The sequence below is a fragment of the Gossypium hirsutum genome, chromosome A05 (assembly GCF_007990345.1).
Source record: "Gossypium hirsutum isolate 1008001.06 chromosome A05, Gossypium_hirsutum_v2.1, whole genome shotgun sequence".
NCBI classification, from domain to species: Eukaryota; Viridiplantae; Streptophyta; class Magnoliopsida; order Malvales; family Malvaceae; genus Gossypium; species Gossypium hirsutum.
The window spans coordinates 27,564,500-27,636,588 of NC_053428.1; the positions used below are offsets into that span (position 1 = coordinate 27,564,500).

Here is a 72,089-nt window from a genome sequence, read left to right on the forward strand (position 1 = left end):
AATGTGTTGCAGTGCTCCAACAACACTTCCATATGCAGTAGCATCTAGATGTGGATCACCATCCGTAGCCGTGAAAATAGGTGATGGAGCCATTGGAGCTAGACATGGTGTAGCATCAGACCTCCCCATTTTGTGTAACAACTGCAGGACGTACGTGCTTCTTTTGGCTTAGAATCACACAACATCCACATGTTGAACATCCATTCCTAATTAGTTCAAGTCACCATGATCCTTCAAGGAGAATTTCGAATCTAGTAACTTTGTGACTTGCTCAACTAACTTCATCAAGATTGTTGCCCTTAACAATGATATTATTGACATAAATCATAATCACCACGACACTCGAATCAGTCCATTATATAAAAAAAGGAAAGATATAAATGATCTTTGAGCTTATTGAAACCAAGCTCGAGGCAATTGTCAAATGCCATATAGGGATTTGTTCAGCATGCACACTAGTTCATTACCATTCTCATCATGTTGTTAAAAGCCAGGAAGTTGTTGCATATACACCTCCTCTCTTAGATGGGTGAGATGAGATGGTTAATATAATCAAGTCGTAATTTTCATTTCTAATATAGATTTATAAATTTTATATTTCATACTAACCCTATAAAGGGATATGATTCAATGTATTAGAGTTGAATTTTTTAGAAGTGTACGAATTGTGTTGATTGAGTATTAGCTCGGTTAATATTGGCATTGTTATGAAGATGTGAGCTCAAGCATGCTACAACTCATTTGTACTACTATTTAGAGAAACTTTCAAATATTTTCATAATTAAATTAGATTTTATTTAATTATATCTATTATTATCTAATTCAATATTATAGGTTTATCATTTTTACTCTAGTTCTAAACTTCAATTTTTATTTTGTTATTTTTCACTTTTTCTTTCTAATGTTTCTTATTTATGTATTTTATTTCCATTTATTTGGTCACATATTTGCATAATTTTGATACATTGATTTTCAATTTTTTAGGGTAAATTGTACTTAAGGTCACTAACTATTAGAAAGTTTATGTTTTGATTACTTAATTTTAAAAGTTATAAAATGATAACGTAACTACTTAGAAGTTTTCATTTAAGTTATTAAACTACTCGAAAACTTTTATTTAAGTTACTGAGTTATTAAGTTTTTTTTTTAAAGTCAGGCTAGCGAGCTCCCCACAACGGTTTGATCGGTACGGTGGATCAATACTTATCGATAAACATTTTTTAAATTCAAGTTAATTTGATAATCGATGCCAAAGATAAAAAAAGAAAGTTATTTATATTTTGTTTCATAAATTCGTGACATTTAAATTTTATTTTATATAAAAAAATTAAACTATAGACTAGACAAGGAATGAGAGCTTTTTTTTTAATACAATGCCTAAGATTATTCATAAATACAATGCCTAAGATTATTCATAAGTCCTCTCAAACCCTTAAATAAACGATAATACAAATTAACAATAATATTAGATACATAATGCCAATTAAACTACAACTCAATTAGCTAGTTTCTCTTATTTTTTATTAGCTTAGCTGGAATGGTGTTACTCAATTAGCTAGTTTCTCTTATTTTTTATTAGCTTAGCTGGTATGGTGTTACGGGTAAAACAAGATATTTTTTAAGGAAAAAAAAGAGACTAAATTAACAGTGACAATATGATTTTTGATTAAATGCGATAATTTGAGGGCAATTTTGGATTTAAGCCAAAAATAATTATAACTTTTTATTTCACGTAAATCTTTTTTTTTTCCTGCGAGTAAACTCTCTGATGGCCTTTTTTCCAGTTTAGGAAACCGATAGCCAATTTTAAATCGAGTATCTTATATAATAACGAATTTGATCTCCACCACCGTTCCTAACCGGACCCAAGCTGCACATAAAACGTGGGACAGAGGGAGATCGAATCACCCGCGGTTGCTACTCTTTTGCTTTGGCTTCTACGAAGCAGGCAATGCATTCGTTTTCGTTTAGAATCTGAATCTTTGATGAGGTACGGGCCTCGTATCGATTTTTCCTCTTCTTAGATCTATTGTATTTCTTTCAGGTTTATAAAATTTTATAATTATATATTGAATTATGCATATTTCCTTGATTCGTTAGCTACTCAAGATCCGAATCTAACACATCAAGTCAAATTTCAAATCTTCCTTTTTCTTTTTTTTTTGTTGGTTAAAAACAGGGAAGAAACTGATATTGGCTGTATTTAATTTTATTTCAGTTAGAGGGTGGCTACTGAGCTATTGAGTATCGGAAAACATGGCCGAGGTTGCAGCAAATAATGCGGTATTTTTTTTAATGATTCAATTTGCTTGAGATTTCAAGGTTGAGATTTTAGGTTTTATTGTTGTCATTGATATGTTAGCATTACAATTCTATCTTTATCTCTCTTTTCAGAATCACCCATGTGAAACCCCCAAAAATGTGTTTGATTTTGGGGCATTTGTTGGAGACTTGATTGTTGAGGAAGATGCCAGCAGGTTCTTTTTAGGGATTTAAATTCTTACAACTCTTGAATCTGAAAACAAAATGACTTCTTTATTCATAGGCTAGTTAAGGTTTTAATTTAATTCTTGTTTGTAGTGATGATATATCGCTGGAGGGGCTTCAGGAAGAGTTGGAAGAATGCAAAAATGATGATGTAAGTAGATATTGGTTGCTTTTATACCTAATATTTTTAGGCTATCGTTAGACCACACATTTAATGATACAAAAGGAAAAGTTCTATTTCTTAAGCTGTAGAGGCTTATATGTTTTTACCCTCACATATATGATGTAGGTGGTTGCGAACATATTGTCTAAAGGTATAAAGCTAAGGGAGTACACAAAGGGGGTTGAGCACAATCTGCGCAAAGTTGAGTTGGATTCGATTCAGGTTTGTAATTTCTTATATTCTGTCTCATTGCATACATTGGATATGGTATATTGTTGTTTTTGCTTAGCCATTCTTATAACATGTAACAAAGAAGTGCTAATTAGCAGTTTAGCGCACATTATTTCTTTGGAGGCTATTTGTGTGTTGTGTTGCATGGTTGCTATTCTCCAAGCCATTTGTTCAAGTTTAGAACCAATCTTTGCACAAGCATTCTTATTTTATATAGTTTTGTTTTGTGTGAACCATCATGGTTGTCAATATTTTTGCATGCTAAGGCAAGGATTATTCTGTTAATTGGTGTTCCAAGTATTGGGTGATGCAGGATTATATAAAAGAAAGTGATAATCTAGTGTCCCTCCATGATCAAATTCGTGATTGTGATAGCATCTTGTCACAAATGGAGACCCTTCTCAGTGGATTTCAGGTATGCTAGTTCTTGAAATACAATTGAGGTTTTTGTTGCTATTTGTACCATTAGATCATCTTGTCAAATATATATACTTTTCTTTCCTTTTTCCGGGGTCAATAACTAATTGGTGAATGTGTGAAGTTTGAATGTTTTAAATACAATGAAAATTCTCACTTTTCCAGATTGATTGTAAACAGCTACTTTCAAACACTTAAGTATATAACTAGATGTCACTTGTTCAAATTAATATACAAATAGTGATAAATTACATTTCCATAAAGTGACAACTAGAGAGAAATATTGATTTGATTTGGTGTCTATTACAAGCTTGAAATGACTTTCAAGCTTGTTGCCTGGCTAGTTAGATTAAGGAGTAGATGGCTTTTAGTTAATTTCCAATTGGGAAGGCCATTTGAAGTTTTACTTGCGAATGTCAACTGGAAATAAGTTCAGGAAAGATAAGCATATCCTAAAATATATTTGAAACTTAACAGAGGGGGCAAATCAATTGACTCCATCTGTTTAATCTTCTTGCCATGCTTTGTTTTGGTTGTGACAGATTTGATGGGCATATTGTCGTGATTTGCTATTTGTCTTTTTATACTTTTGTAAATCAACTTTACCTTCTCTTATTTGAATTACAAGTCTCTGCTGTTCACTGTTCATACTGGAGTTGTTTATTATGACAATATTTGTGTGACCTTAATAGTTAATATGCTCTAAAATTTGTGCCAGGTTGAGATTGGTTCCATCAGTTCAGACATAAAAATTCTCCAAGAGAAGTCTATGGATATGGGTCTAAAGCTAAAGAATCGCAAGGTGTGCTTCCTTTAGAAAAAAAGAAGTTCTTTGTTTGATCATTAGATAAACAACAATTGTCATCTTGTATCTTGCCTCAAATTTGCAAAAAGGAAAACTAACTTTTAAGAAGAGAGTTTGTAGGTATATGTGCTTTTCATGTGAAAATCTGTTTTTTTTCTTATCTTACCCTGTGTTCCCTTCTCCTTTCTCTCTCATTTTTTGGAGTGGTGCAACCTGGAAGGTCTTCAGATTAGCAGTCCAGTTCATGCATATTAATGCTCCTTGAAATATCTTACTAGCATTGTGTACTTTATGCAGTTGTCCAAAACTGGTTGAGGATATATGTTCTTTTTTTTATTGTTTCTACGTGCTTTCTTTTGATTTATAGTCACAAATGTTTATCTATGCATGGTTCATGCGTCAAGGGTCCTTTAATAGCCAATAGTTAAGTTCTTTTCTTTCCTGTATCATTAATTTCATTTTAAACCATATATCAAGATTTCCATAAGAGAATATTTAATGTCCTTTTTGACTAGAAAGATTCAGACTTATATAGCCCAAACAAAAAGGAAAATAAACCACCAGTTTTTGTATTGTTTGGATATTAAGTTCTAAAATTTCTTCTGGAGTCTGAAAGGTCTATTCCGCCTGCTCTCATCTTCGCTCTAGAACAGTGATATCTTTTCATCACTGATGGTTATCATTAAAGCCTTTATATGTACTCGACCAGCCTTTTCAATATTTTCCTTTGTTCCTTTGCCTTCATTTTGCACTTCACTTGAATATCATATTAAAGTTTCTTCAAGACTGCAAAATGATATTTAAGTTTCTTCGTTCTTTGTTTTCTAACTTGGTTATTATAAAATCTCATTTGAGCCTGTTGGCAATATGTGCTTTTCGTTGCAAAAACATGCAGACTGCAAGATTCTATTATTGTTTTTGTTGTCATATTAACTGAATGCAAATAAACCTGTAAATCAAATAAAACAAAATTTACTGCTACTATGTTCAACTCTCATTTGGTTTGACACAGTAGACTGGTCTTCTTGAATGTACTTCCTTTAAATCTTTTGTCTTTCCTTTCCATTCAACAATAGTTTCTTAGGTTCCAATATGGTGATGCTAATTCATATTGTTTTCGGAGCAGGTGGCAGAATCAAAGCTGGCTAAATTTGTTGAAGACATTATAGTCCCTCCAAGGATGGTTGACATAATTGTTGATGGAGAGGTATTTATGATTTTCTTTTGTCCACCTACTCTAAGGTGCAAATTATAATTTTAACTTTCTTTTGATATTTCTTGCATAGTGTCTTGCTCAAAAGTCTTTGAATATTGTCTTATGAAGAACAGTATTGTCATGCAATTATTGGTTGTCTCAGTTGCCTAATCTTTCTTGGGGATAATCCTTTTAAGACTCTATTAGGAAATATGAGCTGAAGAATGCTCCATATAGGGTAGGAAAAGTTCTAGATCTGGTGTAAGCTTTCCAAAGCATTTGTAATGGAGCAAGTTGTGTGATTTTTTACTGCATAGCAAGCCACCTACTTAAGATGAAAAAGAAAAGAAAGGAAAAAAAAAGAACAAAAATTTACACAATACTCTTTTACCATTTCTCTCTATGATTCACACGCCTGCCCATCCCCAAGTATATTTTCTTTTTCCGTTTGTAGTTGTGATCTTAAATGAATGCCTAGAAAAAGGTGGGAATCACTCAAATTCATGAAAAAAAAGTGGGAGATGTGTTTAAGTTGGTTGGACATATGAAATGAAGGCCTAGTAATGTCTCTGTCAGAAGATGTTGGAGTAAGGATGCCATGTCCGAAGGAGGAGGCTAGAAAAGTCATAGGTGGAAACTAGAAAAAGAAGTCTTGCCTCCACGTATCATACTTTAAAAACATGGTTCTAAACGGAGCACAATGGTGTATAAACCCATGTATTTGAGCTCACATGGTGGGGAATCTGTTTTCTGGATGAGATATGTCCAGTTGATGCTTGTCTGGACAGAGTAATTGTATCTGCTCTATCTTTGATTTTGGCTTGTAATAATTTACAACTCAGTCCTGATTCCTTCGTTTAATCCTCTTGTACGTCTTTCTGAATTCAGCTATTAGTGTCCTTAAATATTCTAGTGTATTATACTTCATTTTCACTAATGTACTTGCAATTATTTCCTTCAGGTGAATGATGAATATATGAGAACTCTCGACATTCTAAGCAAGAAGCTAAAGTTTGTTGATACGGATCCCATGGTTAAAGATTCAAAAGCACTGAAAGATGTTCAGCCTGAGCTTGAAAAATTAAGGCAGAAAGCAGTATCCAAGGTTAACTTAATTCACCTAATGCTTAGATCACATCTGAGTAATAATATATTATTCACACTGAAAATGTCCAGGTGCTCTGTTTTTTAACCCTCTATCTGCCATCATGCATACTATTCTGCTTGAGCTTGGAGTGTTTCTGTGGTGATTCTATAGAGGCCTTTTTAAAAAAAAAAAAAAAAAAAATACTGATGCAACATTTTTCGTCTGGAGGTCCATGGGAAGATTTTCTAGTTGCTGAACTTTATTTACTTCTAACACTGAGCATGCTTAATTATAGGTGCATGTACTCAAAGTTCCCCCAAATAATAAAAAGGAAACAGAAATGTGTTGTGTACAAGTTTGTTAATGCGTAGCAGAAACCATCTTGATCAGAAGCCAAAATATTTTTATTTTTTCTGTTTCTCTTGTTTATTTATAGTTCCATGCTTCCTTCCATATATGGAGTGAAATTTTAATATTTAGAAAATTCCTCTGTATTTTTTTAGTTTACCAGTGCTATAATATATGCAAATCAGTTCTGTTTCCAAAACTTTGTGATGTTGTTGATTTGGTGTTAAATAAATTTAAATGTTATTTTAGTTCATCTATGCTTTTAAGAGTCGTTGCATTGAACATGAAAAATATAAACTATATGTTATTTAAAACTGTAATCACCTCCATATAACTATGTCTGGATTAGAAATGATGTTTTCCCTTAATGGTTAACAATGCCAGGTGCAAAATTTGCTTAGCTCCTTCAGGATCATGCATGATGCCATTTAAATTGGCACTTACCTTTTCTTTGGTGGGGCTCTCTCTCACATAAAACTTGAAGGTTAACTGATTATTGAAATATACCAACTCCTGCATGTTATCTTAAGTTAGCACCTACTTCTTATCCTACAAATTTTAGATTTGCTTTAACATTGATCTTGTTTAAGAAAACTAAGAGTTGGAATATGTGTTGCTGTGTATTTTTGGGAATCTGATCTTACTTTTTAACCAGATAAAATGCTTTGTTCAGTTTTTCTTGAGCATAGATTGATATTTACAGCATTTTGGAGTTTATTTATATGTTTTTCAAATAAATCTTGTCATATGTTTTCTGAGTGCTATATTGATGTCAATTTGGTATTTAGCTGTTAAAAGATGCCAATTAATCATGTAGTACTGATCTGTTGCATGCTCTTTAAACTCAAATTTTACTACAAATTTATTAATAATAAGTATAAAGAAATACTCTCATCTATGTTTATCCTTCTGTAGGTGTTTGATTTTATTGTTCAAAAGCTTCAAGCACTGAGGAAACCAAAGACAAACATTCAGATTCTTCAACAAAATGTTCTTTTAAAATACAAGTATGCTTCTTCTAAGGATTCTTTTGGTGGCTTATTTATTCTTCCTATTGTGATCAACACTAGGATGCTTAGATCTACCTTAGTATGTGAATTTCAAGGAAAACCATGAATATTCTCTATCACACTCAACCAAACTGTATAATTGCATTAAACCAAAAGCCAATTGGCATGTATTTAGTGTGTAGGTATTGTGTGATATTGACTTCACTTGTTGCTATCGCAAATCTATCTCATTGGGTTAACAAACAAGGCCCGTGACTAACTGGCATCATGCTAAATTACATTGTGGGCTAATCCAACCTAAAACAAGTAGTTAAATGGTTTTAGATTGTTGGTTCACAGTTGGATGCTTAACAAGCAAAAAGTATTGTAGAGTGTCCTAACTCCCCTAATATCTGTATTTATCTCTTTTATTGCTCTTTTTGGCCTAGTGCTTTTCAACTGCACAAGAAGCTTCTAGTGATGCGTTCATGTTGCATATAACATGTATTGTCACTGAGTGAATTTGTATCATATTCATATTTACGATCTCACATACTGACTCTGACATGTGCATAAGCACCAACTGCATGCATCATGTATGCCTGCAGTCCATACATATGCATCCTTGCACAACCATGAACAAATGAGTTGTAGTTGACCCTATTAGTAGGAAATTTTTTTAGGTTAGATTAATATCATTTGCATAAAATTTAGTAAGCTGAGTTGGATAAAATTTTGCCTCAACATTTACCTCATATATCTAACAATGTAGTCCACTTTCACGCTTATATTTGTGCCTGAATTTTACAGTTTGCTGAGTTTATTTTATCCTAAAGCACATATTTTCCATATTCTGATGGACAATAACCTGGAATTTAGGTATATCATTTCCTTCCTCAAAGAACATAGCAAGGAGGTGCACCTTGAAGTTCGTGCAGCGTACATTGATACAATGAATAAGGTGAAGGCTTTTGACCTTTGATTTCTCTCAATGTTCATCTTTTTTGTTATATATTTTTTGTTATGAAAAGGATAAAGGTTAAGCTCTTCACCAAAAAGGAAAATGGCATAATCGACTTAGTGTGAGTTGTAACTTATTGGTAACTAATATTTGTTGTTATATGCATTGCGCATGAATACTTTTTTTCTTTTCTTTTAAATTGTAAGATAACAATTATACATAAAATGCAGATGTTTTAAATCTTAAAGTTTGAAATATAAATAATTAGAAAAATGTTATAGTAATCTATAAGTTATTCAATATTATTAGTGTTAAGAAAAAAAATATTTAATCAGAGTCATTAAATGTACTTTGAACTTTTATTTGCAAATGGGATAAGTTTTTCTAATATTTTTAATAAAATAGATCTTAATGATGACCAATAATGCTAATTAGGACTCTTATTTACAAATTGAATAAATTTGATTAATACTTATTATAAAAGTATTTTAAATGGAAATTTTGAAATAAAATGAATGGAATGTCCTTTGTCAATCCAAAATTTTTTCCTACTGTACTTTTGTAAATAATTTGGGCAACGAAGAAGCTTTATGTAGCTCATATAGATCTGTACTATTTTCGGAACTAGGAAGGGACGACATGGGGGAAGGGTAGAGGGGGAAAGAGGTATAGTTCCCCTTGTTTTGGCTTTACTTAAAACGGTGCAGGAAAAAGAAAGAAACTAAACTATATTAGCTGAAGAGTGGAAGAGAAATGAAAGCTTATATGTTTAACAATTCCATCTTTTCAAATTAGAAAAATATGTTGAAACAAGGACATTTTTTCGATAAATCTAAACCTTTTATGAGGAAATTTCCCTTTTAATTTGTAAAATTTTAAAAAAGGGACTTCATTTTGGTAGTTAGGTTTTACTTGAAATACAAACATTTTCTGGAGGTAGTTGCTTCATATATTAAAACTCTGGTGGCTCTACCAACTCAGAGGTTGAGAGTTTTCTCATAAGCTTTATGCCAGTTTTTCTAGATTACTTATATTGTGTTGTAAGTGGCCTTCTCACTTTGTATGCACTTCCCTCCATTCAATCTTGAAAGGCATTTCTTTTCACTGGTTAGAGCATATGATATATTGGCACCCTGTATATCTGAGCTGAGGTCCTTTGGTGTGGCCTAACAAGCTCTAAATCAAGTTTCACCTTAGTGACTATCATGTAATGATCAAGACTAACTGGTAAGCATTCACTTTCTGTGAAAAAAGCGAAGGAGTTCTCTGCAATGCTTCCTTTCTTTCTTAGGTTAATCATGTAGCAATTTGGTTAACATGAGAATAGAAGACTGATTTAGCTTGTTGACTGCCCTTTGCTCTATGGAAAGCCTTACCATAGTTAACTATTAAGTAGCTTGGATGAAAATGTTGGCAGTTGTATTGTCTAATTTTAGTTTTTGATCAATCTACTTCTATCACATTCCCTCTTTTAGCTGTACTGTTAATTAATAACTTAGTTAGTTTGCATCTTGTGAAAGATAAGCTTATTAGTATCTGAGATGCCATGGTACAAGTGATTTTCTAAGGGTTGAATGATTTTGCACATTTTGCAGGTTCTAAGTGCTCATTTCCGAGCTTATATTCAAGCATTGGAGAAATTACAGTTAGATATTGCAACATCTAATGATTTGATTGGTGTGGAGACCAGAAGCACTAGTCTTTTCTCAAGAGGAAGAGAACCACTTAAAAATCGTTCTGCTGTTTTTGCACTGGGGGAAAGATTAAATGTTCTAAAGGTTCTGACTGTCAACCTAGTTATAGGTGTCATATATTTAATAGTTTGCTATTAACTTATTAATACGCCTTTGAATGAACAATTTTCAATTGCAAGTCTTTGAGCATCATTCTTTTTCTTCCCTTTCAGTGATTATCTGAGAAAGTTTTCAGCAGATTTATGCTTACATAACAATTTATGAGTATAATATAAGAATTTGACATGACATTTAATTGTTTAGATGTAAAGGATTTTTATTCTTTTTTATTTCTATGTCATTGAATAAATCCACCAGACACTGTAGATGTAGAAATGCTTCACACAGTTTATTATTCCTAACCATCTTATTCATAAGGCAAAATGACTCTTAAAAATGCATTACTATTCTATATCTTTTTCTGTTACTTGGTCTCGGCATGTTCATGTTTGTGAATGCACATACATATTAAGTTTTATTGTATTTTTTGAATGGTGTTCTTTTCACTATGCTTGTTAGCATTTATTCATTTCCTTTTTTTATGTTTTTAAATCAATTTCACTTTTAGGATGTCTGCATTGCTTTTGTCTTCAGATAATGAAGGTGTATTGGACAGGTTTAGCATAGAAGTCCACTTAGAGCCTAGAGTTGTCAAAAAGATGGATTATTCTCATCTTCTACATAGCTAACCTGTGGTTCATTAAATTCAAGATTTATTGTTCAAATCCTTGTAAGCTGATTGCATACTTTTTCTCTCGTGTGGCTAGTGAGAAGTACTCGTGAGCATTTGAATTTATTAGGGGTTATTGTAATTTATTAGAAATCTAACTACAAGTTTATTAACATCACTCCGTGAAGAAATTGCTAAGCATTTGAAGAATTTTGGTTTGCAGGAAATGAAGCACTTGTTTATTTACCTTTCTGACTATTTGTCTATTATCTTCTTCTAATCCTTTAATTTTATATGGTACATGGGTCATTGCTTAGTAAGCTTGCCTATCTTAGAAGAAAATTGGAAAAAATTCATTTCTGAGCTTGTTGCTATTTCATGGGACAAAAGTTCATTGACTCATTTCCTTATCTGATTTTGGTTTTATGAAAATGGGCTAAGGTAATGATAGATCTCCTTCCAATTTGAATCACCTTGATTACATAGGTAGATATCAAACAATGCTTAATAAATAGTTTATCAAGAAACTTTCTCTTCCTTGTTTTACATGTATATAACCTGGGAAGATCATAGATATATCATAGCTTGACTGAAACTTTTGGAACTTATCTTTGCGCCTTTAATTTTGGCCCCAAGTAGCACTTTAGTGAAGATTATAAAGACTCTTTTCCATTTTTTATGTGCCAACTTCTTGCAACAATCAGTAAATCTTGATACCTGGCAACAGTGGCTTTAGTGAATCATGCAAAAAAAAAAAAAAAAAAGCTTAGGGTCAATCTCTTTCATGCTACTTTAAGTGCTTAAGTCCTGTGGGTTAAGTTTTGACCAAGATTCTACGTTTAATTAAGGCTTTATCCTAAAGCTGTTGAAGATTAGAAACCTGCATGTTACATGTAATATTGGCGTATGTTGTTTCTAGACTTGTAGATCCTTGATTTGATAAGCAAATGGTTTAAAATTGATTGGATTCAGGAAATTGATTAACAGCTATGGTTATTTGTGTTGCAACACTTAGAACTTCTGTTTGGATTGATTCAATGTTTTATATTGTTTTTCAGGAAATTGATCAACCTGCACTTATTCCACATATTGCAGAGGCAAGCTCTTTAAAGTATCCTTATGAGGTCCTCTTCCGGAGCTTGCACAAGCTGCTTATGGACACAGCAACTTCTGAGTGCCCTTTTCTCCTTGCTTTGCTCGATTGTCATCTAATTTTAAGTCCAGAGTTCTGTGCATGCTTACATTTTAGCTTCTTCCCCTTTCTCAATGTGCAGGTACCTTTTTTGTGATGAGTTCTTTGGGGAGGAGTCCATATTTTATGAAATTTTTGCTGGTAAAGTGCAGATTTCTCACATGCATGACTAGGACTATTGTCAGACTTGCATAGACACTTGGACTGTGGGTTTATGTTGTTTGCAATCCGTCATGTGAGCAGCTGTTGTCACATTTATAGGGTGTTATGAGTGATATTGAAACCTTATATCATGATATTCAACAAGTGGTGGAAATTTATCAAGCTTTTATGAACCAAAAAAATCGATTGTTGAAAACTAGAAAAGGACACGGCACTAAACCCATTCTTATTCCTTCAGGATGACGGGGGGGTTTCTAATGATTTCTTTGGTATTGATTTGTCTTCAGGTCCTTTTGCTGTCATTGATGAACACTTCAATTCTATCCTTCCAAATTGTTATGATGCTATTGGCCTAATGCTTATGATACGCATAGTACACCAGCACCAGGTGATTGGTTCTAGTTGTCTTATATTCATATTTCCCCGTCAGCTATTTGTTATTTTTGGATCTAATGGTTGTGTTTAAAGCTTTGACGCTGAGCATACATTTATAGTAGACTTCTATACTAAATGGCTAAATTTAATTTATATCAAGGGATTCATGAAGAATAGAGTGGCTTTGATTTGCGTATGTATGAATGTATACGTTTCTGGTGGCTATATGATTAAAACTTTACGTGTGTTGCTTGGTGGGTGAAAGAGAACCACGATTTGGATATATGCAAAACAAAAATAAAGCCTTTAAGCCTTTAAATTACAACATTCTTTCTTCTGCTTACACGTGTTTATGCGTGTGATGTGCTGCACCAATTTCTGTAGTTTGAGCCGTGCTTTTCCCCAATACTGATGCCATAACGTGGGAAAGATTGTAATTGTTTACACTTAAATGGTCTAAGCAAGGATCTGTCTTAGTATGCCTATTATAACAGTTTCTTTTTTATTCATAATGCTGATTTACAGCAGATTTGTAAGGTTGCATCTCATTCATGATTCATCCATTTAGGTTTAAGCATACTTTGAATCAAACTTCTGGGTTCTCTGTCCCCTTCCCCTGTTCAGTCATCTTTGATTTAGATAACCTCTGGTGGTTTACAGTATGTTAAGTGCATTTTTATTAGGTTCATTGATTTCTGCATCTGAACTTGAACCCATTTCATAACCAGACAGGTTTAATCTTTTTGCAACTTGTTCTTTGACCAGTTTAAGCTATACCTTGTAAATTCAATCTGTCTTTTGGTCGTAATTTCCAATTCTGACATTTTGGTTTTCCTTTCTAGCTTATTATGTCTCGGCGAAGGATTCCATGCTTGGATTCATATCTAGACAAGGTTTGTAATCTTCTGTGGTATTCATAGAAAATAGCTTCTATGTTATGTTAGGGCACATATTTATTTGAGTTTTTGGAGGCATAAACATTGTGATATGAAAACCTAATTCAAAGTATTTATTTTACCATAATTGGAATAGAAATGAAGGAAAGGAGTTACCATGGAACTTGTATTTGTGGATAACATCATAACAGATGGAGGTGTTTGTTTCATAGTGCTCCATTGGCTTCTGTTTGCAAAAATTCTGTGCAGTTACTTAAGCTTTTGTGGCGTCAAATTGATCCTAAAGCTAAGTGTCAACTGAATCTGAACAGGTTAACATTTCTCTCTGGCCTCGTTTTAAGATGGTATTCGACATGCACCTCAGCAGTCTGCGAAATGCAAATGTGAAGTTGTTATGGGAAGATGATAGTCATCCTCATTATGTCATGAGGCGTTATGCTGAATTTACAGCTTCTCTTATTCATATCAATGTTGAATATGGAGATGGGCAGGTTGGAATTTGTTATAAACTGTTGTATTATGAGTCTTTTGGTAAGCATAATCATCTGAAATATTTACCCTGAAATATGCAGCTTGAATTAAATATGGAACGGTTGAGAATGGCTGTTGACGAGCTCCTTATGAAGCTTGCAAAAATGTTTTCAAAACCAAAATTACAAATCGTGTTCCTCATAAACAACTGTGACATGACAATTGCAGTTCTGAAGGTAAATATTGGTTCTTAATTCTTGTTTCTTCTTATACTTCATCTATAATGTTATAGAGAGGTTGAGTCCCTCACAGCTTCTTTTGCTTTGAATGCCTAACTATTGACAGAAATATCTGTTTGTATTAGATGTTAAAGAGCTGCAATATCTTAACTGTTTTGTTTTCTTTCTGTTTTCACTTTTCTTATTGGAATCCAGGAAGCTGGTCCTGAAGGTGGGAAAATCCAACAGCACTTTGAGGAGATGCTAAAGAGTAACACTGGATTATTTGTAGTAAGTGATCAGTTCTGATATGTATTTAAACCGTGTGCATTTGCATCATAGTTACTTTTGGTTGATTGGATATGTGGTTAGAGTGTGCTTGCATGATTACCCATATCCAAGTTTTTCTAAGGTTTTCCATGTATTTGAAGGGTCATATCTTCATATTCATGTCCCAAAATATGTAAGGGCATGGTACTTCTAGAAAAATGAAGAGTTGGAGCAACATAGGTTGAAACTTTAGTCTTTTAGTTAGGATAGCATGCTTTTTCATTTATCAAACTGAATATACTAGACCATTATCAATTATTACTTTTTGCTATTAGAAAATTTTACTTTGTATGAACTGGCATTACATTCTTACTTGATGGTGGCCACTGGTCCAATCTCTTGCTCTATAGTTCAAAAGAACCATTGTGGCAATCTGCAGGTTTTAATCGTGTTGAACCTGCATGTATCTTGCCTATGGGAATTAGCATATTTGTTGGTAGAGATGGCAAAAGAAGCTGAAAGGCTCGAACTTGAGAAAACCCAAAGCTAAAATGATCCGGACTCAAATAATATGAATCCAAAACTACCCGAACATGAAAAATCCAGCTCAAATTGGACCTGAACTCAAAAAGCTTGCTGAAAAACTAAACCTTTCGTTAAAAATGTAAAACCCTTGACACCCAACCAAAACAAGAAATGGCATGAACCAAGAATGAAATACACTAGAAATGACCCGAATTAAAAACAGTCCAAATCTGAACCTGGACCAAAAATGGCCTAACTACAAAGTGTCTGGATCTGCTTGTTTGTCACCTCTACCTATTGGTAAAGGGCCTCGTCAGCCATTTTGCCATTTTCAGATTTAGACCACAAGAGGTTTTAGGACAGATTCTAGGATACATAGTGGGATGAAAGGAAGAGGGATGGTTCTGATGCAACATTTTACATTTTTGTTAGTCTCAACCTTTTTTAGTAGCTTATTTTTAGCTTCATCCATCCACCTTGCAGGAGGAACTTCTGATGGAGCATTTTAGCGATTTGATAAAGTTTGTGAAAACTCGAGCCTGTAAGTATTAAAACTCTTTATTACTCAAACTCAAGTTGGTGGTGAATAAGTTGAGACTGCATATTTTCCAAGTTAAATCCAACTCACTAGTGGAAGTTGTTTTTTACCAGCGGAGGATCCTAACGGTAGCAACGAAAGGCCTATAAGTGTGAGTGAAGTGGAGCCGATAGTGAAGGATTTTGGCAGCAGATGGAAGGGTGCAATAGAATTGATGCACAAAGATGTGATCACGTCTTTCAGTAACTTCTTGTGTGGGATGGAAATCTTAAGAGCTGCATTGACTCAACTGCTGCTTTACTATACACGACTTTCGGATTGCATAAAGAGGATCAATGGCGGGGCTGCCTTCAACAAAGATCTTGTCTCCATCTCATCTATCATGTATGAAATCAGAAAATACTCCAGGACTTTCTAGATTTACTCTGCAGAAATTTTACCAAAACCTCTTTCCTGTATCAAGCAAGTTGAGTTGGATCAATATGGTTGTGAAGGTACATTACAGATACTACTTAGAATTTGGCAGGTGAATTTTGTTAACTTTTTAAAGAGAAATATATTTTAAGGAAAAATATATTGGTATTTGATTTGTTTCAAGTAAATTGGGGGTTTTTTTTAGAGATAGTTTTGTTTGATTGAAAATGTGGGCATATAAGTATTCTTCGAAGTTAAAAAGGGAAAAAGATACCCGCAATTTTATGCTTTGTGAAAATAGCTTTGGGCATACAAGTATTCAATCGAGTTGGGAGGTTGTTATTTATTTGATGAGTTTTTTTTTAATTAATCTTATCTAATCTAATTTAATTTTTTTATTTTAATATCATACATATTTTATATATTATTATTAATTAGTTTCAAATTATATACTTTATTATTTATTATATATTATTTTCAAACGCAAATCTATATTCTAATACATGATTCTCAGTAATAGAAATTTTAATGGTTTTTTTATAATTAGATTACGTCACTCACTATGTAGCTTAATTTATATTCTTAAGTAAACAATTTTTTTTTTGAAATAGTATTTTGACAAAAAAAATTTATATTGATATATATATATAGTTTAAAGACAAATTTTAAAACTATTTATGAATTTTGGTTTAATGTTTTATGTAATACATTATTATGTGCAATTGTAATTTGATTTAATTTTTATAAATTGGTATAGCATGATTTTGTGATTACATATTGTATTTTGTTTATCCAACATAAAGATCAAATGATGTATTTTTTTTTTTTTGAAAATATGAACAATTAAATAAGAAATTAAAGTTTCATGTTTTTTATTGAATTAATAGCAAGTTTGATGCATTTAATTGTATTCAATTAAAATCTGTGTATTAAATCAAAAATCATATATAAATTTGAGATTTATTTTTATTTAAATGAATAATAATTTAAAAAAAAAAGGTGTTTGGATGAATAATTTTGAAATTTTTAAAATTTTTAAAATCTCAATTCAAAATGCTAGCAATTATAATTAATTTTTTTGGATAAATAATTGTTCTAAGAAAAATTAAATTATTGGATTTTTATAAATTAATAAATAATCTAAAAATATTTAATAGGTATATATTATACTCGCAGAATTTTATAAATACTTTTAATAAAATACAATTTTTAAAATTTATATTAGAATAAAATAAAAAAATTTGGAAATTTTAGCATTTATAGTGGAACAATGTGTATCAAATAAAATAAAATAAAATTTTCTTTTTGAAAAAATCAGGTGTAATTTGAAATTAATCGTGGATTTTGAAAATTTTCAAAAAAATTTACCAATCAAGTAAGTCCCACTTTAGAATCTTGAAAACTTGGATACAAATAAAATTCCTCCTCCATATCTCACCTCCAAACACACTCTAAAAAATTTTCAAAATAGTTGAAGTTTGTGAAAAAAAAATATTATACAACAATTAAAAAACACCGATACTCTATTATATAAACTGATTATTTATTGGAAGAATAAATTTCTCAACTCAACTGAGTTAATTACATTCCACCGAGTTGATCCGGGCAGTAATTCATAATTTTAGCCATGCAATAACAATAGCAACACCTTTAATATTATTCTATATTTATACATATATATATATTTGCTCTGCCTAGTAATTATTTTGCTTGCTTTGGTCCTCAAGAATTGATGTTATTTGAGATCCCATCGCAATATAGTACTTTATAAATCGATTTCCATCGTAGAGCCGAGGTGCTTCAACTTTGGCGTCAGTCAATGCCTTGTCACAATTTGTAATTTCAGGAGCAAGTATTGATACATCATAATTTGCCGTCATGGGATCGTCAACTAATTCCGTAGATACTATTTTAAACGATTGGATTGCATATTTGTAAGCTTCCACGCAAGAATTAAGTGCTTTTAAAGTTTGGGTTGGATCCGGTTTCTTAATCATTTCATTATAAGCATCCAGTGTTGCCTTACCATTCGCTGCTCCTAGTTTCATGATAAGGGTTCCCAGTTGGGTCGAATCTTTCACCGCAACAGCTTCAGGGGTGGTAAGCACTTGCAGGCAGAAATTGCGATCAATTGAGTCGCCTTTGCAAACCCTTTTTACTAGTTTTGATGGAGTTACAGGAAGAGGGTTTTTCGCATTTGGAAGATGAATATTAACTTTTGGAAGAATTGCACTTGTCGGTGGAAAAGAAAGAAGAAAGAGAAATAAGAAAATTGCAGAAAACAAGCAGAAATGATTTGGTGGAGCCATTTTCTTGTTGATTATGTTTTAAAAAAAAGTATTTCTAATTATTTATAGAGATAAAATAAACCTATTTTTGCAATTGTCTTTTAATTGGGAGAACATCCATCATCATCATTTATAACAATAATGTTCTCTTATTACAATTCAGTTACCAAAACTAAATTAACCAATTTCTGTTGTAAAATCGATGTTCAGCAATATGATTGTCTTTTTTTTATATGGTTTGAAACTGAATCTATTATTTGGGCTACTACTTTGATGAAGATATGTGTATTACTTGTAAATTTTCTATTTTGAAAATTGCATGTAATGTTAATAAATGAGTAAATAAATTCTAATTTTAGTTCAATTCATTCATTTAAATCCTCTGGAATGATAGTTTTCTTTTTTCCATAAATTTCAAATTTCAATCATAATTTAATTAAGAGTTTGATGATAAGTTTAAAGGAATAAACTTCAAAATTATACATGAATTTTGATTTAATGTGCAATCGTATATATGAACTTAATTTGGTGTAATTATGCATGTGAAACTTTAATTTTGTTTTAATCATACACATTTAAAAAAATAAATACATTAATTTATTTTTATATTAGATAAATTTAATTATTCATGTATGCAATATATAAATATAAAATGATGTTATATCAATAATTGTGTTAATAATTTACAATAATTTGATTAAATCAAAATTTCATGTATAAAATTGCTTAAACCATAGGTCTTGTATAGTTTTGGGATATATCCCTTAAATGGATATTTAAAAAATACTTGAGTTTTTTTATGAAATTAATATTTTGTTATAAAATAAAGATTCTGTCAATTTGATTCTTATTCTATTTTTGAGCTAAATTTGGACTAAACTTTTTAAAAAGAGTCAAATTTAATTATCCATATTTAAAAAAGAATTAAATTTTTAATTTTTAATGGAAATACTAACTAAAACATTAAAATTTTAAACATGGTATCCCCATAGCAATCTATGCTTTTTTTCTTTCTTAATTTTTTAATTATTCATTGATGCAATATGGAAGACAAATAGTGACATGTCATGAAACACACTTAGACTAACATTCAAGTTGTCACACTATCGATAAAAAACTAATGTTTTAATCAACACTTTTATTAAAAAAGCTATTTGACTTTTTTTAAAATATTACTGGTCAAATTTAGTTCAAAAAGTTTATGATGAAAACAACTAAAAAAAACAAGGGTTAAATTGATAAAAGATAAAAACGTTGAGAGTTAAATTTATCATTTTACTAAATTAATATTAAAAAAAGTTAGTTAATGTATACGTTGACCCACTTAATTAGAGTTTAGAAAATAATGATTAATTAGTAAATGAAAAAAAAAAGTAAATAATAAAAGGAGCTTTAGCATTTTTTTTTTGTTCAACATGTTTTAGCATTTTTAATCCATAGTTCCATATACACAAGTTCAGTGATTTTCTTTTGTGAAGTGTATATATAGATATGTATGTAACAATTAAATTTTTAATGGCGCTAGAAATGGTAATTTTATTCGATGGTTGAGTCAGTAATTATTATTAAATAATATTTATAAGTTTATTATAGTGTTATATTACATTTTAATCTGATAAATTTGCTAATTTGATAGACAGTTAAAGTACAAGTGGTTTGACCCTAAAGTTAGTGGTTTTGAAAAATGAGGTATCAGGATCTCATTTCTGTAAACCGAGTTCGTAAATATTTTCATTAAATATTTTCAAAATTGTTATATAGGTGAATTGAATTCTGGTTCGAAAATTTTATTGAATTACTAGTTAATTAAGGTATAAGGACTAAATCGTAAAAATTATAAAAGTTTATTGGAATTAATTTTTATTAGTTAAAATGCTTAATTAATAAATGTTTGAGGAGCAAAGTGGTAATTAACCAATTTTTAAATAGTGGTGGACGGTTAAGTGAGTTTAATCGTGAATTTTATATTAAAATTATAAAATAAACATATTTTATTTATGAATAAAATAAGAAAAACAAAAAGATGAAAGGTAATTGTTTTTCATTTCACCTTCCTTCCACCGAAAGTTCATCCAAAGAAACCTAGGAAGCCAATGTTGAATTCTCAAGCCTTCGGTTTCTTGCATGGTTAGTATAATCAAGCCCTTTTTAGTAAATTTTATGTTTTTAAAATCGTTGTAGTTCGATTTAGTTAATCGGGTATTAAATCATAAAATTATTAAAATTTTAAAATATTACCATTGATAATTTTTGAGGTTTTTAATGTTAAATGGTCGAATTTGAACCTTAGAAATGCAATAGGACTAATTCATAAAGTGAAATTTGTTAATTTTAAGTATAGGGATTAAAATATGAATATGTTAAGTTTGATGTAAAATTTCTGTAATTATGGTTTCTAAAGGGTTACAAAATGATGGAATTGAAATCGGATTGAAAAACAGAGCTTAAATGTGAAAGATATGATAGTTTCGGTTTTAAGGACTAAATTGAAAAAAATGTGAAATTTTAGGGAAATTGTGAAAATTTAAATTAAGTTGATATATAAGTTGAATTTTTTTAAGGTAATTGGCACTAATAATTTGAAATGAATTACCGTGTAGATCAAGATTTGAACTAATCAGATGATAATCGAGAAAAAGGAGAAATTACAAATTAGTCCCTGTCACTTCTTCTATTGTTTTTTGTATCCAGTAATTTCATATGAGACTTGTTTTATTAATTCATAATATGTTTGTGTTACATTGTGTAATTTTCTAGTTATATTATTGTGATTATAACGTTTTTGCATTAAATGGACTCAATCACAAAATACGAATTAAATGATAAATTTGAATAGGTATATGCTATTGAATGAATGTGATCAGCTATGTAATTGAATAGTATGTATGTGATGATGTTATAAGGTTTAAAAATATATATCGATTGTTATTCGATATATGAAAAGTGTGTATACAGTTATAAGACTGAAATGATACAAAAACTATAACGGTGCCTGAATGAATTTAGTAAACGATTAGAATATGAATTGCATACCATTAAGGTTCAAAAGAGTAATTGGGCGTTGGTCAAGGGTTTATTTATCGATGGCTGATATCCATCATGTGTTGCGAATTCTTAACAACTTGAGTAAGCAGCATCGAATAAAGTTGCAAAGGCAAACTTGACCCAACTTGTGTGAACAGCCCAAATATCACAACTTGTGTGAGCAAATAAAATTATTCTTTATCGATGCTTGAGATCCAACATTTAATGTGGATTCTCGATAGCTTGAATGAGTAGTATCTAATAAAGCTTGTATAAGCAAATAAACTCTACAGTTTGTGAAATTAAAATAGTCTCGTGTATCCGACATTTATTTATTGTAGCTCTTCGGATAGAAACGGTGATTAAAATGGAAATGAAATGGTTGAAAGGTATGATTATGAATTGAATTGTTGTGTTTATAGTCCGAACATTATTTGAATAGTATATGATGTATAATGAAATAGTTTTATATGTATATGAATTGAGTTTCAAGGTTTTGTTGCAAATGGACTAACCCCTTAATGTACTTATTGACGTACATGTGAAAGTATCAAGATGTCAAATGATTTCCATGTTAGTCTCAGTATGTCCTAATTGTTTAAATTATTGATTGATCAAGGTAATGTAAGTAAAATCTTATCTATGAACTTACTAAGCATACTAAATGCTTATTCTATTTGGTTTTCTATTTTCTATAGTTGGCAATTTGCGGATCGAGAAGATCGGATCAATGCAGAGTTCACACTACCCAATCTTCGTTTCGGTAGATTTTTATTCGTTCTGAACTTGGTTATGTGGCATGCAAATAAGGCTTGTTTTGTACATATGTCTACTTTTTAATATTTTGAGTTTGAACTAGGAATAATGTGAATGCTTGAATGCTTGTCGACAAGTATATAAGTAAGGTTGTTGGGAAAGGGGCCTGATATATACATATTTGATGTATTGAATGTGTAATGGTTGAACCAATATGTTGAGAATGTTTGGATATGTGATGCTTGAGTATAGATGTTATCCTGAGTGGTAGTGATTTTGGAACCTTAAATGGTGTTAAAACTTTATTAGTAAATGAGTTGTGTACTAAATATGCACTTTGGCATCTTTCTCAAGTAAAGGTAGAAGCTTAAATGACATACGTTGGTTATGTGTAGATTGAATTTGAAATGTTAAATGTTAAGATGTTTGGTATGCCTTGTTTGAGTGTTTGGTGAATATATATATATAAGTTATTAAGCTTACCAAAATGTTCATTATATATGGAATAGCTTGTATGGTTTTGTGGTTGGTTAAAAGGATGAATCAACATGTGTTTAGATTGGTTTTATGCAGGTTTGAATGGTCAAATGTGCATCATTTGAGCCATTAGTTTGGTTTGGCATGAATTAAATACTTAATGACACATTCTTGCACCACACGGACTGACATACAACAATGTGTCACACACAAGCTGACCACACGCCCGTGTGAGTACTACAGACTTGGTAACCTTTGTTCCATATTGCTTTAGTTAGTTACACAGCTCAATTGCACGGCCATGTGACTTTTGGTAGAATTGGTGTTTTATCCACTCGGACACATTGAGTTACACGGTCTAAGCACACGGCTGTGTGACCCTTGTTTTACACAATTGCCATTCTTTTTGTAAAAGTTTCAAAATATTCCCCTTTTGATTTTGGATCAACTCTACAGATTTCGTAAGCTAAATTTTGACTTGTTTTTATTTATAAAGCGTGATTTGTGTGTATGTATGAGATTATTAAACGTTTAAATTGAAATTTTGATTTAAGATTTGCATGCAACTATTTCGTCGTTTGTTGTAGCATCTTATAACTCGGGTCCGACAATTAGAACGGTATGAGGTGTTACAATATATTTCATACTTAATATTTTATTTAAATTCTTTCAATATCGAGCGAGCCTTTAGAGCTAATCGAATAGTTCGGTGTTTAGACAATCTAACTGTCTCATTTTACTAAAGGGTAAACTATAACATTATTCACTAAATTATAGGTATATTTTTGTTTTGATCACCTAACTAAAAAAATTTACAATTTGATCACAGAATTATTTAAAAGTTTTCATCTAAGTCACTAAACTATTCAAAAAAAAATTATTTAAGTCATTAGACTATTTTTTTTAAAGTTCTACTAGCGAGCTCTATGTGACAATTTGACAATCGGTACAATGGATCAGTACCAATTGACAAGTAGAATAGCATACTTTGGATCCAAATCAGTCTGACAGTCAATGTTGAACATCGACAAAAAAAACTATTTAAAATTTAGTTTGCAGATTCGTGATTTTCAAAGTTGTTTCATGAAAAAATTAAACTATAGAAGAGAAGGAAAATTTTTTATCAGTACATGCAGTGCGAGCAAAAAAAGTCATATAGAATTGACTTTAACAATTTAATGAGTTAAATGAAAACTTTAAAAATATTTTAGTAACCAAATTATTACTTCTTTTAATAAAGGGATCAATAACAGAAACTTTTCCATATTTTAAAAACTAATGGTTTAGTTTACCTTTCACTAAATCAGGGGTGGGGTATTGGTTTGCGAGTGAGGGGAGACCCATTGCAGAGACATTGGGTCCATTTTTGTCAATCAAAATAACTGGGGATTATTCCAGCGCCCAATTCAATGGGTGTACATTTTTACAATTGCATGAATTAAAAGCAAGTTTAAAAGCAAGTAACCGGTGAAAAAAAATTGATTCGATGTTATCATCAGCAAAATGTGTTTATCGATGGGTAAAATCAGATGGGTAAAATCAGAAAGTCTACCATTCGGATGGATAGTAACATCAACTCCAATAAGATTAGAACAATGATAAGAATGTAGCAAAGAAATTAAAATTTATACTGAAATAGGTTTAGAATTAAACGCTATGGGTGATAGTGAGACAAGAATAAAACATAACTATTAAAAACTTCATATTAAAATAAGTTAAATTATATTTATTTTTATAATGTATAGTCATAAAAATAACTAATCAAAACCCATTAAGTAATTACAAAAGACTTGAAATAAAATCCAAATTGACATCAAATTCGAGTTCAATCCTAAAAGACTTGTGTTAGAAATAAAATCTAAATTGACATCAAATTTCGAGTTCAATCCTTGCATAGTAGGACATTCGGATATGAGTATGAGATGATATTCTAGAAACCCTTTGAATACATGATATTTAAAAAAAAAAAAAAAGGGAATATATCCATGTCCAACACACTTAAGTTCGAGTAAGGAGTAACATAGTTGTACAACACTACACTTGTACGCACTTTATAACTACTTGAAACAGATTTAAAATTGATTCAATATCCATAAAACTACATATTTCCGACTCATTCTGCTGAGTTTAGCTTTCTCTTGAGAACTAGTAACCTTACCTGTATCAATGCCCCGATAAACTTCAAGAACCTCCATGACGAGAGTATAGAACAGACCGATAGATGGTGGCAACATGGAGAAAACCGACGAGTGCTATAAGAAGATCATCCAAAAGGCCGACTACCCCCAAGATAGCTGTGATTTAACACCAAGCATTTACAATATCAAGCAACGTTTGTTACCAAATGAATTTCTCAAGATAATTCAACAAAATATGACATACCTTCAGGAATAATGTCTATGGGGCTGAATATGTAGATGGCACTTAAGAACATCTATGCACAAAGTAAATTGATAAAAGAGAATTATTTTCCATAAATGGCCGAGGCAATGAACTGAAACATAAGTAGAACAAATTGTTCATTTTCCTCTAAAAGATATAATTTAATGGCAACATAATGTTTATGTCATAACAAATTCAATTACAACCTTTTGATGCTTGAAAATCGCATTAGGCATAAATGAAGGCATTCAAGTGGTAGAGCTTGACCCAACTCGACCTTGTTTATTATACTGTGGTCAAGCTTAAGTCCAAATCTATGCTCATTTAGAAAATTAAGAATTAGTAAGAAGCTACCATATCGTTAAATCGTCTCCAAGTACAGGTATTTGATATAGGAGTACCAGAACACCCTGACTCCCTTCTCATTCAATATTTTAAATTTGCGGAGTTGGCTAAAAAGAATATAGAAATAGGACACAGAGACATGTAGAAACTAAACATTTACAAATGCTCCATGGCCATGCTTACAAGCATTAAGCCACAGATTCTGCAATAAATCTAAGACATCTGGTAATTCAAGGAGAAAAAAAAAACTAAAAACAAAAGGCTCCATAGAAATCAATAAAAAATATCATCATATGAAAGCACAAAAAAACAGAGAGAGAAAAAAAGAAGAGTAATTCTCCAATGAATGCAGATGTGATAAGGTAAATCAACTTAACTGCAAGATATATACGAGCTCTGATAACAAGAGGAAGAGTTCTTTGAGGATCTGTTATTTCTCGTAACAATCTGCGAAGCAGAAAAGGAAGGTCTTGCAGTCTCTGCACACAATAAACCCGGAATCAGATATCAGATTAGAGTAGCTCTGCAGAAAAGTCAAAAACATTGGATGTCTTAACAACTGTCTACGAATTTTGCACTGATAGGTCAGTCCTAGGACAAATGAGTATGATGCATATAAATTATAAGCGCAATAGAATGTTAACACCAAGAAAGTTCGAGTGGCTAGGTTATGTACAGATTACTGGAAACAAACTTAAAGTTTAAACATGCAGATCTGATAAGTGAAACAAATAAGTTACAACAGAAGATTTCAAGACATTCCTTGCATAGGCCAGAAAGAACCATTCACCCAGTCCTCATTTTATGTTTATTTATGTTAGGGACTAACAGTTTGATCATCCTCGCAAGTTTACTTTAATTTTGAAAGTTAAGATTATTACTGTATACCACAGCGTTATCAATTATGAGCAATGTAGTCGCATCTAGTTCTTACTTCAAGTCAAAACAATAGTGACACTTCAAAAAAAAAGAAAGAAAGAAATCCTTATTATCCAGAAATTTGATACCTTCTATTCCTTGATCAAGAGCATATTTGAATGAAATCAAATTAAAATAAATAGTCAAAGATTTCTTAATCAATGTATACACTTAACCTAGGACTGTATTTACAGAAAGAGATGAGTAAACAGTTCTACACACTTGTAAGGACCTTGAGCAAGAAAGAAAGAAGATGGAAAAAGAAAAAGAGTGAATAACATTCTGTTAAGTAAATACACAAATTGGAATAAGGCTATGTCACAGAATAAAGCTTGTTAAGTTGCAAAGCAATTCAATAGAAGCAAACATGCACATACCTGAATGAGACCATTGGATTGTCCACCAAAGTAACGGTTGTATTTTTCAACCTTTTCCAGAACCTCCGCAACTGCTGGATTATGACGCTCCCTTAATGAGGCCTCACCAGGAACTAACAAAGTAATCTGACGCCGACACAGAGGGCATTTACAAGTTTGAAATGGGGATCCATGTTGCCAAACAAGCATAATACAGTTACCTAAATAATAAAAGGGAAACAGGTATAACTATTTCATCACAAAACAATGATTGCAAGATACAATCACGAAGTCCAAATTAAGCAATCCTACAGTCCTAACAACATAGCTTAATTAATGTCATAACTACAGAAAATAAAGGCTTAAAAGCAATGTTACTCCAACTCTTCATTCTTTTCGAAATACCCTTGTACAATGCATATCCAGACATGGGTATGGGGATATGATCTTCCAAAGATCCTCCGAACACAAGGAAAAACTTAGAAATATTGAACATACACTTGTACTCAACACACTCGATTCTTAGTAACATAGCTTAAAAGTTTGTAACTCAAATAAAAGGAAGGTTTATTATGTATTGGAATTGATTTCATTGCGGATGGAGATTGAAAGAGTAGTTGGAAAGCAAAGGTTTATCATATATTGAAGCCATTTTAGGATCTGAGTCAGGGCAGCTGAATCCATCCCTAATTTTGGAATACCATCATCATGTGCCACCCTTCAATTAGCCTACCTCACTAATTTGAAGAATTTTGACTATTTTCATCTCATTTCAATTGTCCGTTTTGCCAACTAATTCAAGCAAATACCGAAGAAACTCTCTAATCCTACGAACACTAATTTTAATTTGATTTTCTTAACTCTTGTTTAGCTTTTATCTGTCTCCTAAAAGCATCAAATAAATGGCCATCAACAATTTAAAAAAAAAAAAAACATACACCTGGTGTAGATAAAATAAAATTCAATTTGAACGTGTGAAAAAAAGGAAGGTGAAAAGAAAGGCACCGCAGAACCAATGAGAACAATTGGCTTGGCAAGGAACGTTAAAGTATCCATGGCAAATAGAGCAGCAGTCATTGGGCGGAGGCCCCTCCATTGTCTTTGCCTCTCTCAATTCTGAATTCTAAATTCTAAATTCTGATTCCTTAACATCATCAAATACCGGAACCGGGTTTGGTATAAAAACAAACAATGGAGTCTCCGTTAAAATCTGGGCCGTAGCCGTACCATTCACTGAGCCCAATCAATTTCTTAATCACCAAGTATTCGCTTACTTAATTTATTTCTCTCGGCCCAATTTGATAAAAATGCTGATTTTTAAAAATGTTTAGGGTTTTGAGCTGATTTTTAATATATTTAGGAAAATAGGTCGATTATGTAGAGAGAGATAGAAAACACGCTGACTTTTTGATGCATGTACGTTTTTGTCCAAAGCGAGTTCACCACCAACTGTAGCAGCATGTCCGCTAAAATTTGTCCCTTTTTAATGCATTTACCCCGCCAAACCCAAACATTTTGATAAAAATGTTGGTTTAAAAACAAAACAAGGTTTTGGACCAATTTTTGGGATATTTAGGAAAATAGGTCGATTTTAGAGACCTAAGACTCAGAGATAAAAACACTAACATTTAACCATCTAATCAAATGAGATAATGTGTCAAAAAATTAGAAAGCATGCCCTGTAGGATGCGTTTTTACTAACGATTAGTGCAAATGTATCTTCTCTCTCCAAAATCGACCTATTTCCCTAACTATCTCAGAAATCGGTCCAAAACTTTATTTATTTATTTTTAAATCAAAATTTTTATCAAATTCGACCCATTTCTCTCTATATTAAGAACAATTGCATTACCTATTGGCTACAATTTTTTTAAAATTAATACCTGCTATAAAATAAAAAGAGATAGAGAAGATAAAGAACAAAGAAAATATGAAAGCAACAGAGAATAAACTTTATTATTTAAAGTATATAAAAACTTTTATCTTTATCATGATGGACATCCACTTTATAAGATATTAATAATAATATCATTAATTAAATTAATTAAGTTGTGTTACACCCAAGAAATAAATACTAGTAGAGATTTCGTTGCAACCTAAACCAATATCTAGCAGACAATAATCAACCAACTTTTAGTGTCTTTTTGGGGAAAAAATTGTAATAACCATGATTATCACGTGAATATGCTTATAAAATGTGTTTTAGATTTATATTTAATTGCATTTATCTAAAGGTGTTTATGGCGCGAATTTTGATTATCTTTTTCAACTCAACACCTATTTTATTGTTTTGGAAATAATAAAAATATAAAATTAAATTTATATTAATTTTAAATAATAAAACAAGTCATTTAAACAAGCCGAGCCTAATAACTTTTTTTTTTGATTCATAAACATTTTTACTTTTATCTAGAAAACTAAATTTATTAAATCTTTTAAATAAAAATTGTTTAGAGATGAAATTCGATATTGATGTTAATTGAAAATTTAAAGGAGTTTTAACCATTTTTAATTCTTACAAATGAAAAGAATGTAAGAAACAATTAAATCAAAAGTTTAATAGATCAAAATTTCATTTTTTTAATGGGTTGAATTAATTAATTTGATAATTAAATATACCGAATTCCCCATAAATCCAACCCAAAACTTTTATATTCATTTTGGTTCAATTTTAGTGGTCAGATTTCAAAACTCACAAAATCACTCTTGTTTTAGGCTTATTTATTCGGGGCAATGCTATTGAACTTGTTTTACAAATTTTAAAATTTGGACTTTTGAGACTTACTTTAAACTTTATGCAATAAAAAAAAAGCAAAAAAAGAGAGTAGTTTTTGGATTAAAAATAATAATATTGAAAAAGTTTGCTTTTATTTAAATATTCAATTTCAAATTTAACGGAGACTCTGATATTGTTGTGGTTTATTTTTTACTTCCTCCCAGTTGGAGACGTTTCTTCATTATTTAAAATACATGATTCTCTTGATATGGCATGTTAGGGAGGTAACTATATGCCATGTATATAATTCAGGACGACACGTACTCGTTTTAAGTTTGACACATATCATATGTATTTCTAATAAGATTTGCACCCAAATATCATTATATGTGCTCGTGTATTCCGCCTCACAAGGTGGTGAGCTGTGTTCGCATGTCTTCCTCGCGAAGGGCTGATATTTCACTTTGCGATACACATTGATGTTCCCTCACAAGATCATGAAGGTGCCAATTAGAGGTCGAAATCTGGGTCATAAGGGTGTGTTGCATGTTTTCATCGTAAGAGATTGATATTTCACCTCGCGATACACATTGATGTCCACTCTGCGGTCTAGTTGTGAGATATTCTATAACAGATATGATTATTATCCAACATTCAAGACTAATATTTTCATTAACTAATAAAACAATTTCAAAAGCAAAATCCAAAAATAAATATATCCAAATTTATGCTTCTTTGTAATAAGTGATACTCCAAAAACAAGCACACGACAGAAGTAGTCACAGTTTTACATCATACGAACTTCGCAAGAGTTGTCATTTCCTTATTTTATTTAACTTTCAATATAGAATATAATATGATATAACATATTATATTATGGAAAACACCATTTTCCATATTTGTTTTCTCCAACTCCTCTACCTGCAAGCAATGATCATTCTCATTAGTTCCATACAAAAAATTCAGAGTCAAAATAAAATGCAAACCCCGGAATATGTGCTTGTTTATATTATATAAAATTTAACACATTCGTATATATATAATTTTATTTTTGACAAATTAGTACGTATAAAAAAACGAAAAAAAAAAAGTACCCAAGATGGAGAATCTTCTTGTCAGAGAGATGGGAGTAAGCAGATGGATGCTCAATGACATTGGGGCTAAAGAAATTGCGAGAAGCTAAAGCTTGAATAGCATTAAGCTCAGGTCCAGTCACCATGTTTGCCTGCTGAAGCCTCTCAATTTCTGCAATCTAAACGTTTTAATATAAAATAAATATCCAATAAGTGTAATTATTTCTTTTTCTTATCCAAACAAACCCTTAATATAAGTTATTAAAAATTTGAAAATCGTCGAGTAATTATCATAGGCGAAGCATTAAATCAAAACCAAAATCTATCCTTACATGAAAAAGCATGATCGAAAATAATTCAAACCCCAAACTATGTATCTAGTCCTTAGCAATAGTAAATGAATGCATGTGTCTTTTGAGGTAATTATGAAGGAAGATACAACGTTGTGTGTTTTAATATATTTACCTTGGTTCGGAGACAAACACTTTCATTTTCCAATTCGATTTCCTGTGAGATATAATATATAGATGTAGCATATTAAATTAAGTTATAATAATGTCGTAAAATTGGTAGAAAATTGGAAAAATATGTTAGAACAAATCACCCTTTTCTGCAAAAACTCTATTTCAGCTAGTAGCATTTCGTGCTGTTGCACCAAACAGAAACAAATTAAAACATATAGGAGAAAAATGAAATATAAATGAATAAAGAAAAAAAAATAATGAAGGTAAAATAAAGTTACCTTCTTGGACCTGATCCTAGTAATTCCTCTTTCAAGCCTGTTTTCTACCTGCTTTAACTCTTTCACAGTTAAGGAACTCAAGGAATCTCCCATTAGGTGCCTTCAAACAAATTAAAAAAAATCCAAGTTTTTTTATTTTAAATTTAAATTGAAATGTTAATTTGTGAAAGTAAAGTACCTGTTAGAATTCTGTAACATTTGAATCTGCTGTCTCAACTTGGCTGATTCTTGTTGATAATACTACATAGTACATACCCAGTTAATGAATCACTATAAAAATACACGTATATGTATCATTCTTTTCATGCAAATGCTAACGTATGATAGTATATATGATATACATGTATAAGAAATTTATATATACCTGAGCATTGATTTCAGTAACAGTGTTTGTGTTAGAAGTATCTGAGCAAGCCTTCTTGTACCTGTCTATTGTTGATCTTATGCTGCATCAAATAAAAAACAAAATTGTTAAAAAAGGGATACATATATATATTTCGACTTTTGTTTTTGGGTCAATTTCCAGAAGTAAATTTCATGTACATATGAATCAAACACTTCCAAGCCAATATGGACATATACTTTTAGCTTAGGGCAAAAAATCACATACACTCTTAATAACATGGTATATATTCACACAATTTACATTACTTTTAAAATTGGAATTCGCCTTTTTTAAATTTAAATCTCAAATACTACATTGATTGAATTGCAATTGAGCAGACACTAAGAAATAGTATCTAGTTCTCATAATCCATGGAGGGCTCAATGTGGAAGGTTGGGTAGTCTCTAAAAACACACCTAACCAATGCCAACCATGCCTTAATGTGTTGCAATTGCACTTGAACTTGCACATGCATCACATGTATATTATATATATAGCATGTCATACCCTAATTACTCTTTCCTTGGAGAGGCTTTAGATTTTACCTTTTCTATATATTATATATATTGACCTCACGCATGTATAGTTCAAAGACCCTATACGTATACAACTTCATCGGAGACTGTCAATTGCTTGGGTTAGACGACCAAAAAACTGGACTATATATTATTATATTAAAAATTCAACCTGAAGTTAATTGATGATATATGAAATGCCAAACCTTAATATAACATCATAAACAATCCAATATACTAAGCAAAAATTGGAATATGATAACTCCATTTGACACTGACAATTCCAATCTATTTATGAAAACCACTTAATCTCACACGTGGACAACTTTGCTTCGGGTTGGATAAGAAGGATATGTTAAACACCACTTGGCATTGACAATCCCAATCTACTATGAAAACCAATGATCCTTTTAGTTTAATGTTCCATCTTTCAATCCACCATTGACGTCCTAGCAAGCTAGCTAGTCGTATGAAAACCCCCATCAATTGCAAGCGTTGGATCATGAAGGGTTAAGAATCACACTTAAAATTTATATTCATGCATGAATTCTCTAAGATAGATATTCACACTTAAGATTATGGTCGTATTTTCATCATAAAAATAAATTAATCCTAATATTGTAAGCCTTTGTTTTCGAAATATTTTAACCTAAAATATATGTCATCTTTAAACTCCAATAAATAAGTATATAATATTGTGAAGCAACAAGAATGAAATATCACAAAGATAGCAACATGTTAGAATGGATCGTAATGCTTTTTCTTTTTCTTTTTTCATTCAACATAAACAAGTAAACAAAAACATTCCCAGACCAATGATTTTAAAAAAATGGCATGCATGAAGAGTAAAAGATATCTGGGAATCTTAAAAGAAATAGTACAATGAAAGGCTCTTTTTATGTTTTAATAAATCAATTTTATAGTATTTGAAATTGAAAAGGTGAGCATAATATATTCTTGAAATCAGAACAATAATTTATTTTCACTTCAAAAAACAGTTTAGAATCTTCAGAAGAAGAAGAAAAGATATTAAATAAATGATTTGATGAAGAAGATTACGTTGACCAATGTCCAAAATGAATGGAAATGTAATGGTTTTATAACTGTAGACAAACTGAAGTAGTACTCATAATCTTTAACCCATATTAGGAAAATAGCTTCTGACAACCCCTCAAATACCCAAAATTCTCACCCACTTTAACTTAACATTTGCCTGACTTTCTTCTTTCAGCTCTCGAAACAAAGCTTTTGTTTCATATGAAAAGTTGTTTCAAATCATGTGATTGACATTACACACACACATATATGAATGGCGTGAAAGAAAAACCCAGAAATTCAACCCGAATAATGAAAACAATAAGAAATATATAGCATGAAGAGATGTAAATATATATATATTACTTGTTGTTGGAGTACTCATACAGACGGCCTCGACTGGAGAAGACAATGAGAGCAACTTCAGCATCACAGAGGACTGACAGTTCGTAAGCTTTCTTCAGCAGGCCATTCCTGCGTTTGCAAAAGGTAACCTGACGATTTGTTGTGTTTTCGATCCTCTTTATCTCTATTTTTCCTCTTCCCATTCTCTTTGATCACTTGTACCTGCAAACACTACCCGATCTGCCTGTTTAGAATAATATTTACCTTTTGGGAAATAGATGATAAGTATGAATCAGTGAAAATCTGAGAAAAAAAATGGTGTTTAGATGAAGGAAATTGAGAGTATAAGAAGTAGATCCATTTGTTTTGAGACGTAAATAGAAATAATAAAGACTGAAAAAAAAAGAAAAGAAAAGACTTTTGGGTATGGAGGAAAAGTTAGCCATTCCTATTCCCATACCCTAGCTTCAATTCCAAGAAACTTACAAATCTAAAGGCCTAGTAAAAATGAAAAGAAAGACTTTTGGGTTTTTAATTTATTTCATGGATGTACTATTACTTTTATTGTTGCATATTATTACTCCACAAAAAAAAAAAAGAGCTCAAGTTGAAGGGATTTTTGGAAAGATCTGAAACACAAGTAGGGATGAATATTCATGAAATATGAAGAGAACCCATCATGTATTTTTGTATGATTATGGTGAAGAAAAAAGGCAAGAAGGGAAAGATAGAACATAACAGATCTTCATCATGCAAAGAAGTAGAAGGTTCTGACAACACAGATCTAAGAAGATGAGAAAAAAAGAAAGAAAGCATGCATTTAGGTAAAGAAATAAGAGTTAAAAAAAGTAAGTATATACATATTTAACAAGATCTAACTGAGAGCAATTGTTTTTGTTTTTCTTCATTAAAAGAAGATGATGAAAAGAAAAGAAACGAAAACCCTCAAACCTGAGGTATTTTGGTAAGAGTTCCGGCCAATTCAGCTTTCGGAAAATCACGAATCCCAAAGAAAGCAAAGTGTTTTGAGAGTATATATTTAATAACTTTCCTCCGAGGAGGGTAGGCCTAAGCTTATAGGTGATATTATAGGGAGGGAGCTTAGAGAGATGGGGTGGGAGACTCACTCAAGTTTTCAGAGTTGGAAAAGACCTTGGAATTGTAATTTGCCGAAAGGGTTAGAGAAGAGGGTGTAGAATTAGCAAAATGAAAAGAGCTTTGCAGGTGCAAATTTCCACCATTTTTAGCAATGAGGTTTCCATATTTTGTAATCCTTATTTAAAGTCCCTGAACTCACTAACGTGCCCTTCTCGAATCTTTTCTACTGTCTCCATTTAATGGGCGGTGTTTAGACTCAGACTCAACGTTCACACTCTCTATCTTTGCCTTCCATTTCTATGGAGTTAGGGTTTTGGTGCCATACACGTTGTCCTGCACTACGTACACTGTGTAATAATACCCCCACTAAGATTAGTCTAACCCCATATCAAGATAATATTCTACAATTTCAGTACTACTACATTAGGGGAACTATTGATTTTAGCTTGGTATTAATCTATCAAAGTTTATCAATATTTTTTTAAATATTTCTAAATATATTTTAAGGTTTTGTTTAATTTGATGCCAAATGATGTGTTTTGATGAACTTTAATGGCCTCAATATTTTTAAAAAATTTCATACATATAGTTTATTTCCAATTTTATTAATAATATATAATATACATATGTAAATATATTTCAATTACATATATTTATATGAAAATATTATAAAATTTTAAAGTTATATATATTTAGTGTCCAAATTTTTTAAATATCAAATAAGTAAATATAAATATTTTCAGATATAATGATTATTAATTATAGATGATTATAGATAAATAACCTAATTTAATAATAATATTTTATTATATATGTAATTATGATAAAAATACTAAAAAAATCAAGATAAAAACAATTAGAAATTTGTTTAGAAAATAAAAATCTTAGACCAATTGATAACGAACACTAAGTATTTGTACAATTAATATTGTCTAATATAGATCGATCTGAGCTTATAGGAACAACTACCAAAATTGAAGCAATACGATATTGACATCATTTCATTTTACGTTAAAATTAATATATTGTTAGTGTAAGCCTTGCAAGCCAATCGAGGCTTGCTTATATGATATAAAAATATTTGATTCTATAAATATTATTATAGTTTTTATAAAAACTTGAGATGCTTTTTATTCATGAATAAATATTTTCATATTTAAACTTGTGCAAATAAATCCCAAGAAACATAAAAGACTTTGCAAGAGAATTGTCTGCAAGACCCTTATGCATCATAACAATGATTCCTAAATAGTTCATGGTCATTGTACTTTTTAGATAATACATCGACAATACTCAAAGGTCGACATATGCAAGCCTTCTTGCATAGGATGCATGAGGGGTGAAGGAAAAAAATAATTCTAGAGGGATCAGAATTAAATTATAAATTTTATACTAGATAAAAGGTAATTTTATTATTATATTAATTATATTTTTTAATTTTTCAATAAACTTAGAAGAAATTGTACCATTTAGGGGGGTGTAGGGCCACTTCCTACACTCACTTGCATGTGCCCCTGGATGCATGTAAATGATCTTTTAAGTTGAAGTATGGGATACTTAGGGACAACATGTGGGTTTTCAAACTATTCAAATTGGTGATAAAAAAATGTTCAAACATGAGCTTTAACTATATATTGCACTAACACTAATGCAATAAATATCTCCAAAAATAATGTATCACGCTCTCAAACAAAACATATAAGGCATCACTTTATATGAGAGCTTATTGAATCGAAGAAGGTTGTTCTTCACACATTTGAACAAAGAAAGCATTAAAAATATAGTAGGTTTTCCATCCAACCTAGGGCCTTTAAAAGGTCAACAAAAAAATTTGTATATTTAATTTCATTGGCTATAAAAGGTTTAGAGTGGTAATTGTTAACCTTGATTTTCAAAGGTTTTGATATAACAAAATATTCCCTTAATCAAATTTTGTAAGATTAATGTTCAATTTTAAGAAATTATTTTCAAATGGTTTTTTAAAATTCATTGAACACTTAAAAAATTGCTTAAGTGTAAAATGCTCCCAAAATTCCTTTAAGTTCATACTTTTGTAAAACTTGGGCAATGTCCAATACCCTTATTAAAGGTATTGGAACACATGAAGTTAGTAGCTTCAAGGGTATCAGACCCCTTGGTTGTAAGTGTCGATACATATAACTATGTGTCGAACCTAAGCCTCGTGTGTTTCAAAACCTAAGAGGCTAAATTATCTTTTGAATACTTAAAGGTATCAAACCTTAAATACAAAAGAATTGAACCCCAAATCAAGATGAATCAAAACATAATCTTAGGGTCTAATATCTAAGGCTTTAACAACCACATTATTTTAATTAAGGCATTAGAACCTAAAGTCCAAGTATTGGAACATAGCCACTCGCAATTGCATTTAATGCCAACTGAAATGTCTTCAACGACTCAGTGTTCCCTCTAACTACTCCAAAGAGCTAGAAATCAATGAAATGGTATAAATAAAGCTTAAGAACATAAAGAAGTAGACAAGAAATAAGTTTATAAAGCTTATTGTGTCAAAATCCAATTTTTCACTTGTAATTCTCATATTTTTCTTTACACACTTGGGGTTTTGTTTTGTTTTGTCATTTAAGTGTTGTAATATATTTGAGTGAGCTTGATCATTGTATATTAGCCTTTGATAGGTATACTTTATTTCATTTTCATTTCTCAATTTTGTGAGAGGTTACGTAAGGTTTTGGGTAGAAAACCTTAATGGGATGTGGCTCTATCTTGCCTACTTAAAAGATAATACTATAAAGGTTAAATCTTGTCCTTAAAAGGCTTCAAATTAGTGGATTTTGAAAACCCTTAGTTGTGAAGAGTTAAGGTAATGAATGTAGGCAATTGGGATCGAACCACTCTAAACCGTAGTGTTAATTTTTATTTGTCATTTTTAATTGCAAAACTTTTAATTATTAATTCACCCCTTTTTAGTGTATTTGATCTTTATAATTGGTATCAGAGCTAGACCTATAAAGATAATTTAACCATTAAAAGACAAGATCCTTGAAGAGCTTAACTACAACAACCATGGAAAATCATCATAAAAAAGTCTCTACCTTGGCGTAAGTGTGTTTGATGGAATTTGAGCAAAACTCCATAATGTTGGTAGAATGATAATTAACCATTAGGCTTTCACTCTTTAATGGATCAAACTACTCATATTGGAAAACAAGAATGAAGTTGTTTATCGAAGGCAATGATTATAAAGTTTGGTGAATCATCACCATTGGCCTATTCTTCCCCAAGAAGGGAGAAGATAGTGAAATTGTCAACAAAAGAAGATGAGTAGTGTATTAATCCATTTTCGTGTGTGTCGAAAAATATGAGTTTAGGTTGAATTTCTTAAACCAAGCTAGTCTGAAAAATTAAAATGAGAGGTTTTCGAGGCGAGAACTAGAATAAAGAGGAGAATTATTAATTGATTTATGAAAGGAATTATTAACTCATTAAAGAAGTTAGTAATTAATATATGAGGACTAAATTATAATATAACTAGATTTGAAAGATTAGATGAGAGATTAAGCATGGCCTTAAGTGTAACTATGCCATGATTAATATTTAGTTAGTGAAAAGCCATCATCCATGCCATTAACTTCCACTAACCACTTTACGATCCATTCTTAGCCATTAGATTTGTTTTATTAAATACAGTTAAGCTTAAGGAAAATAGAAAAGTTAGTGGAGACATCTTAGTTTCATCTTTATTTTTGTCCATTTAAATTAGAAAGAAAGAAAGAAAAGAAAATTGCATGTTATTCTTCTCCATTGCCGTGAGCTTGTCTACTAAAGTTAGTGTGCTTTTCTTTAAATTTTAGTTAGATTAATATCTTAAGATAATAGTTAAGTGTAGCCAATCAACTAGATATAGAATTTGTTAAGGTTTGTTTGGATAGCCATTGATGAATGTTTACGAAACTTAGAGAGAGAAAGTTAAAAACTTGAACAATTAGCATGGTTTTGGATAACTTGAGGTCACTAGATTATATTTCCAAAGTCAAAACTAGATTCGAACAAGAGATTTTTAAGTTATGTGAAAATCAAATGTTTAGGCTTCAGGTGTCAAGTTTTGGTTATGTATTTCATGTTTGATTTCAATGCTTTCTTTGTATGAATATGTGAATCTAACATTGTTTTCGTGTTTGAATTATCAAACGTAGCTAAATACGTGACTAAGACTTCGAAAGACAAAAGAAAGGAGAAAACATCCAAAGTGTTATGATTTCAATTTGTGCTAACCTAATTCGTTTTCTCCACGTAAGAGTATTAAGTAATCAAGCTTAAGAACTATCATGATTGGTTTGATGATTTGAACTGTATTACTTTGATTTAATTACTTTAAAAATAAAAAATATTTTGTGTTAGACATATATGTGTTTTCTAAGTATGATATTATGATGAAAACTATAACTTTATTTGTGTATTGATAATGATAAATCTTGAAAATACCCAATTAAACAGTGTTGGATATAGTTCAGGTATAGTTGGAATGCCATATAATTTGTTTAAGTAAGAGGAAGCTTTGGTGCTTGTGCACACCTTATTTGGCTCCCGTACAATACCTTGAGGGTGAGATCATATTACTTGGCACTTAGATGTATTTTTATACTGGCAATTGTATGCAACATTGTGGAGTGTTAGGGGATATCAGTGCAGTTATGCCTAATTGGCACTTGCGCACATCATTCTGGAGTGTTAAGGGGTTAATCTGTGTATTTTTTCTTGAGTTTGCATTCAATTAATAAAGGCTAAAATATGATGAGATTTGATGTAAATGACATATGAAAATGTTGTTTTAAATACTTTGATAGTGATTTGGTATAATGATATGTTGAAATGTTATAATGAGAACTAGTTCAATGGTGCATGGAAATGAGATTGAAATGTTGTAATAAGTGTATGTTTAATGGCATACGGAATTATGATATATGAAAAACAATTCGTATTTTAGCTATATGTTCGAAATTAGAAATTAATTAAATGAATTGATATGATGCTATTTTACTATATATTCATTTGTATATAAAGCAAAATTTGATTTAGATGATGCTATAAGTATCTTGAAAATGATTTTGATATATGAATGATCAGAGATGTTATAGTTGATATTTGTATTTGAGAATGATTTGCTATAATGATATGGTACAATGTTAAGTTAGTATGCTTTACTGCTTAAGGCCTTTATGTTTTGACATTAAATTAATTTAGCACCAATGAGCTTCAATGTTTAGCATGCAGATATGTTTGTTTTTGTGCGCAAGTATTTGGTAGACTTTTGACTAGCTTATGAGATTTAACAGCATCCAGGACTCAAGTCTTAGGTTACATCTTTTGATCATAATGTTCTTTTGAATTAGGGATGTAAATGGCAAGTACCTAGGTATTAGGGATTTTGACAAGTCTTTACTTGATGATTTTGTTTGATTGTTATGTTAAGGTCATATTTTGGACCTATAATAATTTATGTGATGAACTTTAAAGCCTGGTTTATTTTGATATATGCATGTAATTGAATATTAATCACGCATTATGTGTCACACTTCTTGATTCGGTTTTGATGTCACGTTTCGATTTGTTTGAGTTGTTTCGACAATAGATGTGACATCTTGCATTCGAATTCAATGTTCGAGTCCGGTGTAGGGTACCATAAGTGGGATGGAGAATATATAAAGAAGATTCAATTAAAGTATAAGGCCATGCAAACTCCATTTTGTGCTCTTAGTCAAAATGAGTTCAACATATATGTGTGACAATGCAAAGGAAATGTGGGACAAGCTGAAAATCACACATGACCAATGTTTTTAAATTGAACCAATGATCAAACCGATCAAGCCATTGGTTTGCTGGTCTGCCCGATCCGATTATAAAATTATTAAATATTAAAAAATGGTTCAATTGATTTTTTAGCCGATTCAACCAGTCCATACTAGTTCTTGATCTAACCGATTCAAAGCCACTTTTTGAATCGATACTCTGACCCATTCCCAATCCAGCCGTTGGTCTGATCTAATTCAAACAACATTGCACTTGACTATGTTTCATTGATTTATTAGAATTTTTAAACAATTTTTTATTTTTTTTGACACGTGATTGCGTTTCATTGATTTTTTTTAACAGAAATTTAAAATCAAGGTAACAAGATAAATGAAATGTATAGTAAGAGTTCAAAATAGGTATTAAACCATACAAACAATATTTAATTAAGAAATTAATTTGATTTTGTGATAAGCGGCGGATAATATTAAATATTACAACGTTAAAAAACTTCATGCATCAATTGTCAATTCCTAAGCAACATTGAAACAAAGAATGGAACATTATAACAGTGATTTAACTGCAGTGTTCAAAATGTTAGAGACGTGTTGGATATGGACACGATTATAAAGTACCGGATATACATAGCTACATACACGATAACAATATGCTTAGGGTATACATTTTGAATATATCTACATACTACATACTTACATATATTTATGTATTAAATAAAATAGGTAATATAATTTTTTACCCTGAATTAATTAGATTTATTTTGGAATTTTTATTTTTTTATCCATTTTGGTATCTCAATTTGAAAATTAAATTCATTTTAATCATTGAACTTGAAAATTATAAAAGTTTGACAATATAGCGCTTTGAGATTATGACACATCATCACTTGAAAATTAGAAAAAAGTTATACAAATTTTTAGGTGATCTTGTGGTACAATCTTAGAGTGATACATATAACATTCTAATAATCAGACCATTGGTTGAATCGGTCAGACCACTAGTTCCCTATTGAACTGATTTGATCAATTCAACTGCTAAACTAACAATAATTAAATTAAAAATTCAAAAAAAATTCAAAAATTATTAAACCGATTCAACTACTGATTTTTGTCCCATTTTTTTTATTTATATCGATTTCAAACCATTTTTGAATTCACTCTTGAGAAAAAAAGCATGAATTTAAATTAATTTTTAAAATATTATTATTATTTTTATAAGGCTTCAACTAATAATGATTGAAGGTTTTCTTTTTTGTGTCATGAATAGAGCATTATTTGGTTTCTTCTTTTATGGCCGATAAATGAAATTGGTATTGATTGGTATGGAAGCAGACAAGAAAGTTGCGTATTTTCTGTTTGTTATTCACTCCCTCAAAATCAAATATCAAATATCAACATCCATCATTCAACATATGATTGAATACAATGTATTTTTCTATTATTATATATACTAAAATCCTTAGAATCCAAAGACCTTGGTTCAAATTGGGATTATACAGTATTGTCAAGCAAAGAATGAGCACAACTTAAAAGCAAAGTTTGATGTACAATTGTGATTTGTGATAGATGCATGTGCATATATACATGGAGGAATTCACTTACATCAATGTAAAATTATATTAATTTTATATCTTTTTAGTATATTTCGTACGATTAATACTTTAACAATTCAATCGTTGAATTTATCGATATAATTGTACTTGTCATGTATGTAAATTTTCAAACTGATTTGATATTTCTATCATTTCGATCTAAAATATGTATATATTAATACTTATTCAACGATTCAATATTATTTATAATGTCAAATTTGACATACATGATTTATATAAATGGAATATATAATATAATGGTTGGATTGTTAAAATATTAATTATACAAAAATATATGGAATGGTGTACATCTACTTTAATTTTACACCGATATAAGTAAATCCCTCCCCCATATATATATTCAATGTTTAATGTTTAAAAATAGGTCATTTCAAAAATAATTTAAAAATAGGCAGTACCTAGTAATGCAATTGGGGTCACACACATTGAAAAGCTTTAAATATCGCTTTATACAAATTAAGACTGTAATAGCCTGAATTTCAAGGATGTTGAAAATAGTGGTTCGAAACCATCAAATCCGACAAATGAACTCGTAGATTATATTATTTAATATTTATGAGCCAAATGTAGTTTTTAAAAGATTTTTGGAATAGTAAATTGTGTTTTATAAAGATTTATTTGGTCAAGAAATTGAGAAAAAGAGGTATCGAGATCTCGATGTTATAAACCGAGCCATAAATATTTTTATAAATATTTACGGAATGTCAATAAGGTATTATTAAAATTTTGTTAGAAAATTTTGACGTTTGGGTGGTCAATTAAATAAAAAGGATTAAATTGGAAAATGTGTAAAAGTTGCTAAAAGGATTAAATAGCTCAATTGTCAAATGAGGAAGGACCTAAAGTGAAAATAAGCCCAAAAGAGATATTTTGGGCGGCAATAGCTGGGAAAAATCAGGAAATGGGTGAAATAAGGGCAAAATTGGAAAATTGCCAAAATTAGCTAAATAAAAATGGGACTAAATTGGAATATCTAGAATTCTCTTCATTTCTCTTCATATTCATCAGCTGAAAAACAGCCATGGAAGGGGGTTCAAGCTGGTTTTCATGCTCTAGCTTCATGTAAGTTTAATTCTTGCTTTCTCCTTGAAATTTCTATGTTTTTAGAATTTTACAATTGGGTTCAACTTACTATTTCATTAGTTTTTGATTCTATGGTTAATTTTTAAAGTTTTTATGGATGAGTGCTGAAATAATATGATGAATAATCATAGAATTTAAGCTTTACTTTTGGTATATGATGATTTTATCAAGTAAAATTGATGGAAATTCATTTTAGGACCTAATTAAGAAAGAGTTTGGAATTAATGTCTAATGCTAAAGTTCTGATTTTTAGGGGTTATGAAGAAGTTTAAAATGATAGACTAAAGTATTAATTGAGAAAAATTAGCTCAATTGAGGGGTTAATTGAGCAAGGACTTAATTGTATAAACTGTGAAATTTGGGCCAAAATGGAAATCAACATTTTTCACTAAAACTGTTTTGGACAGCAGCAGTAGTGTAAATTTGAAAAATCACCAAAAATTTTATAAATCTAATTAGAGAATGAATAAAATATGAAATTAAAGCTTATTGAGTCTAGTTTCTTATAAAAGAAACGATGTAAGCAATGGAATTGTGAATCATGAGATATAATAAAATTTATGAGACAAGGTCAGAATGATTTCGGGTTCCCCTGTTTTGACTTTGGAAAATCATAAAAAATTGGAGAAAAATAATTAGGGGCTTAAATTTATATGTTTAGAATCCTTAATGAGCCTATTTTACATATAAACAAACAACAACATCATTTGAATCTTGTACGAGGATATAATTAATTTTTAGTGAAGAAGAGTCGGAACTGTTAGACAGCAGAATAGGGGTAACTTTAAAGAATAAAATGTACTTATTGGCTAAACCAAAAATTCTAAAAATTTTATGGTAAGAAGATATATGAGTCTAGTTTCAGGTAAAATTATCGGATCTTAATTTGGAGTTATATATCTCCAGATATAAATAATTTAGTGACTATGACACAGATGGACAGCTTGAATATTTATAAAAGTAAATAATAAAGATTATAGATAATGTTACTTACAAGTGTGTTATATACATTAAGAATGTGGAATGGAGAGGAGGAGGAGGAAAATATATATGAATATCTAGCTAGCATGGCTAATTTGCATGTTTTAGGCTTAAGGACTGAATTGAATAAAAGTAAAACTTCAAGGGGTAATTTTGTAAAAATGTCAAAAATGACCAAATTGAAGGGAATGAATTTTTTTTATTATCTAAATTAATAAATTGAATGAAATTTTCAATTTAAGATGGGGTGAAAATTGGAAAAATGGTAAATTACCAAAATGCCCCTTAATCTTGATATTTCTGCAATTTCGCCAAGTAAGTTCGTGTAACTTGAATTATATTCTTAAATGCTTAAAATGCATGTTTTTTTATATGAATATGATTTGAATGTTCATTATATGGAAATTTATGAAACATTGATATATTTAAAAAAAAGGGAAAAAATCCCGGTTGAATGGAAGGAAAATTCGATGGATCTCTGAAAAGGAACTGACGGTAAAAAGGATCTAGCCTGGACGGGTGATCCTATCCTGATATAGCCCTCCCAAAGAATATGTGGAAAATGGATTTAGCCCGGACAGGTAATCCGAATTAGGGTCTGAATTTAGCCTGGACTGGTAATTCAGATCCAAGCTCATTAGAGTAATTGTCGTTGCAGGGGATTTAGCCTGGACTGGTAATCCCGACAATACTCTATGAGTTTATATTACAGGGGATTTAGCCTGGACTGGTAATCCCACTGTAAGGATGAGGTTCGCGGGAGTGTGCTCTCTAATATGGAATGTGTAAGACCATGGTTGAAAGATACCATGGCAACTTGATATGAAATGTGTAAGACCATGGTTGAAAGATACCATGGCAACCTGATATGAAATGAGTAAGACCATGGTTGAAAGATACCATGGCAACATGACGGGAAAATGAATAAGACCATGGTTGAAAGATACCATGTCAACATGATATGAAATGTGTAACCATGGCAACATGATATGAAATGAGTAAGACCATGGTTGAAAGATACCATGGCAACGTGATATTAAATGAATAAGACCATGGTTGAAAGATACCATGGAAACCTGACATGAAATGAGTAAGACCATGGTTGAAAGATACCATGGCAACATGGCGGGAAAATGAATAAGACCATGGTTGAAAGATACCATGGCAACATGACAGAAAACGAGTAAAACCATAGTTGAAAGATACTATGACATCACGTCGAAGATAAATAAGATCGAGGAAGAGAAACGCCAAGATATCTATTGAACAATCGATATTCAGGTAATATGTATCAGATGGAATGGTTATATGAAATGGTTGTGTGAAATGTTTATAGGAATTGGTCATATGGAAATATATGTACAAAATAGTTGTATTAAATAATAAAGAAGATAGATAAATGAAATAAGTATAGGTACATGGAATTTAATTTATGTTAAGTTTAATACGAACTATTACCGAAATAAATATATACAAGATATAAGGAAATGATGGTGCATGAAATATTGATATAACGAAATGAATGATATATGCTTATGAAGAAACAATAAGAGAATAATATATTTTGTGACATGTACATATATAATTATCTTTGATATGTTGATACAAGGAAATTATGTAAGTTGAGACTATTATTAAACTCAAGTGTGATATGTTGAGAAAATAGGTATATCAATGTTGAATTTATATGAAATATGTGCAAGTATACTAACAATGTTATTGTTTGACGCTTAGACAAGTGCCAAGCTATTGATTGAATGGTAACATGTTTAATTATAAGGAGCATTGAAATGGTAAGTACTTAGATGAAAATATAATTTAAGATTTTGCGAAATTTTTTATGATCTCGATTTTATTCCAGTTGGTTTCTAATGTAAGTTTTGGGCTTCGAGGGCCCAATAGAGAGACGTTATGATTATTTCAAAATATGAATAATAAATGACTCAAAATTATCTGAAAATGTTCAGTAAACTCCGGTAATGCCTCGTACCCTATTTCGACAATGAATACGGGTAGGGGTGTTACAAAGATAGTAATACAATTTTGTTAAATTCCAAAATTGTATTAATTTCTAGTCCTTTTTCATTTCCTATTTTATGGTTATATATATTCAATAATAAAAAAACCTTGAGCTTTCTCAATTTATTTAAATAAATTATTGAGTAAACTACACCTAAGGTTACTAAATAACCAACAAGTTTATGTTTTAATCACTCAACTTCCAAAAGTTAAAAAAATAGTCATTGAGCTATTTTTTGAACAATCTTGTTATAGGTTCTAATCATATCTGATCATTTTGAAATAATGTTTAGAACTACCCATAGCCTCTCCCCAACCATAAATAAAAGAATAATGCACTTCAGCACACTCGAACCCATGTCTTCCTGCATTGGCAACAATGCTCATACCAATCGAATTAAGACTCAATCGACAAGTTCTAACCTTAAATAAATAGGAATATAAATCATCCTTCCACTTAAAATAAAAAATTTAAGTACAAATAAAAAGATTAAGGCTTATTTAGATCTAAATATGTATAAAAGCCAATTTAAGAAAATCAGTCAAGTAGATAAACTTTGCTTAATATTTTAGTCTTTTGGTATAGAGTCTCTCATTGGATTGTGTCTTGTGCAACTGTAGTTGAGAAATGAAGTTTGGTAATGCAAATAGCTATATATGACCCAAACAAGAAGAGATAGAGTTGGAAGTATATTTTAGGCTTTAAAACCCTAATAATGGGTCATATTATGAAGGTTTAAATTGTTTAGAAGTTATAAGATTCATGCATGACATTGAAGTGTAAATTTGTACTGTTTCCCGTGCATCTTCAAAAGATGAAATCAACAATGTATCTAATTTTCAATGCATAAAACGATGCACATTTGGCGTTTTCTACAACAATTTTTCATTACTTTGGGACGGCATGCCACTGCCACACTTGCCAAAACTTGGAAGGACGAAATCAAAAAATTATTTTAAGAGAAATAAAAAATGAATGAAAAAATTTAAAGATTAAAATGTAATTTATTATTATATTAACTTATAATTTCCTAAGAATTAAAAGGACTTGATAACTTCCATATTTAGAGTTATGCAACTATAGTTTTTATAGTGTTTTAGAAGGAAAATCGAGCATTTAGGCTAGTTTTATTGCATTTTATAAATTTTTTGATTAATTATGTTTTTTTTAATTATGTTTTTTCTTACTTTTAGAATCAACTCGGATTTAATTATTATTTTCCTTTCTACATTGTAGGTTTGAAATGAAGAATGGAAGGCTTGGAGCATTGAGTAAAAAATAGTGAAGAGAAGTCTTCCGCTCCACCAAATTTCAGTCCGGTGGAGCACAATCTTCAATTCAAAAATTTCAAAAAGCGATTAGTCCACTTCACAACAATTTTACGTTCAATGAAGCAAAATAATTAAAATCCTAAAAATAAGGGGTGACATGATTTAAGAGGAAAATGAGGGGAAAGAGTAAAAAAATCAACTTGGAGGCTAATGAACAATTCTTGGAAAGAGTAAAAAAATCAACTTTGAGGCTAATGAACAATTCTCTCACACCAAGGAGAACTTCATGCTTGCAAAGACAAGAAGAAAAAGAGATTTGGAGCGCTCAACATTAGTTTGCTAATTATTTTTCTCTCTAGATTATTTTCTTTTACTTTCTCTTAATGCAAGTTTGTTTTGAATTTCTTCTTATGATATTTTCTCAAATAAACATGAACTAAACTCTATTTTATTGGAACGATGATGGATCCTATTTTTAGATAATTAGTTTATTTTCTTTTTAATTGTTTCGATCATTGTTAATTATTTATTCAATCACATGCATATTTAATCTACATGGTTGGCCATCGAGTTGTTTGAAGAGAAAATTAACATTTAGATCTAGATTGAATAGATTAGGATTAACTTCAGTAGTGTCGATGAATGAGTTAATTTCTGGCTAGGATAGGAATATACGTGATGCCCTAATCAATTCAATAGGTTTGTTCATTGTGGCTTCACCTAACTTGCCTAGCATAGGAATATAACTAGTAGGAAAATGGGACAAGTTAGCTAGATACTAGAATGGTCTAGTTAATCGTATTGAATCCTAGGTTAGTAATTACATAGATTGAACAATTGAATGAGAGATAATTGATTAATTGGAATAGATTAAGTTAGAGTTTCAAGATCTTAAAAATTGACTGGGAAATTAGTAATTTTCATTGTTTTAGTTTAATAGAATTTTCATAATTTTCTTAGTTTAATTTTAACAGTAATTAAAATTTGATTTTCTTGATCTGAATTAGATAAATTTGAATAGTTGGTAATTAGCAACTTAGAATTTGGCTTTCATGAGAACAACATCTTCTTATCACTTTATTACTTAGTCAATACGTGCACTTGCGTAACGAATTGTCTCACATCAAGTTTTTGGTGCCATTTCCAGGTACCAAAGTTTTAAGTTTTATTATGATAATATTAATTTTATTCATTAGTAATATGAGATCGAATCTTTTTATTTTATTTTATTTTATTTTATTTTATTTTTGTTTTGTTTTATTTTGTTTTTCAGGTACTCTAGAATTGCATGCGCAAATTTGGGTTAGATTTTTAATATTGTTTGATACAAAAATTGAAAGGAGTTGTCGCCAAAATGAAGAGCAACAAGACAAGCTAGAGTACAACCAATTGAGATGGATTTTATTAATCTTGAAAACTGTGAAGCCAACTTTCCTAGGTTTAATGATAAACTATTAATGATTTGAGCACCTCAACAACAGAGGAAAAGATGTATTGATTATAGCATGCCTTTGCATGAGATGTATCACTTGAGTATTACCAAACCTACTATTTAGGTGAATAATGTTAAGAACAACAAATTCTTTGGATTACTGAACGAAAACCCCAATTCTCATCTAAGAACTTTCTTAGAGATTTGTAATACTGTGAAGTATAATGGGGTATCCGATAAGGCAATCGGACTCAAATTATTCATTTTTTTCTCTGGATGGGAGAGCTAAGGATTAGCTCAACTTTCTTCCTCATGCCTCTATCACCTCATGGGATCAATTGGTGGAGAAATATTTGGCTAGATATTTCCCTCTCACTAAGATAACTAGACTTTTGAAAGATATCCACACTTTCACTTAGTACGATAGGGAAACCTTGTACAATGCATGAAAAAGATACAAGGAAGTTCTCAGAAAGTGCCCACACAATGGTTTGGAAAGTGCTCAGCAGATCCTAATATTTTATAATGGACTCGACGTTGTAACAAAGAGTGAAGTTGATGATGCATCTAAAGGTTCATTGGTGCTAAAATTTGTGAAAGATGCTTATACAATTTTAAAAAAACTAACCTTCCAAAATTATAAATTTTATGAGCATACTACACCAGAAAAACTAGTGGGAGTTAATGAACTAGGTCAAGCTTCCAACCTTTCGACATAATTGATGACACAATTGAATCCTATTAATAAAAGGTTAAATGTTGTCTCTACAACAAAGTTGGTTGAGTCAATCAGTGAACAGTACAGTATTATTAATTTGTGATTATTGTGGAGGTGTCCATCTTATTGAATAGCGTTATGTACTTTGAAAAGGTAAATTACATGGGTAATCATAACCATCAACAAAACAATGCCTTTATCAACACTTATAGTCCTAAATGGAGGAATCATCCAAACTTCTCATTAATGAATAATTCGCTAGAAAATAATGTGTCGTTCAGATACAATGCTTTACTGAGGTTTCAACAAAGTCAACTACAAGGTTAGCGAATTCCACCAAAAAAAGCAATTGAGGAGCTATTGTTGGAATACATGCAAAAAATGATGCAAAAGCCTTGAGTCAAGAAGTGATCCTTCAATCATTAGAAGAAAAAATAGGCCAACTGGCAACTGCATTGAGTAGTCAACCACAAGGAACTTTACCATCTAGCACACAATTGAATCCCAAGATGGACAATCATAATAAGCACTGTAAGTCAATCTTTCTTAAAAGTGGCAATGATATTCCTAGTGGTAGTGGGTGGAAAAAAGAGGTAATTTAGTTTGACAAACAAATTTTAATTAGTAAAAAAGAAGTGGAACAAAGTTTGAGTCAAAATTCTGAAAAGGCCAAAGAGAAAGGTGAAGAAACAAAGTCAGAAATTGTTGAGACTAAGGCTTCAGTTTATCCACCCCCTCTATTCGTACAACAGTTGCAAAAGAGAAAATTAGACAAGTAATTCTCACAGTTTGTGGATATGTTCAAGAAATTGACTGTGAACATTCCATTTGCTAATGCCTTAGAAAAAATACCAAGCTATGTCAAATTCATAAATGACATCCCGTTGAAGAAGAGACATCTTGAAGATTATGAGACCTTGGCTTTAACTGAGGGGTATAGTGTAATAGCCCAAAATTGGGTCTAGTTGGAACAGAGGCTTCGGGACCATAAAATTTGAGATAGAAATAATTAATTTATGATTATTTTGAGGTTTATGATATGATTGCATGATTGTGTGAAAATTTCGTGAAGAAATTCTATGCATAAAGTGCTCAATTTGAAGTTAAGGACTAAATTCAATAAGTTGCAAAACTTGCATTCTAGAAGTTTCTAATGTGAAATTGCTTTGAAATATTAATTAGGAGGTCTTAAATAAATTTGACCAATTTCTAAGTGATGGACAAAAATTGGACATGATGGAATTTTTGAAAGTTTAGTAAGGAAGGGCATTTTGGTCATTTGGTAATTAAAAGAAATAAAAAGGGAAAATAAAGCCAAAATTGACTCATCTTTTTCATGGAGGCCGAAATTAGCATGGGGGAAGCAATGGCTAGGGTTTTCAAGCTTTCCAAGCTCAATAGTAAGTCCGTTCTAACCCCGTTTTTCAAGTTCTTTACGTTTTTGGAATCCCGGTAATTTGATTAAGCTTATTCTAGCAATAATTTAAGCTAGGGTTCATATTTGGAAAAATACCCATAGGTGAAAGGTGTTTATTTTGTTGTTTTATGATAGAATATGAGGTTTTAGATTATGTTAGACAACTTGTGCTACTCGGTTTTGAGTGAAAACGAGTAAAAGGGCTTAATCGATAAAAATATCTAATAGTCATAAGTATATGTTAGAGTGAGAATTTGATGTTTCCATAGAAGGGAAAAGTGATCAGAGTGTCATAAAACATAAGAATAAGGGATGAAGTTTAATTCCCGAGCCTAGGGGAAAAAGTGTAAATATGTAAAAGTTTATGGGCAAAATTGTAATTTTTCCAAAGTTTGAGTTAAAGACTGTTTTGAATGGTAAATTAATTAAATAAGTAAAATATGATGTTTTAGATCCCCGAAAATGAGATTTGAACCTAGAATGAGAGAAAAATCGAAAATTGAGAAAGTTGGTAAAATGGCCGTTTTAGTATCGAGGTAAGTTCATATGTATAATAAGCATTAATTTATGCATGTTTCAATGTAAAATTGATATATTTATTATGATTTATGAGATGTTGAAAGTATGTAAGTTGGTATGATAATAATACAACAATAATGTTGTAATTTATATTTGAAAGTTAAATTTAGTGAATTAATTGAATGATGTTAAATTAAATGATTATGGTGCCAAGTTTATGAATTGATTTAAAAATATGTCTATGGTACATGAAGTGCATTTAATTATCATACATAAATGTGATTTCTATGATTATGGATATTATGGGAAATTGTAAGTTCATATGATTTTTAATAAGGCAATGTGTAATTTAATGTTATTGCCTCGATATTAAATGAGATGTAAGTTTATATGTAAGTAATACATCAATATTACTTGTATTATGATATTTTATAATAATATTGAAAATATGTTTGTGGATAATTACTTGATTGGTGAAATTGTTGGAAAAGAGAGAGAAATCCCAGTTGAACCTTCGGAAAGATTGGATGATACAGATAGTATGTAGCTAGGTCACATGTATGGGGCTGAGTGCACATCATGTGTACAAGAGAGCTACAAGACATTATGATGTAGCTAGGTCGCATGCGTGGTTCCAGGTGAAGGACACCATGTAGACAAGAGAGCTACGAGATAAATTGGCTAGGTCACATGGGTGGTACTGAGTGTTCACCATGTGTACAAGAAAGCCGAACTATATGATGGGTGGAGCTATGTGCTAAAACCACCAAGTATTGAGGATTGATCCTAAGTGTTCAACGGGAGACTCTCTATGTATTGCTTTGTGAGTTTTGTGATGAATAAGTGCAGGAACTTGGTTATGTGAATGATGTGTTCATTAAGTGACCAGGATGTGGTAAGGTTATAAACAAGTAAGTTATACATGAGGATGATTTTATGGTGACCTTGTGATCATGGGCCTATACTTGTGATGTATGAAATGTGGTGAAAATGATTTGTGATATGTATGTTAAAATGAGGTTAATACAAAGAAAGTGTGAAAGAGTGAATTAGCAATAAAACTATTTTAGACAGTAGCAGTGACGTGATTTTGAAAAATCACCAAAAATATTAGAAATTTAATCAGAGACTGAATGAGATATCAAATTAAATCTTAATGAGTCTATTTTCATATAAAAGAAAAATATAAAGAAAAGGAGTTTTATATTTTGAGATATTTATGTTTTTGTGAGACTGGTTCAGAATGATTACGTGATCCCCTATTCTGACTTTGGAAAATAAAAAAAAAATTGGATAAAAATAATTAGAGGCTTAAAATTATATTTTTAAAATCCCTAATGAGTCTATTTTCAAGATAAATCAACGAGAACATTATCCGAGTTTTGTACTGTGAGATAATTAATTTTTAGTGAAGAGAGGTCAGAACTGTCAGAAAGTGAAACAGGGGAAATTTTAATAAATAAAATGTACTAATTGGCTAAACCAAAAATTATGAAAATTTTATGGTGGAAATATATGTGAGTCTAGTTTCAGGAGAAATTTATAGATCTTAATTTGGAGCTCTGTATCTTGAATTATAAATAAGTAAGTGACTATGACTCGTGTGGACAATTTGATGTGAGCATTTATTAGTAAATTGTGAAATCGTACTTATAAGAATGCTAAATACATTAAGGATGTGGAATGGAGAGGAGGAGGAGGAAAATAAATATATGTGGAATACATGGAAACTATGGTATATAAAATATTGATATAATGAAATAAATGATATGTGTTTATAAGAAAACAGAAAGAGAATGATATGTATCATGACATGTATATATATATGACTAGTCTTAATGTAATGCTTGTTGGGTATGGAGTTGAATTGAAATGTTTCAGGCAAACATGTTATTATGCGCATCTGAATTGTGGTATTTTATAAAGATATGATCTAGTTTTAAATATGAATGCTTGATGATTAAGCTGAAGATATTTGGTAAGATGATAATCTTGGTATAAATGTATAAGTGGTACTATAATAAACAAGGTAAAATGAGTATGAGAGACACATGTATGATGATATACAAATGCTACGTTTGTGGTTTAATTGAGAATATTTAATTATTAAATGAACACCATGTTATACACTTTTGATTTTGTATAAGTGTGTAAGAGATTAAGGTTGACCAAAGTTTGGAAAATAGCCTAGGTATATTCCACACATGCAGAGACACGACCATGTGTCTCAACCATGTATGGAACACGACTTTGGGACACGCGCGTGTGGAGCCTTAAAGCATGAAATTTCCAAGATTTTCGTAAGTTCTCGGTTTAGTCCTGAACCCTTTCTAAAGTATGTTTTGGGCTTCGTAGACTCAAATAAGGGACTATGTGTAAGTGAATGAACGTTTTGAAATATGAATGAAATTTTATGGCCCGTATTTTAGTTTAATGTTTGTATGTTTGTCTGGTAACGCCTCGTACCTTATCCCGACCTCGGGTACGGGTAAGGGGTGTTACATATACTGCTATCTTAAAATTTAAGTTGCCTTCAAAGCTTAAGGATCCATATAGCTTTATTATCTCTTACTCCATATGTGTTAATTTTTCGAGTAGAACTTTGTGTAATCTTGGAGCAAGTATCAACTTGATGTCATTTTCAATTTATAATAAGCTCAAACTAAGTAAAGTAATGCCTACATCAGTTGCACTGTAGTTAGTTGATAGAACTTTAGCTTATCCTAGGGGTGTTGTGGAGAATGTAATTGTAATGGTTTCTATTTTCTTACTAAATTTATTGTTTTAGACATGGAGGAAGACAAAGATTTTCTATTGATCCTTGGAAGACCTTTCTTATCAAGATGATGAGTTTTGATTGATGTCGAGAAAGGCGAACTCACTATGAGAGTAGAAAATGAACAGGTGACCTTTAAGGTTTTCTCTACTTTAAATTTAAAGTAAGATCAATAAGTGTGTTGTTCAGTTAGAGTTTTTGACAAGATTACAAAGAAGATAATTTTAAAACAACATCTTCTTGATGACGTGAAAAAGGGAGTGATCGATTCAAAGGCTTTTAAGCCCTCTATTGTTAAGCTATAAGCTCAACTCGACACCTCATACTAGTGCACATGAAGGCTCATCACCATGTCAAGTAGTTTACAACAAACTATGTCAAGTACCGATAATGAAATGGTAAGAAGGTTGTAGAAGAACAATTCGAGTCTAGAAAATGTGTTGTTAATAAACTCATGACATAAGATATCTTTAAAGAAGTTTAAATCTTGGTGGTCAGGACCATTTCGAATCTTGAAAGTCTTTTCGCATGGTGCAATAGAGCTCATTGACAAAAATACAAAAAAAAACTTTAAGGTGAATAGGGAGCGGCTTAAGCACTATTGGGGTGACAGAGTCAACCAAAAAGTTTCTATCTTTAAACTCCATAACCCTTAGTGACTTGAGAAAGTCGAGCCAGTAACTATAAATCAGGTGCTTCTTAGGAGGCAACCCATGTAAAACCCCTAACCCACAACCGTCACTAGAATAGGGTTACGAGGCATTACCAGACTTATACCCTATTATTTATACAAAACCGAGTCATAAAATTTGCATTCCAAATCAATTATTTTCAAATTTCACCCTAAAGTCCCTAAAATGGGCCTACGGGGTCCAATACATGCTTTATAAGTGGTTCGGGACTAAACTATAAACTTTAAAAATTTTTCCTTAGAGATAGGGGCACACGCCCGTGTGGCCTGGGACATGGCCATGTGGCCAGCCTGTGGGGATCACATGGCCGTGTGGCCAGCCCGTGTAGAATTCTGGCTTGCAATTTCTTAAGTATCAGAAGGGCACACGACCTGGGAACACGCCCATGTGGTTAGGCCGTGTGGTACATTGATTTTTCACCATTTTTAAGCCATTTTCATACGATTTTGACACACGACCGTGCTTGAAACCTGTGTCCTTTACACGACCAATACACATCACCGTGTCTTTATCCCGTGTACTATCCTGACTTCACATTTAAGGATGCAGGGGACACACGGTCATATCACACGCCCATGGGCTTACTGTGTGTCACACACGGCCTAGACACAAGCCCATGTGTCTACCTGTGTGGACGAAAATAGGCCGTTTTAAGCCACTTTTCTCACCTTTTCATCCATTTCCTGCACTTAAACACAATTACACACTAATAGAATCCAACCAATCAGTCATTTCAAGCCAAAGCATGTATATTTCATTCTCAAACACAAAACATCACATTCAACTTACTTTGCATACTTAATCGTTGCTACAATTACATTATCAAATCAACCCCTATACATGCCATATAAATTAAAAAGTTGTTTAACAAAATCTACCAGATTAAATCTGGATAGTGTGATCCTTGATGTAGATCCGATCTTCCGTTTGTATATAAATCAATCTACAAAACAAATAACATACACAAGTAAGCTTATAAAAGCTTAGTAAGCTCATAGGCATAAAAGATAAATCTTACTGAACATGGTACACAAACATATATCTTTTAAGTTAACTAATTCATCCTGTAAATCACAAATTCATTAATAAGCTTTTGAATAATTTCCATGTTGCTATTCACAATTTAACTCATTTGGGCCCATTTCTCATTCACTTCCATTGACAAATTAGGGAACAATAATGGAATTGAGTGTTTTATAATCACATTGCCATAGTAAAACCATGGACTTGCACATAGTCACATATCACACACCGAAGCCATAGCCCTGCCATGGTCTTACACGGATCACATATAATACCGAGGCCATATCCCAGATATGGTTTTATACAGAATCACATTATCACATCACACCGACACCATAGCCCAACTATGGTCTTATTCGGGAACACGTATCACATTGCACCGATGCCATAGCCCAGCTATGGTCTTACACGGGTGCACATATCACATCTTTTTTGTCAATTCATCATGGTCATAAAATGAGAGCACTCAAAACCATTGTTCCAACTAATTTGTACTTTTAGTTAAACATTATTTAGTAATTAATACAATTTGATAATATTCGTTTACAATAAGATACCTTAGCAATCATAAGATTTTCATAATAAAATATTAAACTTTTCCATATGAACTTACCTGGGCTAATTTGCAAAAGTTGTAAAAATTCAGGGACTATTCTTGCAATTTCTCCTTTCTACTATTCACTTCGTTTTCCTGATCTATAATTATAAAATCATTCCTTCATTAGAATATATTTCAATTATATTGTACTTCACAATTTATGCCATTTAATTTTCTAAATTACACTATTACCCCAAACTTTTTAGTTTTTACAATTTAGTCCCTGCTCAAATTATTCATCAATTGAGCTAATTCTTCTCAAATAACACTTTATCAAGACATTATAAACTACTTCAAATCCTTTAACACTCAAAATTACATCACAAAACCCTAATTTCAACAACTTACACAATTATATCCTAAAAATTGATTTCTATAAAAATCTCGTCATAAAATCATCATATAATAAAATTAAAACCTAAATTTCATGATAAATCATCATAAAATTTCATCACTTATTCATGGAAACTTTCAAAATTACCCATGAAATGAAAAACTAATGAATTAAACAAATGGACCTAGTTGTAAAAGTCTCAAAAACACAAAAATTACAAGAAATAATCAAGAATTGAGCTTACATGTAATAAAAATATGATAGACCAGCTTAAAATAATCCTTCAATGGTGTTTTTTCTGGAGAGGATGAAGAAAAATGAAGAAAACTCTAGATTTACCTAATAGATCATATTTTACAATTAAATTTTTACCCTATTTCCAATTTTGCCTCTTGTTCACACTCGATTTTTATTTTTCCTGCACACTCATCCTGTCAACCCATCTAATTTGGGTCTATTTACATTTTAACTCCTATTATAATCTCTTAAGCTATTTAATCATATTTTATAGTTTTGTACTTTATTCAATTTAGTCCTTTTTCTTCAATTAACTATCCAAATGGTAAATTTTCTTAACGAAACTTTAATACTAACTTATTAACACTCCATAAATATTTTTAGAAATATTTATGGGTCGGTTTATAAATTTGAGGTCTCGATACCTCGTTTTTATCTCATTTAATCTATAATTTTCCTTTAATTCATAATTTCACTAATTCAAAAATATATTTCTAAAACCATATTTAACTTTTACTTACTAATATCTAAACTCAAATGTTGGATTTAGTGATCTCAAATCACTATTCCGACACCACTGAAATTTGGGTCGTTACAACCCAAGCTTTTAAATTCAAAAAGGTAATATGTTTCCAAAGAACCCAAGAACCTAAGTTTTATCGTACTTTCTTCTTGGATTTCTCGTATGCAAATTGTTGCTAATATTGCTCATGAGTTTGTGAGTCATAAATGTGATGTTTATGCATTTGGGGTTGTGATTTTGGAGCTGTTGAGTGGAGAGGAAGCTTTGAAGTTCTTGGTTGATGAAGAAAGTGGAGGGTACCAAAGAATGAGTGTTATAGACACTACTAGGGAGGTGGCGGTCGATGGCAATGTCTGGGTGAGGAGTTGGATAGATAGGAGGTTGAAGGACTCTTTTCTAGTGCATATTATGTGGAAAAAAATAATGGTAACATTATATGTTATTAACTTAACTAACATGTCAGCAAATTGCTAGTGTTTTATTGGGTTTGGACTAAAATAAAATAAAATGATAAGTTAGGTGACAATTTTGTAACCTTTTAAAGTCGAGTGACCTAACAAGAAACTTTCTAATAGTCCGATGACCATTTATAGTTTACTCTTAATTTTATTTATTATTATTATAAGCATATAATTTAAATTAAATTCTAATATTGATTCTCAAAAAAAAATTGGAGGTTAATTTTAAGATAATTACATTAATTATCAAGATAGAGTTCTTCTAACTTTATTCAAACTCTAACTTTCATTGTCATTGCCTATTGAGGCTAAGCTCAATTGGTATAGTATTATTATTAGTGCAAGAGGATGTGGGTTTGAGCACTTTCATGCTCGTTTTATCTTCCTACTTAAGAGTTGGGGAGAGATTATGAGTAGTTCTAGACATTATATAAAAAAAAGTTTCATTTTCATTCAAATTAATTTTTGTTTTGCCAAATGAATATTGTATTTACTCATAAAAAAAGTTACAACATTCCAAAGCAATCAACAGAAAACAAAACAACAATTGAAACCTATTGAGCATATTCTCTTAACTCAGAGATCTCAATAACATAAACAACTAAGACTCAAGTGGAGCACGTAAGCCATCTTTGTCCAGAATAAAAACCAAATAAGATGGAGGATCGATAACCTATCCCTCAATGCACATCCTCTTTTTAAATTGTGTTGCCACCCATTCAAAAGCTCCATCAGTATTAATCTTTATCCATTCATTCTATAATTTTGTCCACGAAATTCTTTTTATTAGATTAGCAACTAATTGATCCCCTGAAGATCCCATCATTCCAAGAATCTCAACCAACTCCACCTTAATCCTACAAATAATTTTTTTTCCTTAATGATGAAGGGACTAGTCTAAATGCTTGTTTTATTATAAAATTGGAAAAGAATACTATGATAATATCTTATCCCAATTAAATATATTGAGTTTGAATAAAATTCACAAAGTTTGAAAATAATTGGAATTATTTTTTTAAATAGCATTTTTATTTTATTTTATTTTATTTTTTAAAATATGTTTAAGAAATAAAATATCAAAAAAGAGTTTTAATAATAAAACTAAAAAATTGAAATTAATAAACGCATGTATTCATATGCAACACGTCATGTTGAAAACTAGTAAAATTAAAAGTTACCACTATAAAATTGATTTATTGTTATTTAATATTTAAATATTTCATCCAATAAATAACTTAAAATTCACAAAAAAAACTTCAAACTTCATTATTATTTTCATTTTGAATTTAATTATAATTTGAAGTTTCATTATAATATTTTAATCATAAAAATAATTAATATATTTTAATTAGGATGACTCTTTTGACAGAAAGTCTTCAAAGTGCCGTTCATTAAGCTCAAATGCTCACATTTTTTTGCTAGGTGGTCATGGGCCACACACAATTCAATTTGACAAGACACTCCTTATTTTGATAAACCCATTGTCTCTGCAATCAGCCTTAAGCACTCAAATTCTCTATAAAGTAAGAAGACAAAACCTAATCGACTAGAAATAATATTGACTCATTAAGAGGTCCGCCGGCTCTTGTTAAACAATACTTCAAAAACTTCTCTGAAAAGAGTTAGTCTCCTCTTAACAATGAGGTTAAATTTTTTGAATAATATTATTTTACATTAATGACCTGAAATAAAAAATTTATTATTTAATAAATTAAAAATAGAATAAAAAATGAATTATATTTATAGTATTTTTTTTTCAATTCTTTTAAAGAATGGGAGTGGAAATGAGGTTGAGGATGTATGGTGAAGAAGAAGTTGAATCATGTGATATTCATTTGGCTCACAATGAAATTGCATGAGACAATATATATTTCATGTGCAGACGGACCAATCAATGTGTTTCTTTCTCTTTGCTTCGTCATCCTCGATGCATTAACCTTTTATAATGCCGTCTTCTGCACTGATCTCTTTCCCAGCTGGCCTTTTACCATTTTAATGATTTTGAGTTTGTAGGGATTTTTTTATAAATATTCCATTTGTTTTTTATGTATTTAAAAATATAGACTATTCATAATTAGATATTTTAATTAAAAAATCAAAAATTTTAATAATTCTATGTTACTTCAAGTAATAATTAAAGTTTATATTGACATGTAAATAGTATTACTTTCCCTCCTCATATCTTATTGTATAATTATACCCACATTCTCGAAATATTTTATAAATTCTTACCACCACTAATTTAAAATCCTTTCCAATTAAAATAATACACATCATTTTTTATTTAAAAATTTAACCAGATATATATAATATAAAAATAATAATAATATAATTAACATTATATATATTAGTGGTGGGTGCATTGGCTTTCTCAATATGATTGAATACATAATTACGAATTATATTTTCAGTCAAGTAAAAAAAGAAAAAATTAACCCCCTTCCCCCCTTCATTGACTTCCTTTTAAAGCTAGATAAATAAATAGTATATAATAACATGACATGTCTCTAATCCCAATGAAAATTTTATGATTTTCTTCAAGTGGTTTTTCTTTGATTATAAGGAGGTCCAACAGTGGAGATGAATGGTTGAGGGATTGCAGAGAGTGTGGGGTTCTGTGTGGAATTGAATGTTGAGAAATAGAAGGTAAGGGGAGCGATGGAGAAAGGGATGTTGGTGTTAGGGTTAGTAGCAGTGATGGTGGTAGGTGTAGTGGTGGTGGTGGAGAGTAGTGTTGAAGGAGAAGAAGTGAGTTACGATGGGAGATCCTTGATTATTAATGGACAACGAAAGCTTCTGTTTTCTGCTTCTATACATTATCCTCGAAGCACCCCTGAGGTTTGTTTCTTCTTTCATTTCCTTATTACCACCTCTTCCATCAATAATGCTTAAAAAGAAAAACCAAACATTTTCACTTCACTTCGCCCATTTACAGTTTTTCATTGATGGTATCAGATAGAACAAGTCACTCATTTTTCTTATTCAAATCATTCCACCGGATTGTTTCAATTTCATTGCAGTATAAATATCATATTCTGACTCCAACGCAAACTTCGTCTTAATGTCTTAACTTTTTGTTTTAATCAAGCAGAAAAAAAAAAGGACGAGTTGAAAAACTCAGTTAGGAAATCTCTTACAGCGAGTTATGTCACTGCATGATTTTCTTTCTGGTTTTTGGTGAAAACTGCATGATTTTCTTTCTTCGTCAATAAAGATGCAATTCATTGATTAAAGAGTAGGTACATAGACCAGTCATAGATTACAATTATTACTTTTAGATTGTATTTTGATCTTATATTTAAAAAAAAAGATAAATTAGTCTATATATGTTACATCAAAGAATAAATTGATTATTCTGTTAAAAATTAGTCTATATACGTCAGCATGAAATACATATAGCACGTGACACTATATGGTTATTCTTTTAGCAATATTAATTTTGAAGAGTAGAAATAGATTAATTTGTTAACAAAAAGAACTAATTTGCTCTTTAATCAAATATATAAGAATTAATTTATTTATTTTTAAATAAATAAGATAAAATATAATCTAACACTTAATACTGAAACTTCTATCAAAATTTTACTCAATTAGTACTAATATTATTGCTTATTTTTCTAACGCATGAACATAGTGATTGCCTCCTTAACCTATAAATAAAAAGATAATGCACTCCAGCGCACTCGAACCCATGTATTTTGTATTGACAATAATACTCATACTAATTGAGTTAAGACTTAATTAAAATGTAATTATATATATAATAAATATAAACATGATAGACAACAATCTTGTAAATATTTTGCATTAGACTCAAATCTAGTTTTCTTTTACAATTTGAAGTAATTTATTTTATGGGTAAAAGTGAAATTTTAACATTTTTGTTCTACTACTTATTTATTTATTTACCTCTGATTAAAAATTAATTTGTAATTTAAATGAGTATATATGACTCCAAATATGTTAATTAAAATTGACTTCATGTTAGATCAAAATTAATGGGGAAGAAGTGAAGTTGACTTTACTGAAGATTTCTTGTTGAAATTGCAAAGAAATGATAGAGAAATGTGATTATTTCTTAAGATCTAATACAGGGGACTGGAAGTATTGCTTCTAAGAGAACTCCTATGTTTGGAGTATTTGCTACGTTTATTTATTCATTCACCCAATAACCTTTGTGTTTTCCAATCTGAATTTCGAGAAATAGCATTGAGAAAGCGGCAAGTTGCCATTCTTTATATGGAAAAAGAAAATCAAAATTACACCACTAAATGTAGACTTCCCCGTTCATAATAAACAAAACAAAAATCAAATCTAAAATTATTAATTTAATGTTTTCATGTGAAGTGCAGATGTGGGGATCATTAATAGGCAAAGCTAAAGAGGGAGGGATCGATGTAATACAGACATACGTGTTTTGGAACCTTCATGAGCCTGAAAAAGGGCAGGTCAGCTCTTTTCATATGTTTTACTAAACCCACTTAAAGAGAGTCTTAAGATAATCCTTGGTAATTTGCAGTATGATTTCAGTGGAAGAGCTGACATCGTTAGATTCATTAAGGAAATCCAAGCACATGGCTTATACGCAAGTCTCAGGATTGGTCCCTTTATCGAGGCCGAATGGAATTACGGGTAAAACACATAAATAGATTATTAAAAACCTCAGCTTCCATCCATGCATGCCATATATTAAGGGATTCAATATTTATTTAATTATTGCAGGGGATTACCTTTCTGGTTGCATGACGTCCCAGGCATTGTTTACCGATGCGATAGTGAACCTTTTAAGGTATATATAATAATAACAATGGCCGAAAAGCTATGAGTATGTGTGTATATTATTTAATTATAGCTCATAAAGTTTCAGTGTTACTGGTTGATACGTGGTTGATGTGCATGAGGTACAGGTGCATATGCAGAATTTCACCACAAAAATAGTAAACATGATGAAATCAGAAAACTTATATGCTTCACAAGGTGGACCTATCATACTATCACAGGTAGAACCCAATATTTGAAATAACTTTTAAAAAATCTAAACCATATTCTAATCGGAACTGTTTGAAAGGTTTACTTATGTTAAAATAAAAATATGTAGATTGAGAATGAGTATGAAATGGTGGAACATGCATTCCATGAGAAAGGACCACCGTATGTGAGATGGGCTGCACAAATGGCGGTTGCACTTCAAACTGGGGTTCCCTGGATGATGTGCAAACAATATGACGCTCCTGATCCTGTGGTAATTATTTACTCCCCCTTACACCTTGGAGGCAGGCTTGCTATTAATTTCAGTCGACATGAGATACACTTAGCTTTTTCGTGTGTAGATCAACACTTGCAATGGGATGAAATGCGGGGTATCATTCCCGGGGCCAAATTCACCAAACAAACCATGGCTTTGGACTGAAAATTGGACAACTTGGTATGTGCATCAGGATTTGTCTTTGTTTTAGTCTAGAGAGAATGAATGTGAAAGGCAAACTTACTAGTTTTAACAAATGATATAAGCAATATTTAGGTTCTAATCCATATCATTGCTACCGTCGAAAGGTATAGAGCATACGGTAAAGAACCAGAGACAAGATCTGCCCAAGACATTGCTTTCCAAGTTGCTCTTTTTGTTGCAAGAAATGGGACATTCGTCAACTATTATATGGTATTCACATTTTATATAGATAAACAAATTCCGTTAGATAAATCTCATAATTACATGTTAATGCACATAATAAATAAATTCAGATTTTAAAACATTGTTTTTCTTGTTTCAATTGTTAGTATCACGGTGGAACAAATTTTGGGAGAACAACCTCAGCGTTCACAACGACAAGTTACTATGACGATGCCCCCCTCGACGAGTATGGTATGTCTTTCAGTTCTGATATATATACATGTACACAAACCATGCACTTCTTTGTTTACCTCCTTTTATGAACTAATTATTATCAATAAACCAGTTTAAAGTATCAATAAACCAGTTTAAAAGTACATATTCTATGTCTAGGTTCGTTTATAAATGAATGTATCATTATTGATTTAAATTTTAACGTTACTTGTTATAGTTTACCATCAATTTCTACTGTAACAATGATATAAAATATGACCGGACATGAAAAAATACAAATATATCAATATATGAATATATACAAAATGGAACATAAATATATGCCGAATACATGAATTTACTAGATGAATGTAACTGGGTCATTTGATTGTTGTAGGTTTCATTAGACTACCAAAATTGGGGCATTTGAAGCAACTGCACGAAGCAATCAAGTCATGTTCCAATCCTATACTATTTGGAACCCAATTTACACTCTCTCTTGGTCAACAACAAATGGTAACAATAGAAATCAACTTTTTCTTTTTCTTTTTTGTTGCAGTGAAACCCATCCATGGATCAAACTGAGTTGGATCATGGTCCAATTTTTTTTCCTAGACCCCCCTTTTTTATAGCCTAATTTAGTTTATGTTTTTTTAAAATAACAATTCGAATCAGAGCTATCAAATTGGAAAAACAGCTCAATCCCTGAGTTACGAATTCCATCTTTATTTTCTTGATCGTTGTCTTAAAATTAAAATTAAAACATGTTTGAATCTAATTGTTGTTATGTAGGGGTACATTTATAAACGAAATTCAGGAGAATGTGCTGCTTTTCTAGTCAACCAAGACGATACGAAATCCGTTACTGTGATATTTCACAATTCTTCGTATGAATTGGGTCCAAGTTCAGTTAGCATTTTGCCTGATTGCAAGAACGTAGTCTTCAACACTGCCAAGGCATGTCTCAAATTTTTCAACTTTTTTTATTCTTATTCTGATTTAAATTTGATGCAAATATATGTCTAATATAAATATGATTACTTTTTTTTTTTTAAATCTCTACACATGTTAGGCTCAGGTTTATATATCCATATTCATATTTAAATATTTTTTGTTATTCGAATTTAAATGTAATTAATGAACACAGATATCTATTATTAATATGAATATGTTAAATATTTTTTTTTACACTTCTTTATATATTTTGAATAGTTATATAAATATAAATTTGGATGTGAAGATGAAATACAGGTTTGTGACCATCAATAGTTTAATCTCACAATTTAATGAAGATGTTGAAGTAAAATAACTGATATTTCATTTGGGGGTGTTTTGGGTTAAACAGGTAAATGTTAAGAACAACACGAGATTGATAACAACAGGCAAGAAGTTCAACGAATCCGAAATGTGGCAAGAATTCAAAGACATTATTCCTACATTTGCAGACACATCAATGAGATCCAAAACATTGCTAGAGCATATGAATACAACCAAAGACATGTCGGATTATCTTTGGTACACTTTCAGGTATTCATTTTTGGTTGTTTTTTTTTTTTCCTTCATTTCTTTTAAATTGATTTTTCTATATTAGATATTCCATAAAATAAATAATTTTTTGATAAATTAATAATTGTTTTAATCAAATATTCCATTTTAAAAAGAAAATACTTTTTTGATGGAAAAATATTTGGTACACTGTTAGTGAGTTTTTAAACTTCACGAGCAAATGAAGAGGTTGACAAGTATCCTATAAAAGAAATTTTATTTTACGAACTCTTCCCATCACATTATCCATAGTCGTTTTTCAATTATTTAATGATATTTTAGCAATTTTTTTCTATGTTATTAACACATAATTTTGGTAAATTTTTTACCCCAAACTTTATATCCTGAATTCTAAACCTTGAACTTGAACCCTGAACTTCAAGGTTTGAGATTCAGGATTTATAGTTTAGGGTAAAAAATTTACTAAAATTATGTGTCAATGATATAGAAAATATTGCTAAAATGTCATAAAATAATTAAAAAATGATCATAAATGATGTTGGGACTTGAGAATGGTTCATAAAATAAATTTTCTTTATAGGTATACTAAATTACTAAAAATATTTTTAAAGTTTACTTATAAAATAAAAATACACTATGAATATACCAAATATTTTCTTTTAATTACTATTTTGCTATCTATATAACAACAAATATATTTTATATATAACGTGGTTTGATTTCAGCTATCAACATGAATCATCAAACAGTAAAGCAGTGCTTAGTGTGCGCTCGGCTGGCCATGTTTTGCATGCATTTGTCAATGGTGCTTTGATTGGTATGTCTAATTCTGCGATCAAATATATTTAAAGATTTTATTTCGATTTAATTTAATAGTAACATCTAATATATTTAGAATTTAAATTCCGACATCAAAATTTACTTCCTTGACCCTCAATTTTGATTTTTTTTTTATGGAGTTATAATTATTTTAATATTTTAATTTTGATAGGATCTGGCAATGGAAATCACGAGAAGGTAAACTTCAGGCTAGATAATACAATTACATTAAACAATGGCAGTAACAACATCTCCCTCTTAAGTGTTACGGTTGGTTTACCGGTACGATCCACTTTCTAATCTTTTGCATCTCAATTTTATATAAATTCATCATTAAATTTAAGTTTTGATTTGTGAAGGATTCAGGAGCCTTTTTAGAGAGAAAAGCGTTGGGGCTTCGAAGGGTAAGGATTCATGATATACAAAATTCAAAGGATTTGAGCAATCATCGATGGGGATATCAGGTAATCTTTTTATCTTTTCTAAGTATTTTAATTTTTTAATACTATTACTTGCTTCATTATGAGATGGATTTTCTCAATATCTATTATAATTCTTATCTATTTATACTATCATAAGTTAATTTGATATCGATTTCGTCAATAAAATTATTTAAAATTTATTTTTTTTAAATTAATAATGACTATTAAATATAATAGTATTTTTTTACTATAATTCGATTGTTAAATAATTATTTACTATAATTCTATTACTGTATTATATTTTTTATAATTGTCTATATAAATTTTATTAAATATATATTTAATATAATTTTATTTTAATAGTTTATATCTTTATAATTTTTAAAATATTAAATTAAATTTTTATCACTTTAGGGAGCTAAAATGTAATTTTATCATTATAAATTTAAAAATTTTAACTATAAAAAGACTTAATTGAAATTTTTTTCATTTTAAGGATTTGTGCTACCAACCCCTTCATAATATGTATAATTCATAATTCTGTGGATATTTTTGGTGAGTGTTGACTTTCATAATCAAATTATACGTGCTTCTTTATGTTTTTGCTATCTTGTCACGTCCTCATTTTGCATTTTTGTGTAGGTTGGACTATTAGGAGAAAAATTACAAATATATTTGGACCACTCCTCAAGCAACGTTCAATGGAGAAATTTTACTTCTTCCAACAATCCCCTTACATGGTACAAGGTATATATTACCATATGCTTGGGAATATTTTTTGGGGATTAACCACTTTTATATACTGAGGTTATTCAATTTATACAAATCCGGCCATTGATAATTGAGGTTTTAATAGAATATTTATGTTAACTATTGATGCATAGACTTAAAAATAATATTACACAGATTAGATTTGATGCACTAATCAAAAACGAGTCTTTTGGATTAAACCTCGGAAGCATGGGGAAAGGTGAAGTATGGATTAATGGGCAAAGCATAGGCAGATATTGGGCTTCATTTCTTACGTCTCAAGGATCACCCTATCAAACTTGGTATGCTCTATATTCTTCTCTATTATCGTGTATATATATATATATTCAAAATAAAAATAAATGAATATATATATATGAATAGACTAGCAATTTTTTATTATAATGACAAAAATATTATATTGTAAGGCATAAAAACTTGGATCAATCTCGAACAACTTTCTAAAAAAAATAGTAATTATATACTAATATAAGATGTAAATATGCGTTTAATCATAGGTACCATGTGCCAATGTCATTTCTTAAACCTAAAGACAACTTGCTTGTTATTCTTGAAGAGCAAAATGGGTCGCCTCTTGGAATTTCCTTGGACATCATATCAACCATTTGAGACATTTATGCTTTATTTTTTAGTTTGAGAAAATTAGAGAGTTAATTCTTCAATTATCGGGAAAAGAATTTGAGCTGAGGCTATTTTATTTCTAGCATCAAGATATTTTTTAAGTAATTTTATTTTCAATTTTACCTATGCTTATAAGTTACGGGGAATTACAATGGAATAATATATGTACTTTCTTCAATTTTATAAAACTAATAAAAGTTCAGTTATTAATTTCTTTTTCTATACTAATTGCATGCATACACCTCCTTTTGTACTTAGTTATTAATTTTTTATTAAATAAAAATATATCAGATAACATATTTATATTTAAAACTATATAGATGTAAGGTTGTTACATTAAAATGTTACAACAAGGAATGAAACAGTATATGTTAAAAGGCAAACACATAAACACCAAACATACTTATGTTGCATTTATAGTATTTACAAAAATCAACAATTCAAACTCAATTAAGATAAATTATTTTATGGACCTTTCTCGTCACATCATTCATGGTCATTTTTTAATTATTTAATAACATTCAACAATTTTTTTATATCATTAACACATAATTTTGGCATTTTTAACTCCGAACCCTGAACTCAAACGCAAAACTCGAGTCCGAACCCCAAACACTGAACCTCAAACCCAAAATCCTAAACCTTAAACTTAGGATTTTGGGTTCAAAGTTTAGAGTTTAAGTTTGAGGTTTAGAGTTTGGATTTAATGTTCGAGGGACATGGTTTAAGGTTTAGAGTAAAAAAAATTATCAAAATTATGTATTATTGACATGAAAAAATTTGTTGAATGTTATAAATAATTGAAAATGGACTATAAATAATGTGGTGGGAAGAGCCCACAAAATAATTTCTTCTCAACTCACGCATATTTATTCAATTAATAAATTTGCATTTGATTTAAATTTAGTGATGTAATATTTTTTTTATAATTACCTTATCAGATAATGTATATACTTAGGGATACATATTTTGATGTACAATTATTCAGTGACTATATCCTATAATGAAAATTTTTCCATTTAAGTTATTTATAATTTATTAAATTTTAAATTAGTAATATTAATAATTGTACTTTAACCTCTTAAAAATAATAAAATTTTGATATGATCCTTTAAAATTTATAAAAATAAAAATTATTAAAATTATATTTTTATAATCGTAAAAATATGTAATTTTATTCCAACCACTCAAAAAACAATTCCTAATTCCACCACTATTAGTATTGCTATTATGTATGGTTAATACTTACATACATTCGCGATTATATAAGTACAGAGTAATTTTGGTCTTTTAATATGTTTAATTTTATGTAATTATCTGATGATCGTGATTTTGAAAACATAAATATGTGAATAAATTTATTTTTTATTGTTTTTCAAAAATATGGAAAAATTTTAGTATTAGTGAAATTGATTAAGTTATTTTCAAATTTATTCAACTCGTCTTATAAATATCAAACACAAATGAATAAAAATTATGTGTAGCGACGTAAAAATTTTGTGGATTCGGGTCGCTAAATTGTGGCGATTTATTAGGAAATTGGAAATTGGAAATTTGGTTTTAAAATAAACCGGGAGTCGCCACCGATCCTTTTTCTAGGTGTGATTGGACACCTATTAGATTTTTCTTTAAAAACGAGGAAAATGCCGAGTTAAGGTCTACGTTAAAAGTCAGAGAAAAATTAGGGTTCGGGAGTCGGTTACGCGCGAGGAAGGTATTAGCACCCTCGCGACGCCCAAAATTGGTATCTCCTAAACACGTGTTGTCTTGACTTTTAAAAATACGAGTTCAATGTTAAAATTTAGTCGTGATCCAATTAAAAGAGGACGAGAGATTTTAGTTTATTCCGGTTTTTTGAGAAGGATATGCCGTTTTAACACGAGTCAATTGACATTCACCCAACATAGCGATGAACTCAATGACTTAATGTTAAATCGGTACATTTCCTTCTTTATTGAAATTAATTAGCAAAACAAGTATATGATTTTCGAAATAATGCAAAGTAAATTGATATGAAATAAAAATAAATAAATGATAGGGCTAGGCATATATTGAAACAAATAACCAATGTGACAATAATATTAAAATGATAAAGATCTATACGACATTTAGCGCAATACTAGAATTAAACACGAAATAGAAACAATGAATATATACATAAGATGGTATAAAATATGTACATGGAAATGTATAAGAACTATATATAACTAGTAATATTAAAAATATATATAACATATATAGAACATATACAATACGTACATACCTTAGAAATGATAATAATAATAAAACTATTTTGTACACTACACAAATACATACACACATATATATATAGATATATAAACAATAGTATTAAGAATATACAATATAATATTAGAAACATGTATATAATAGTGTAAAAGAAAAATATGACAAGTAAGATTAAAATATATATAATAATAATAATAATATAAAAAGTGGATAAAATATAATGATATAAAAATAAAATAAGAATAAAGTAATAGGTAATAATAAATACAATAACATTAAAAATGAGAAAAGGTAAGAAAAAGGACTAAAATTAAAATAAAATCGAAGTTATGGGGCCAATTTAAAATAAAAACAAAGAAAAGGGACTTAATTGTAACACACGTGCAACTTGGAGGGTCAAAAGCGCAATAAACCCAGGTATTAAAACGCTGCGCAGCGTGGGGGACCAGAATGAATTCGGGGCAAAACCATGGGGCCAAATTAAAAATAAAAAAACCTTGATCGTAAACTCCCAGAAAAGCAGAAGGGCTAAAAGTGCAATTAGCCCTTCCAAAGAAAAACACGCGGATCCTCCCTGGTGCGGGTAGGGTCGACCCGACCCTGGGCCTAAACGGTGCCGTTTTAAGGGTTAAGGGGGGAGGACCAAAACGGTGCGTTTTGGTCCCCTATATAAGACAAAAAAATTTTAAAAAATCATTTGGGCATAGCAGAAAAGAAAAAAAAAGAAAGAGAAGGGAGAAAAGAGAGAAGGGAGGAAGGAAAGGGGGGAAAAGGGAGCTCCAGCCATGGGGGCCGGTCACCGGACGGCCACCGGAGGCTCGCCGGCGCCGGCGCCGGCCACCACACGCGGTGGCCGGAAAAGGTAAAAAAATTTATTTTTTTATTTTTTATTTCTTGTATTTTTATATTATACTTTCATACATTTAACGTATTTAATGTATGTATTTGTGAGAAAATAAACAAAAATGAAAATAAATCTAGAACCACCTCTTGTTTTCGATTTGCAATCTTGGTGTTTTGTGCGCCGATTTGGTAGTTGTTTTTTTTTTTTGTGTTGATATCTATTTCGGACTGGTATTCTTGCTATATCTACTGACTTTTTTGAAATATATGTGTATTCAAAAGATCTAAAAATCAAGCCCCCTTTACAGAAAGCCAAATAGGCTTTTATAGCCTTTACAAAATTGTATTTAATGTTTATTGTCTTGTCTTCTTTCTGGTCCTGCAGGGAATGGGTGAAGGTGACAGAGGCATGGTGGTACAGAGGAGCAGGTGGCCGACATGGTGGCATGGAGAGCTGGGGTGCCAGGGTATGAGGCTGATGGCTGGTGTCAGAACAAGTGAAATTAGGGTTTCCTCTCTGCTGATTTGTTTTGGGTTGCTGGGCTAGGTTAATTTAGGGTATTGGGCTAGTAGTACTTGGGTTAGGCTAATTGGGCTGGTGGTATTTTGGGTTTGACGGGCTTTAGTGTGAATGGGTCATGTTGGGTTTGTGGGTTGTTTGGTTTAGGGCCCAAAATTGGCCTGTACAGCTGCCCCTCTTTGCTCATTTTCGTGTAACGAAAATAGAGCAAAGACAAAATGAAAGGCCAATTTTGTCCCGTCTTGTTGAGTCTTGACTTCATTGGTGCTCTTCTTATGCAATAGTCTTCTTCCAGTCCATCGTATCTTGTAGCTTGGTCCATTGCATCTTCTGATATATGCCTTGTAGCTTCAACCTATTTCAATGTAACTTCAAAGATATGAGATATGTAACTTTGATCTGCTTCCATGCTGCTTCAGAAAGATGAGGTCTA

At 30.7% G+C, this 72,089-nt stretch overlaps 4 protein-coding genes across 10 annotated transcripts; 2 read left to right on the top strand and 2 right to left on the bottom strand.

The window, feature by feature from the left end:
* Positions 1 to 1,705: 1,705 nt before the first annotated feature.
* Positions 1,706 to 16,315, top strand: LOC107959524 (vacuolar protein sorting-associated protein 52 A). Of its 2 annotated transcripts, none has more exons than XM_016895599.2 (21): positions 1,706 to 1,990; positions 2,219 to 2,283; positions 2,395 to 2,477; positions 2,581 to 2,638; positions 2,777 to 2,872; positions 3,180 to 3,296; positions 4,017 to 4,100; positions 5,230 to 5,310; positions 6,260 to 6,403; positions 7,649 to 7,740; positions 8,602 to 8,683; positions 10,279 to 10,461; positions 12,145 to 12,260; positions 12,361 to 12,419; positions 12,728 to 12,828; positions 13,658 to 13,708; positions 14,023 to 14,202; positions 14,284 to 14,418; positions 14,617 to 14,691; positions 15,679 to 15,736; positions 15,847 to 16,315. In XM_016895599.2, the coding sequence occupies exons 2-21, from the start codon at positions 2,257 to 2,259 to the stop codon at positions 16,149 to 16,151; spliced, it is 2,127 nt and encodes a 708-aa protein (XP_016751088.2). In that variant the 5' UTR covers positions 1,706 to 1,990; positions 2,219 to 2,256; the 3' UTR covers positions 16,152 to 16,315. The 2 variants fall into 2 exon arrangements, with proteins under 2 accessions (XP_016751088.2, XP_016751089.2); XM_016895600.2 differs by having other exon boundaries at positions 3,195 to 3,296.
* An 8,287-nt stretch (positions 16,316 to 24,602) lies between these two features.
* LOC107959523 (E3 ubiquitin-protein ligase RNF170) lies at positions 24,603 to 27,857 on the bottom strand. The gene is made up of 5 exons (XM_016895598.2): positions 27,699 to 27,857; positions 26,715 to 26,914; positions 25,797 to 25,898; positions 25,075 to 25,126; positions 24,603 to 24,986 (listed from the first exon to the last, which is right to left on the bottom strand). Exons 1-5 carry the CDS (start codon positions 27,787 to 27,789, stop codon positions 24,874 to 24,876), a joined length of 558 nt encoding a protein of 185 aa, XP_016751087.1. The 5' UTR covers positions 27,790 to 27,857; the 3' UTR covers positions 24,603 to 24,873.
* Positions 27,858 to 30,097: 2,240 nt separating this feature from the next.
* On the bottom strand, positions 30,098 to 34,642 carry LOC107959522 (agamous-like MADS-box protein AGL11). Of its 5 annotated transcripts, none has more exons than XM_016895596.2 (9): positions 34,456 to 34,642; positions 33,526 to 33,726; positions 31,589 to 31,670; positions 31,403 to 31,464; positions 31,225 to 31,324; positions 31,087 to 31,128; positions 30,948 to 30,989; positions 30,504 to 30,661; positions 30,126 to 30,330 (listed from the first exon to the last, which is right to left on the bottom strand). In XM_016895596.2, the coding sequence occupies exons 2-9, from the start codon at positions 33,705 to 33,707 to the stop codon at positions 30,327 to 30,329; spliced, it is 672 nt and encodes a 223-aa protein (XP_016751085.2). In that variant the 5' UTR covers positions 33,708 to 33,726; positions 34,456 to 34,642; the 3' UTR covers positions 30,126 to 30,326. The 5 variants fall into 5 exon arrangements, with proteins under 5 accessions (NP_001314624.1, XP_016751085.2, XP_016751086.2 ...); XM_016895597.2 differs by having other exon boundaries at positions 33,526 to 33,735; positions 34,456 to 34,625; XM_041111835.1 differs by having other exon boundaries at positions 33,526 to 33,735; positions 34,365 to 34,625.
* A 25,807-nt stretch (positions 34,643 to 60,449) lies between these two features.
* LOC107960898 (beta-galactosidase 6) lies at positions 60,450 to 68,256 on the top strand. Of its 2 annotated transcripts, none has more exons than XM_041112106.1 (18): positions 60,450 to 60,921; positions 62,436 to 62,531; positions 62,603 to 62,715; positions 62,806 to 62,872; positions 62,991 to 63,083; positions 63,182 to 63,325; positions 63,414 to 63,508; positions 63,637 to 63,742; positions 63,862 to 63,946; positions 64,305 to 64,423; positions 64,700 to 64,864; positions 65,253 to 65,434; positions 66,139 to 66,230; positions 66,405 to 66,514; positions 66,592 to 66,696; positions 67,297 to 67,401; positions 67,561 to 67,706; positions 67,982 to 68,256. In XM_041112106.1, coding segments are annotated over exons 1-18 (2,004 nt in total). In that variant the 5' UTR covers positions 60,450 to 60,741; the 3' UTR covers positions 67,983 to 68,256. The 2 variants fall into 2 exon arrangements, with proteins under 2 accessions (XP_040968040.1, XP_040968039.1); XM_041112105.1 differs by having other exon boundaries at positions 60,451 to 60,921; positions 67,923 to 68,256.
* The last annotated feature ends 3,833 nt before the right edge of the window (positions 68,257 to 72,089 follow it).

What these genes read in the sequence shown, in the direction of transcription:
- LOC107959524 (XM_016895599.2), top strand. Translation starts at nt 2,257, where the DNA reads ATGGCCGAGGTTGCAGCAAATAATGCG. An exon ending in ACATTGATACAATGAATAAG is followed by an intron (nt 8,684 to 10,278) that starts GTGAAGGCTTTT and finishes CACATTTTGCAG; the next exon opens with GTTCTAAGTGCTCATTTCCG. An exon ending in ATGGACACAGCAACTTCTGA is followed by an intron (nt 12,261 to 12,360) that starts GTGCCCTTTTCT and finishes CTCAATGTGCAG; the next exon opens with GTACCTTTTTTGTGATGAGT.
- LOC107959522 (XM_041111836.1), bottom strand. Translation starts at nt 33,707, where the DNA reads ATGGGAAGAGGAAAAATAGAGATAAAGAGGATCGAAAACACAACAAAT. An exon ending in TTACTGAAATCAATGCTCAG is followed by an intron (nt 31,465 to 31,588) that starts GTATATATAAAT and finishes TGTACTATGTAG; the next exon opens with TATTATCAACAAGAATCAGC. An exon ending in ATGTTACAGAATTCTAACAG is followed by an intron (nt 31,325 to 31,402) that starts GTACTTTACTTT and finishes ATTTGTTTGAAG; the next exon opens with GCACCTAATGGGAGATTCCT.
- LOC107960898 (XM_041112105.1), top strand. Translation starts at nt 60,742, where the DNA reads ATGGAGAAAGGGATGTTGGTGTTAGGGTTAGTAGCAGTGATGGTGGTA. An exon ending in TATCTTTGGTACACTTTCAG is followed by an intron (nt 65,435 to 66,138) that starts GTATTCATTTTT and finishes GTTTGATTTCAG; the next exon opens with CTATCAACATGAATCATCAA. An exon ending in GTGTTACGGTTGGTTTACCG is followed by an intron (nt 66,515 to 66,591) that starts GTACGATCCACT and finishes TGATTTGTGAAG; the next exon opens with GATTCAGGAGCCTTTTTAGA.
- LOC107959523 (XM_016895598.2), bottom strand. Translation starts at nt 27,789, where the DNA reads ATGGAGGGGCCTCCGCCCAATGACTGCTGCTCTATTTGCCATGGATAC. An exon ending in TTGTTCTCATTGGTTCTGCG is followed by an intron (nt 26,915 to 27,698) that starts GTGCCTTTCTTT and finishes TTTATTATTTAG; the next exon opens with GTAACTGTATTATGCTTGTT. An exon ending in CATAGACATTATTCCTGAAG is followed by an intron (nt 24,987 to 25,074) that starts GTATGTCATATT and finishes GTTAAATCACAG; the next exon opens with CTATCTTGGGGGTAGTCGGC.